Source organism: Ovis canadensis, chromosome 3 (genome assembly GCF_042477335.2).
Source record: "Ovis canadensis isolate MfBH-ARS-UI-01 breed Bighorn chromosome 3, ARS-UI_OviCan_v2, whole genome shotgun sequence".
Classification (NCBI taxonomy): Eukaryota; Metazoa; Chordata; class Mammalia; order Artiodactyla; family Bovidae; genus Ovis; species Ovis canadensis.
The window spans coordinates 143,914,432-143,986,345 of record NC_091247.1 but is presented as its reverse complement, the minus strand read 5'-3'; the positions used below and the strand labels follow the sequence as shown (position 1 = coordinate 143,986,345).

General features: G+C 41.7%; 3 protein-coding genes across 3 annotated transcripts; 1 reads left to right on the top strand and 2 right to left on the bottom strand.

Annotated features, from left to right (window-relative positions):
- The first annotated feature begins 15,359 nt into the window (after positions 1-15,359).
- H1-7 (H1.7 linker histone) lies at positions 15,360-16,208 on the top strand. Its single transcript, XM_069581964.1, has one exon. It carries the CDS (start codon positions 15,360-15,362, stop codon positions 16,119-16,121), a length of 762 nt encoding a protein of 253 aa, XP_069438065.1. The 3' UTR covers positions 16,122-16,208.
- A 9,868-nt stretch (positions 16,209-26,076) lies between these two features.
- ZNF641 (zinc finger protein 641) lies at positions 26,077-37,377 on the bottom strand. Its single transcript, XM_069580887.1, has 6 exons — positions 37,059-37,377; positions 33,821-34,029; positions 33,114-33,205; positions 31,277-31,406; positions 30,530-30,643; positions 26,077-29,669 (listed from the first exon to the last, which is right to left on the bottom strand). The coding sequence occupies exons 2-6, from the start codon at positions 34,002-34,004 to the stop codon at positions 28,915-28,917; spliced, it is 1,275 nt and encodes a 424-aa protein (XP_069436988.1). The 5' UTR covers positions 34,005-34,029; positions 37,059-37,377; the 3' UTR covers positions 26,077-28,914.
- Positions 37,378-52,267: 14,890 nt separating this feature from the next.
- On the bottom strand, positions 52,268-53,197 carry LOC138436340 (olfactory receptor 8S1-like). Its single transcript, XM_069581963.1, has one exon. The coding sequence runs from the start codon at positions 53,195-53,197 to the stop codon at positions 52,268-52,270; it is 930 nt and encodes a 309-aa protein (XP_069438064.1).
- Between the last annotated feature and the right edge of the window lie 18,717 nt (positions 53,198-71,914).

Here is a 71,914-nt window from a genome sequence, read left to right as displayed (position 1 = left end):
GTTTCTCTTTCTGCCTCAGTTACACCCAGATCCCAGGATGACTTTCTCACCTCTCAGAGATCTGCGTCATGTCAGTTTGGGCAGCTGGCTGGAATATTGAGGAATGTGTAAGTAGTGACATGTACGGGTCCTGAGTGGTGAGGCATGGCCCCAGGCCAGGGAGGCATAGGCTATGCTGACAGTGGAGGATGAAATAGAGGTGGGAACATTCTGCCTTGTTCTTTGAAGCTCAAAATGCTGGTCCACTTGAGTGGTGCTCGCAAGCCATTTAAAAACAGGCAGTAGGCTGGATTTGGCCCTTAGACTGCAGTTTTCCAATATCTGCTCTAGAAATCTGATGAAGAAGAGGCCAGAGAGAACCAGAACTAGAGGAAAACTGTTTCCTCCTGTGCTGTCTCTCCAGTGCCCTCTACTGACAAGACTTAACATCATGTCACCTGGAAAACAAAAAATATTTAAAAGACCCTGATCCATTTTCACATATTAGGGAACAAAGGGTAAATTTGGTGATGAAAGGCAATAAACTGGTAACTGGCATAGTTAGAATGGTAGAAATTATAGTAGGAAAAGGAGAATATGAATTGCTTGCTCAAAGCTTTGATTGGTGAAACGATAGAAGAAAAGAGAAAGTGTTGCAATTTCTCTTCTCTAGATGGAAGAGGAAAATTTGAGATCCTTGTTGGATTTATTTGTGAACTGTGGAGAATTCTCATTCTGAACTTTTCCTTTTGTATACCATTTACCTTCTCATCTATAAATGTGAAAAATGTTACCTACTTTTCATTGCTGTTGAAAGAATTAGAGACAATTTATAACCAATTATAATGCTTGGCCCATAGGCCTTCAGTAAATAGTAGCTCTTCTTCCCTAGATGGATCAAAGGTTGACAAAAATCCATGGGAGGATAGTTGGGTTAAAATTTTTAAATGAGTATTATTTTCCCAGGAAATGGAGCATTTTTTGAATTGAAAATTTTAAAACTTGAGCTTAGAAGAAAAAATTGGGGGAAGTTATATAGTAAAATACTAGAACATGCATTGTTAAATGGAATGCAAATAAAGCTTGCTTTTAGCTGTATTCTTTAGCATGGATATTTATTTACATGGTTACTTAATTTGGTGGAGAGCAGTTTTTAATAAGTGAATTCAATTTTGTGGAATTTTAGGTGTTTAGAGATTAGGATAGAAATAAGGTTCTTCATGGTGGGATTGATATATCAAATTGGGCTTTTAGGTCTGGGGTATTTTAATTCTCAGGCTATAGGAGTTAACATGTTGGGTTGACTAAAAAGTTCATTTGGGCTTTTCCATAGCATTGTGTGAAAAAACTTCAATGAACTTTTTGGCCAACCCAATATATTATGATAAATGATGGTTATTTGCCAGTTTTCTGTTTCTGCTTTGGCTTCATTTGTACATATTCTGGGAATACTCTGATAATTTGAAAAGAGGTAGATGGCTGGGAATTACAATAATGAATTGAAAAATTTGATGTTGATTGAATTGAATTGAAAAAAATTGATGCCTAGAATATAATGTTACTGGGGGCTGCAACGTTACTGTGTCTTGGGACTTCCCAAGCCTCGTGTTAAAAGTATAAATCCTCAGAGAAATGGGGTTTTAGCTTGAGACTTAACTGACTGTAGTAGAATGACTCTTAGTCACCCCATATTTTAGATTTATGGAAAGACTTAACTATTAATGTATTAACCCAATATATGATGACTTCCCTGGTGGCTCAGATGGTAAAGCATCTGCCTACAATGTGGGAGACCCAGGTTCAATCTCTGGGTTGGGAAGATCCTCTGGGGAAGGAAATGGCAACCCATTCCAGTACTCTTGCCTGGAAAATCCTGTGGACAGAGGCACGTGGTAGGCTACAGGCCATGGGGTCGCAAAAAGTCTGACATGACTGAGTGACTTCACTTTCACTTTAACTATTAATAAGCCCTGGATGAAAGATTTAATTTGTATAGCATATCTTTGTTTGGGTTAGGACTTTAGTAATACCAAAGCCCATTTTTCTCTCCTGCTGTCATAGGTAAGGGTTTTATGCATGTGGGGATGGGTATGTTTTACAGAGTGCTTAGAGCTTCTTTGAAGGGCTTAGGGAGACCAGATCTTCATATTTGCAGGCTAATTGCTGAGGGATTTATCTGGTCCTCCAGTAAGATCACATGGGTCTAGATTCTCTGCACTGCCTTCTGAACAGTTGTGCTGAGGGTTAAAAATAATGAAGGTCCAATTGCCAGACTGTCTCCATGCTTTTAAGGAATCTTGATATCTTTGCATTACTTTTTATGAAACCACTTTAGTGCTCCTGAAAGTCATGAGTGGATCAGTAGGCTTATGTGCTCAAATAACTCTTGTGGGGTTATTCACACTAAAATGAAAGGCTCAATAGTAGTTCAGGAGAGGAAAAGAATTATAGAATATAAAACAAAATGAGATAAGAAGTTATTTTTGCCAAAAAAAAAAAAAACTAGCAGTTTAAGGTCAGTTGTAATAGATTGCTGAACAGGTTTTTGTCATTAAGTTTGGTCAGAGAGAAATAGAATCAATGTAAGATAATTGAGTCAGAAGACCTAGCCCCTGGGAACTCCAGGCCTGAGGGGCAATGAGATCACTTATAGATTATTATAGATTGAGATTAGATCAGCGTGTGCTACTAAATTTTGCTGTACCTGACATGGAGTTTTCCTCGGTGAAGTTAGAGCTATATAACACTGTATGAAGGAATGAGATTAATAAAACTTCTGATGGTCTTAGAATTTAGTGTAGTAATAAAAGTTTGTTTATTGTCTAAATATTTCAATGAAGTTACTCTAGACTCCTCATAGAGGCATGACTAACCTAGAGGAAGGGTCTTGTTTCCAAGGACAAAATGATCTTGCTCTGGAACTTGAAGCAGAAGGGTTTAGACTACACATTTCCAAATGTCCTTTTCCCCTGCCCCCACTTTCCGCCCCCCGCCCGCCCCCACCAACACACAGTCCCCAGGACTTCCAGAAATTAACAGTTATTACTCTTTCTCACAACTGGGTGGTTCTGTCCTCTTTTGGTGATAACTTCTGGTTTATAATCATAGACTATTAAAATTGGAAGGGATAGTTCAGTCTTTCTGGAGCTGGGGTTGGTATTCCTTGATTAGGGGTATGATGTTGGTTTGTAGTGACTCTTCCTGAAGAAATAATTTTCTCTTGGAGTATCTTTTCCTTTGGGGATGTCAGAAGATGGGAGCTGGCAAGTAGATTTATCCTAAAGAAGAAGAGATTGGTGCTTTGGTCAGGGGAGTATGTAATTTCCTCGGTTCTGTCTTTCCGCAGCAAAAATTTGAATTGACAGATGGACCAGAGTTATAGCTCAGTTTTATTGGCAAGCAAAGGAAAATACATCCTCAAGGATGAGGGCGGGTCGACCCAAAAGACACGAAGAAAAGCCCCTGGCTCAATTTTGGCTTCTCTTTTTATATGTTTTTCTCTGTCCCCCCACCTCCTCTGAGCCTGCCCTCTGTAAATTGGGCTAGCCAAGGAGGGTTTTACCTGAGGTCCTTACTCCAGTCCCTGGACCTTCCTTTGTTCTATTTTCTTGGGCTTTTCCCTTCTTTGTCTTTTAGCCACCGCCATTTTGGACTCCTTTTTCCTATTCTAACTACCTAACATTCCCCACTCAAGAGATGGAGGCCCAATTCTTCAGGAATAGGGATGTCAAAGTCTCTCTGGCTACTTCCTGCTGAACTGGGATGACAAGGGGCATAGGGCCTCCCCCTCTTGCTAGTCTCAAGACTCAGAGATTTATAGAAGTGTCAAGCCTTATAGCAATGTCCATCTAAGGGTGAGTGATATTTTCTGTCATCAGATGTAATTTTATATATCCTTGTTAAACTGGCACTGCATATTGTAGCCTGTTGACCAGGGCAAAGACAAAATGGGTTAGACAATTGATAATACATGGAGCAATCATAAGCAGCATCAATATGGTGATAGCAAGGATTAGCAGGGGCGTTAGCCAACTCCAAATTCCCTATTTCCAGGAGAAGGATCCCCAGAGAGATTGTAGCCACCCCAAGAACTCTCCAGCTCATTCTTTGAGGTCCTGTAGGATCTAGAATATTTTTCTTGAAAACTGTAAGACTTTCTTTAACCTAGATGGAGGTATTTACCCAGAAACAACATGTCTCATTCAAGATGGCTCAAGTCCCTCCTTATTCAGGAATCAGGAGATCTGTCTCCTGTCTATTTTGGAGTACAACCCCTGCCAAGTTGTGTTGGCTCTTTAGAGCTCTCCTGAGAAATCTTATTCCCAGAAACTTAATTTTGGGGATGTGCATTATAATGGCAATTATTTGCAGTTCTGAATAGGTATCTGAGAGCTCCCAAGGACTCACAGGTGTACTGAGTTTCCTCTTACGTTTTCTTCCATGGCTTGACTTGGGAGTAGTGAATCCAGGAGTCATGTCCTGGTACCTTGACTGCTGTGGGGGCAGAAAGTGAAAGGTTGTTGTTGAATCATGCAAAGATGCCGGGATTCTTGGGCCCTGGAGGAGAATTCAATCTGGGGCCAGAGATGAGGCTTGATCGCTCAGAGGTTTTGTGTAATAAAGTTTTATTAAAGTATAAAGGAGATAGAGAAAGCTTCTGACATAGGCATCAGAAGGGGGCAGAAAGAGTACCCCCCTGCTAGTCTTCAGCTGGATGTTATGTAGTCACTAGCAGTCTGTTAATGAAAGAAAGGAATGTCTTAAAACTCAGAATGGCATCAGGCCCCTCACCCTTAAGATGCATTTTGGGATAATCTGGGCACCAAATGCTTCATCCTGGGCCATAAAATAATTAACTTGAATCTTGAAGAAGGGCAGATCACCATACAAATAGTTTCATTTACATAGATTAGGGGAACAATATCTGAGTATAACATGCTGGTTTGTCAAGTAGGTTCTGAGCAAGAGGCGAACCGACTTGAAGACAGAGTTTAGGGTAAATGCATAGTACATTAGCATAGCTTAAGATAAACATTTTCATAAGAGAAATACATTGGTTAGCTCTAGGTTTGAGAATAGTTTACTTTAGGTGAAACCAGGTGTCATTATGGCAACACAGTATTTTAAGAGAAACCTCCTTTTAAATTTGTCTCCAGTACTCTTGCCTGGAAAATCCCATGGACAGAGGAACCTGGTAGGCTTCAGTCCAGGAGCTCGCGAAGAGTCAGACACGACTGAGTGACTTCACTTGCACTTTTCACTTTCATGCATTGGAGAAGGCAATGGCAACCCGCTCCAGTGTTGCCTGGAGAATCCCAGGAACAGCAGAGCCTGGTGGGCTGCCATCTATGGGGTCGCACAGAGTTGGACACGACTGGAGTGACTTAGCAGCAGCAGCAGCAGAGAAGGAAAAAAAAATGTCGCTAGTTTGTTTCCTCCTGCCGCTTAAGAGAGATAAAAATGTCTGACACTTGCAGGCTATTTCCTCCTTTTGGAGACACCTGGCCTTCCTGCCTTTTACCCTCTCAAAAGTATTACAGGGTAGGGGTCCTGGAGTTGAGCTGGAAAGGTTGGAGTTGAGCCTTTGGGGACCCATCTTTCCAGACTTTAATTAGGACTTGAATCCCTGGAGCATATAGCGGTGACTTTTTAGAATCTTTTGGGTCTTGGTTAACACCCCATGAGCTTATATCCTGTTGGAATTGCCCAGTGGCCATGGTATACAAGACTGGAGGGACTGAGCCTCTGGATCTAGGAAGAGGTCATTGACATAAACAGAAGGTCTCCCATCTGTTCCTTAGGGGCAATATAGGTGTGGAGGAGAGCTATTGGTAAAGCCTCCTTCCATCCCAGGGAGGTCTCTTGGGTTACCTTTTTATCACTGATTTTAAGAATTGGTTGGCTCTTTCTACTTTTCCTGAAGGCTGAGACCTCCAGACATAATGGAGATAGATAGTAAGTAATGCCCAATACTGTAGATAGCCCTTGGGTGACCTTAGAAGTAAATGATGTCCCTTTATCACTTTGTAATGACCTGGGAAGACCAAATCTCGGAATGATTTCATGGAGCAGTTTTTTTTTTACCACCTCCTCAGCCTTCTCAGTGTGGGTGGGAAAGCTTTCAATCCATCCTGTGAGTGTATCTATCATGACTAATAGGTGTTTATACCCTTGAAAATTGCAGGTCAGGAAGCAACAGCTAGAACTGGACATGGAACAACAGACTGGTTCCAAATAGGAAAAGGAGTACGTCAAGACTGTATATTGTCACCCTGCTTATTTAACTTATATGCAGAGCACATCATGAGAAACGCTGGGCTGGAGGAAGCACAAGCTGGAATCAAGATTGCTGGGAGAAATATCAATAACCTCAGATATGCAGATGACACCACCCTTATGGCAGAAAGTGAAGAAGAACTAAAGAGCCTCTTGATGAAAGTGAAAGAGGAGAGTGAAAAAGTTTGCTTAAAGTTCAACATTCAGAAAACTAAGACCATGGCATCTGGTCCCATCACTTCATGGCAAATAGATGGAGAAACAGTGGGAACAGTGGCTGACTTTATTTTTTTGGGCTCCAAAATCACTGCAGATGGTGATTGCAGCCATGAAATTAAAAGACGCTTACTCCTTGGAAGGAAAGTTATGACCAACCTAGATAGCATATTAAAAAGCGGAGACATTACTTTGCCAACAAAGGTCCGTTTAGTAAAGGCTCTGGTTTTTCCAGTGGTCATGTATGGATGCGAGAGTTGGACCATGAAGAAAGCTGAGCGCTGAAGAATTGATGCTTTTGAACTGTGGTGTTGGAGAAGACTCTTGAGAGTCCCTTGGACTGCAAGGAGATCCAACCAATTCATCCTAAAGGACGTCATTCCTGGGTGTTCATTGGAAGGACTGATGTTGAAGCTGAAACTCCAATACTTTGGCCACCTGATGCGAAGAGCTGACTCATTGCAAAAGACCCTGATGCTGGGAAAGATTGAGGGCCGGAGGAGAAGGGGATGACAGAGGATGAGATGGTTGGATGGCATCACTGACGGAATGGACATGGGTTTTGGTGGACACCGGGAGTTGGTGATAGACAGAGAGGCCTGGTGTGCTGTGGTTCATGGGGTTGCAAAGAATCAGACACGACTGAGTGACTGAACTTAACTGACCCTTGAAAAACTGGCATCTGGGTGAAGTCCATCTGCCAGTCCTCTCCTGGGTAGGTCTCACGTCATTGGACAGGCTGTGCCAGCTGGGGTCGTCGAGCTCCTTGGGGGTTGTTTAATTGGCAAGTGGGACAAGAGGAGACCACTTGCCTTATAGTCGTTTGGAAGCCTGTTCCTCTGAAGGACGTTTCTAGTAATCTTTGGAGGGCCTTTTCCCCTAAATGAGTGGTGGCATGCAAGGAATTAATCAACTTCCATTGGAGGTTCCCAAGCAGAAAAAGGAGTCCCTCCTTTTGGAATCACTCCGTATGATCTTCTTGGAAGCCCCACTCTTAGCTTTAAGAATCTCACCTTCAGTATATGAAGGAGTTTCTGGCAAATTAGTCTGTGGAACTAAGGTGGCAGCCCCTATTAGGTCATTATTCTGTAATGCTTCTCTCTTAGCTGGCTGATTGGCTGCGTGGTTCCCTTATGCCACTTCTGTGCTCCCTTTTTGGTGTCCTTTACAATGGGAAACTAAAACCTCACTGGGCAGATGAACTGCCTCTAAGAGCCTAAAGATTTGATCACCATATTCGACTGGGGACCCTCGGGTGGTCAAGTGGCCTCTTTCTTTCCAAATAGCAGCATGTGCATGTAGCATCAGAAAAGCATACTTGGGCTCAGTGTAAATGGCTACTTTTTTTCCTTTTCTCAGCTCTAAAGCTCGAGTCAGGGCTATGAGCTCAAGTACCTGGTGGCAAAGATTTAGCCTCTGTGGTCTCAAAATTGGAGACTACTGCATATCCAGCTCTTCTTTTTCCATCCAAGACAAAGCTGCTTCCATCAGTGTACCAGATTTCCTCAGGATTGGTCAGAGGATCTTCTGACAATCCCTCTCAGAGTTTTTGTCCAGTGGGCCAAAGTTTCTAGGCAAGAGTGAAAGGGGAGAGAGCCTTTGGGGATAAACAGGAAGGTACCTGGGTTAAGAACCTCACAAGGGGATATAGTCAGGCCTGATTTTCCATCAGCACTACATGATATCTGAGGGTTCTTTGATCAGACATCCATAAATGGCCTCTCCCATTCAGGAGTTGTTTCACTTGGTGGATGGTAGAAATAGTGTTAGTTTGTCCCCAAAAGAGAGTTTTAAAGCATCTAGCAGGTCTGCAATAGCTGCAAGTTTTCGAAGACAGGGAAAGATCTCTTCTCAATAAGGGAATTGGACCCTCAGGGACCACCCGAAACTGATGGGAAGATATTTGTCCATCCAAGAAACTAGAGAAGTGCTTGGGTGAATGAATCTTTTTGTAATTGTTTTTCCTGTAGCACCCAAAATGGTACAGGTTTGGGAGGAGAAGGTTCTGGAGTAGGAGGTCAGGGCAGAGTAGGTAGCCCCTGTGTCAACCAAGAAATTCTCTGACCTACCTGCCACATCCAGTTGCACCTTTGGCTTCAGCCCCATGATGGTTATCTGTGACAGGTGGGCTGGCTGGAGTGGGCTGCTTCAGTCCTGTTGAACCATTGTGAGGGAAGGCTTGGCACTTGACCTAAAAGCTCTTGGGTCCTGAGGATAGAGTGCCACCCTATGTCCCAGCTAATGGCATTTGTAGTGAGCCATTTTAGGAGACTTGTCACAGTCTGGACACTATTTGGCCCAATGTCTTACCTATCTACAGATTAGGCATTTGCCTTGTGCCTTATCCTTTAAGGACTTGGGGTTTGCCATAGGGCTTCTCTGGAGGGTGGCCAGCATCTGGGCATGCCTTGTCTCTTTTCTTCTCTCCCTTTCCTGGGCCTTGGCCTCCCTCTCCTGTTCTCTGTTATAAAAGGAATTGGTGGCTGTCTGGACCATCTCATCTAAAGAGGCAGCAGGGTCCTGCTGCTATAGCTGTTGTAACTTTATCCTGATGTCTGATGCACACTGGTGCAGGAATTTGTCTTTTGAAATCACCTGTCCCTCATAAGAGTCTAAGTCCAGATTGGCAAACATTTAGAGGGCCTTTATCCTTTCCAGAAAGGCAATGGGGTTCTCATTGGGCTCCTGAGTTATTGCTGAGACTGGGCATAGTCCCACAGCTAATAGGCTTCCTTCTATTTTCATGGGTGGACTTCCTTAGGGGTGAGTCTTCTTGAAGCTTATCCTACCCAGTACTGTTGCAACCTGAGAGCCAGGTGTCCCCAGGTCAGGGCACAGATCCCCAGGCAGGCTGAGGTGTGACAGCCTCCTGGAGATTGACTCCCTGGCAGGTCTAGGCAGGTCCACCTCCTGCGACCCTTGGACTGGTGGATCCCCAAGCAAGTTGAGGTGTGACAACCTTCTGAGGACCAGATCCTTAGGCAGGTCGACCTCCTGGGACCACAGGCTGGTGGATCCCCGAGCAGGCTGAGGCATGACAACCTCCTGGGGACCAAATCCCTAGGGAGATCGAGGCATGTCGACCTCCTTGGGACTCCAGGCTGGAGTTGGACATCCCTAAGGTCTCCAGCATGAGTAGTGTTGGGTAGGATTAAGGGGTTGTAATCTTAACTCTTTGCTGGTTTGTCCACTGCAGATGGGGATAGATGCCATGATATAAAGTAATCTGAGCCTGTGCTCTGAGACTGGGAACCTGGTGAAACAGCCATAAGCCTTATCCTCTTATTGCTCTGAGAGAATGTAAGTCATTGATTTCCTCCCCTAGTCTTTCATAAGAGCAGCTTAGGGTGTCTTCAACGGTAAACATCTCATTGTCATAGACCCACTTTAGGTAATAACAGAAGTAATGGCAAAGGAATGGGTTATCTAGTCCTGTTAGGGGCGTTAGGAGTATTTTAATAATAGGAGATCCAACCAGTCCATTCTGAAGGAGATCAACCCTGGGATTTCTTTGGAAGAAATGACGCTAAAGCTGAAGCTCCAGTACTTTGGCCACCTCATGCGAAGAGTTGACTCATTGGAAAAGACTGTGATGCTGGGAGGGATTAGGGGCAGGAGGAGAAGGGGACGATAGAAGAGGAGAAGGGGACGACAGAGGATGAGATGGCTGGATGGCATCACAGATTCGATGGACGTGAGTCTGAGTGAACTCCGGGAGTTGGTGATGGACAGGGAGGCCTGGCGTGCTGCGATTCATGGGGTTGCAAAGAGTCGGACATGACTGAGCGACTGAACTGAACTGAAATGAACTGAACTGAAGCATGGTGGAGAGTTGTTGCCTACAAGGGGGCAGGGTCCTGGTTGTAGGAGTTAGTAAGTGGTTTAAGAACAAAGTGATGAAGCAACAGACCAGATGTTCCATAAAAGTGGAGTGGAGATTTGATCCAGGGGTATGTTTGTAACTTTAGGAGAAGGGTGGTAAGGGTTTGGGCCCAAACGGCCTGTAGGGCTAACTCCCAGAGTTGCAAACATTATCCCTGGAAGCCCAATTGCCTTTGAAGGGATGCCACCAACAGATGGACTTCTAGCAGGCATTGTGGGCCTGTCACCTGCCCTAGAGGGTTCCCTGAGAGATGCTATTGTTGCACATGTTGTAGGAAACATGGAAGATGAGGGCCTGAATATCTAGAGAGATTGGATATTATACAGTATGTCTCTCCCAAGTCCCTCCAGAAGATTGTAGAGGCAACATTTTGGGCCTGGATGGGGCTCAGGAAAAGAGCATGAAACAGGCAGGAGAGGGGCAGGGCACAACTTTAGAAAAAAATGACATAGCCCAAGGGCATAACATAGACCAATTAAAATCAAATGGGTCCAAGATGACAAGCCAAATTCAACTAAACCTTGATCCTCAATATTCAAGCTAAATGACACAGCCAGAGGTTATCTGGCCAGGACAGTTACAAGGGACTGTCAAAAGACTGAGGAGGGGGTGGTTCCCCAATTGTCAGAATGATCCTCCCACTCATTAGCATATGAAATCACCCAGCTCAGGGAAAACTAACCACACCACTCTCTGCAATGGCCCACACCCTGTGGAGTGTACTTCTCTCTAAATCCGAACAAATCCACCTCTTACTTATCACTGTGTCTCTCACTGAATTTTTTGCAATGAGGTATCAAGAGCCTGAGCTTCATTAGGTCCTAAAACCAGGCACCATGGGTTTTGGGCGGTTTCAAGTCCCAGTCAGATATGAATGAGTGACTAAGCATAGTACAAAGTCCCAGCCATGTGGGTTTGAGTCCCAATCTTAGGTAAATGGTTTCAAGCGCAACTTTCACGAATTGAAAGACAATGACCTGCCCAATACTTTGTAAGCAGTGGCATAGATGGAGAGAGGAGCTGAGGATGGGAGGAAAAAGCAGTGGGAAAAATGTGCCAAGGAATCCCCTTCATAACCTGCTGGAAAATCTGCTGAATACCTGACCTGTGCTCACAGTTTTCAGTGGCCTAAGGACAGAAGAATCCCCACCCACTTAGGCAACAGCTACTAGGGCACCACAGATAGTGGAGCCTTCGAGACACCCTGGGCACCCACTGCTGCTCGCCTGTTCACAGGAGGTTCAAGAAAACAAGAAACAAGACACTGTAAAGGAATTAAGATTTTGTTAGCCATATGTCCTTCCAGCCACAGCAGCGAGGACTTACTACTCAAATCAGTGGTCTCTGGAATCTGAGACTGAGCCGTGTGAGCTTTCTGCTCAGTTTGTTTTTGCTGTCCCGGTTTCCAGCACAGTGGGCTTCTTGTCACTTCCCCTGCACTGGGTTTTCTTCGTGTTCAGCTTCCACTGTGGAGGCTGAGCCGAGATTGTTTCAGCCAGGTTAAACCCGAGTCATGGCACCATATATGTTGGAGGAGTGTGTAATTTCCTCAGTTCTGTCTTACTGCAGTAAAAATTTGAACTGCCGGATGGACCAGTGTTATAGCTGTTTTATTGGCAAGCAAAGGAAAATACACCCTCAAGGCATGAGGGTGGGCTGACCCAAAAGACGTGAAGAGAAGCCCCTGGTTCAATTTCGGCTCATCTTGTTATGTTTTCTCTCCTCTTCCTGAGCCTGCTCTATGTAAATTGGGCTAGCCAGGAGGGCTGTTTGTTTTACCTGAGGTCCTCACTCTGGTCCTCAGACCTTCCTTTGTTCTATTTTTGCAAGCTTTTCCCTTCTGTGTCTTTTAGCCACTGCCATTTGGACTCCTTTTTCCTAACTACCTAACACTATGAAAGATGTCAACGGGCTTTCTTAGCCTCTGAGTCATCTGAGTGGTGGTGGGGGCATTTGTTTTCTACCTCCCACTTTTAGTTATTCCTTTCTTATTTACAGCATATTTATACAGAAATCTATGTGAAATGAATGGTTATATATAAACAAAAAATGTTTTCTCTTTTTTTGTCATAGGTGTTGGTATTTTGGACAGTTTTTCATAGGTTTCTTTTCCTTTGATTTCAGCCTCAAAGTTTTCCAATTTGCCTCCTTTGTGATCACAGGGGTATCAGTAAACATGGTTTTTTATTTGGTTCTTTCCTTCATGACGATACCATTGTATGCAGTATCATACATAAAAAAGAAACCCTGTTTTTACCTGGAATCAGCTGATACGAAGGTGATATTTCATTTACTTTCCTCCTATTCTCAAAGCAAACACTTTTGTCTGTTTTTCTTTTTCTCTGGTGGTTGCCCCTTCCTGTGACCACTGGCCTATGCAACCAGGAAGACTAGCCAGGCCAAGAGACTCTACAAATGGGAGAAATCTAGCACCATGTAGTTCTGCCTCTGCATCTGGCAGCTCTTCCTTGGTGCGTTGTCCCTGTGCTCCTGTGTTAGCCCTTGCCCCTAGAGATCCTCAGGGTCACAGAACTCTGCCCTGATCGAAAGCCTTGGAGAAAGTACAGTGATTGCTTATAAATACTCTTGACTCTGAGCTGTGATTCTAAACTTCCCTCTACTCTATATGTTTTCAGCTGCTCAGTCACGTCCAACTCTTTGCAGCCCCATGGACTAAAGCCCACCAGGCTCCTCTGTCCATGGAATTTTTCAGGCAGGAATATTGGAGCAGACTGCCATTTCCTACTACAGGGGATCTTCCCAGTACAGGGATTGAACCTGCGTCTCTTGCTTCTTCTGCAGAAGCAGGCAGATTCTTTACCACCAGGACCACCTGGGAGGCCCCTCTATTCTATAATGGAGATATATAAGGCGGTGGGGAGGAAAGGAAACCTAGCATAGTAATTTTAAGAACTCAGGCCTTACATTAAGTAGAAAGTGAAAGTGAAGTCTCAGTTGTGTCCAACGCTTTGCGATTCCGTGGACTGTAGCCTACCAGGCTCCTCCGTCCATGGGATTCTCCAAGCAAGAACACTAGAGTGGGTTGTCATTTCCCTCTCCAGGGGATCTTCCTGACCCAGGGATCAAACCTGGGTCTCCTACATTGCAGGCAGATACTTTACCCTCTGAGCCACCAAGGAAGCCCAGAATTAAGTAGACTCAGGTTTAAATCCAAACTCTACCACTTAACTGCTGTGTGACCTGTAACATCTGTGTCATTATAATGGTCTCTGTCCATCACAACTTGACCCTCATCTACGTTTCCAGTCTTATCTCCTGCCACTTTCCTTCTCATTGTCTACTCTCCTCTACCCCCAGCACTTGTATTTTATCCAGGAACTACGTGGGAGCTTGTTGGTAAAATCTCTGGGTCCATCTCAGATCTAATGTATTAGAAGCTGTACATTATGAAGTCAGTGCATGTTAAAACTTAACAAGCTCTGGTCTAAGCAACTTCCTGGAACTTTGATTCCTGGAAGAAACAATGCCACACTCCAGCCTATGACTGCTGATGATATGTGAATGTCCTCTGGAAAAGTATGATATTCTTTGCAACTTGACGTATTCTTTGAATTATTCTCAACTAAACCGTGTCTTAAATTAGAGGTCCTTGAACAACTAGCTTCCTTGGTTGCCTTCATTTCCAGCTCTTTGAAATTCATCCTGCTCTTTTCTCATGTTTTTCTGGGACTTTCCTTCTGAATCCAGAAAAAGCCTCCTCACCAACAAGGAGCTTAAGCAGACTCAAATCAAATGCTTGCTATATATAATAATGCTGTATTAGGTACAGCACGGGGTATAGAAATTCAAAGACCGTCTGACTCTGAGCGACCTTTTTATTTCATTGGAAAGATATAAAGATCCAGAGTGAAATAACTTTTATGCTCGTTTGTCTATTATCACATCTTCTGAATTTTTGCAGTATGGTATGTTTCTGTGATGTTGGTAGGAAGGGATTATTAAACCTCTTTCTTAGATAAGGAAGTCAGATTTAAAAATATTAAGGATTATTAATGTCATATGGCTATTAAAGAGCTAGGATATGTATTCATATCTTCCAGCTCCAGTTTTTTCTTTTTTAAAATATTGTGCCACACTGTACCTTCTAATATCAAATTAATTTACAGTAAAGAAAAAACCATATAGGGTTACAGAAGCAATTGTGGTAATTAAGAGAAAAGACATTCTTTTACTGAAGGAGTCTGAGGAGGCTTCAGTGAAGGAGCATTTAGCAGGATTTTGAAAGACAAGCAGGATTTATTTGGACAGAGATGGGATACGCGATCTAAGAGGACAAGACGCAGAAAATCAGAGTCTGTTTAAAGAATAATGATTAGACCAGTGTTCTTAGGCTGTCCTTATTTGGAATCTGGATTGTTCCAATCCAATTGAACGAGGCGTCTGAACTTTACAGGTGTGGGAACTATGTTTAGGGTAGAGGGAACACAGTGATTTCTTACTTTGTTTCATACTCTTGCACAAAATCCACTGTGCTGACAGCCAGGGAGATATGACTGCATACATTTTCCTGGTGGGACCTAAAAATGGGAATTTCTCAGCCAGGCTGTGTTTTATAGACTACCATCGCTACTTTTTAAAGGCATTATATTACTTGTGGGTGGTTGGGAACAACTTCTCTTCCTTTTTAGGAGAATGTGGGTAGATGGTGTGCAGGACCACAGAAAAAGCGACCTTCAGAAAGCGGCTGAGATCAGTATCAATGAGAAGTATAAACTTAAGACCAGGAAACAGAACCCTAGATATTACAAAGGGGATTTTTCAGGTGTGCAAAGGCTCTGAAAATCCGAATTGGTTTAGACCTAGAAGGAAACGGCGTCTGATTGGTTTTTCAAAGTGAGAAAGACCCCCTACCCATTGGGTCGGCCGCCCTCGTAATAGGACCTGCCTTTGTGACGTGGCCTGGCAGCCGCTCTTACTAGCTCATACCTGGGTGAGTGAGGTTCAGAGCCAGTGGCCCCGCGGGAGCGGGAGCGGGAGCGGGGCCATGGCTGAAGGGGTTGAGCCCATGGACGAAACCCAAGATACTGAAGTTAAAACCCAGCAGCCCACGGGACCGCTGAGGCGGGGCTCGCACTCCGTGCTCAAGGTGTCCCAGCTGTTGCTCCGCGCCATCGCCTCACACAAAAGGCTGACCCTGGCAGCTCTCAAGAAGGAGTTCGGAAATGCGGGCTACGAGGTGCGCAGGAATTGCGGCCGCCTCTCGGGCGAAAAGTGCAGGTCCGAAGGGAAGAGCCTTCTCCTCCGGGTGAGCGGCAGCGAAGCCGCCGGCTACTTCAGGATCTGGAAGGTTCTGAAGCCGAAGAGAAAGCCAGGACGCCCAAGGCTGGAGGAGGGCGCGCGCTCGCCGAGGACCCCTCTCGCGGCGCGGAACTCGCGGAACTCGCCCAGGCGCTCTGCCCGCCGCACGGTGGCCAGGAAGGTGAGGAGGGGGCGCTCGAGGGCAGACTCGAGGAAGGTGAGGTCAAGGGCCAAGGACCTGGTGAGTTCCAGGACCAAGGAGGAAGGGAGGGCCAAGAAGGAAGACGTCAGGCCCAGGTCCCGAAATGCGAAGAGGCCAAGCTCCAAGGCCCGGGAGGAAAAGAAGCAGGACCCGGAGAAGCCCGTGAAACGGACCGCCCAGAGGCCAACTTCCTCTAAAACCGACCGGACTCCTCATGGGCAGGCGAAGACGTGCGACCCGAGGGCTACTCGCACCAAGACTTCGGCTAAAGCTGAAGGTGCTCGGAGTGCCACCCGGAGTCCATAGTGTGGGAGCCACGCCCCTTCCTCCAGGCACAGATGCCTTTCCCCAAAAGCTCCAGTGAGAGCAGCTCCCCACACTCGTTGAAATGAACAAAACTATATACAAGACCTTTCCACCACATTGTGTCTGTTTCCTCTTTGCCGCACCTGAAGGGCAAAAGGGTGGGTGTTGAGCTGAGACCTGTAGCAGAAGCCTGTCGAGCGAAGATAGAACAAGGAGTATGACATTCTGTTTCTGCTTCAGGAGCCAGGAAAATGCCTTTCAAAAGGAAAGAAAACAGGTAGAAGAAAGCCAGCAACTTCACGGGGTTAGAGGATGTGTTGGATTAATGTTAGACAGCCTAGCAAATCTAAATTGAGTTTCGGAGAGAAGGGCAAGTAAGGAGAGAAATGGGGGCATCACTGGGGCGAGAGAATAGACAGCCTTTAGGTTAAGTGGTCCCACTAATCCAAAGTGTTCTTACTGGAAATTCCTTTTAGAAGACTGCCTGTCTCCCGCAATTGATTGTAATGCGTTTGTAATTTTTGCCCTGATTTGATAATTGTTTTAACTTAGAAAAATATGTCTTAATATGTTACTCCTCAGTTGAGTGACAGTGTGTGTGAAAGCTTCTAGCACAAGGCTTAAGTCACGGTAGGTGCTTATCACAAGAATTATATATGAGTATAAATGATTTGTGATAGAATGATAATGTGCTACCACAGAAAACTATACTGGATCAGTACTTAATGAGACCAGGATCCTAGTCAAAGTGCTGCCATTCTGACCTTAACTAAGTTCTTTAATCACTCATGGTCTTGGTTTCCTTCTCTGTTTAAAAAAATGCTGGAATTAGAGTAGGATTATTTTAGGTGATCTTAAGTGTCCATAAAATGATAAGAGGGACTTAGACATCATGGTGTATGGTTTGATTGACAAAGTTCATTAAGGGAATTATCAGCTGGGAAAGTACTAGCTCCTAGTGAGGAAACTACTAAGATATACAGAATGCATATCAGAAATAAAAGAAGATGGGGAAGGCTAAATAATGAATAGCTAGATCTTTGCTTTTCTCAAAACACATGTAGTAAGCACTATATACCAAATTGGAGCAAATATGTGATTTCTTTGGGTTCTCAAAGCAGGCATAAAGCACACTATGAGAACAGTTCTCATGCCATCGGCCATGACAGGACACAGAAATGGTTCCTTGGGAGGTAAATGTAAGAGTTTTTTAGAGTATACCTGACCAAACTTTCCCCAGAAAATTCTGATATCTTTTATAAGGGGGCATGGGATTTATATTTAAAACAAACTTCAGTGATGCTAATATTCACTGACACCTTTAAATGAGGATCACTCTTTTAAGCCTATACGATGTAACAGCAAAATGCATGCCCTGTATTTCATCTATAGATGATCTGAACTTTGAAATCTCCCCCTGCTATAATTAGTTTTACTATGCACTTGAATTGTCTGTAAGAGGCAGAATGAAGCAAACAATCAGAAAATAGCCACCTGAAAAAAAGGCAAAGAGAAACATTGTCTACTGAACACAATTAGAACAAATTAAATGCCTATATGATCACCAGATGTTACTGCCCCTTTATAGTTCCAGGATGTTTTTACTTAAAGAACAAGATCATCTCAAATTAGAAATCCCTTTCCCCTAAATTAGGATGGGAAGGACACTGGCAACAACTTGTTTTCTAAATTTCCTAGGACTCTTCATGCTTCTGTTTGTATTATGATGTTTTTCTTCATTTAAGCAAATGTTATTAATCACTCAGTAAATTTACCAAATTAAGAAAATTATTTATATAATTTACATAGCTAACAATGGTCATTTCAGATTATTTTCATTGATAAGCTTTAGGGTGACTGTACTCTGATTAAATATAAAGCATGATCTTAACTCATAGGTAGGCCATCCAGATTGTTTAGGTCATGATTCTAACTTCCATGGAGATACTTCCATGGAGAAACTAACTTCCATGGAGAAACTGCCAAGAATAGCTCACTTCATCCTTAGTGTTCATTGATGACTAAGTGTCTGCAAGATTCTGAATGTTTTGCTGAGAATAAAGATGGATAAAACATAATTCCCGTTTGTTAGTGCTCACATTCTAGTGGCATATTTAGGTATTTAACTTTGGTCAGAGCAAATAGAACATCCCTGCCCTCAATTCTTTGCTTTCCTTTTATCTCAGCTGCCTAGTGCAATTGTGGTCAGAAAATTTTTGGACTTTACAGTTGTAATGCCATCTAACATCAAGTATTCAGAGGTGGTTGAAAAAACATAAAATGGCCTTGAAAAATATGGAAAAAAGTATAATTTTACTCATAAAGGAAATGTACATTAAAACAATAAGATAACATTTTTAATCAAAATATTTGAGAACATACTCTGTTGGTGAGGGTGTGGGGAAACAGGCACTCATATACAATGCTCAGTTCAGTTCAGTTCATTTCAGTCACTCAGTCGTGTCTGACTCTTTGCGACCCCATGAATCACAGCACACCAGGCCTCCCTGTCCATCACCAACTCCCAGAGTTTACTCAGACTCATGTCCATCGAGTCGGTGATGCCATCCAGCCATCTCATCCTCTGTTGTCCCCTCTCCTCCTGCTCCCAATCCTTCCCAGCATCAGAGTCTTTTCCAGTGAGTCAACTCTTTGCATGAGGTGGCCAAAGTATTGGAGTTTCAGCTTTAGCATCAGTCCTTCCAGTGAACACCCAGGACTGATTTCCTTTAGAATGGACTGGTTGGACCTCCTTACAGTCCAAGGGACTCTCAAGAATCTTCTCCAACACCACAGTTCAAAAGCATCAATTCTTCGGCGCTCAGCTTTCTTCACAGTCCAACTCTCACATCCATACATGACCACTGGAAAAACCACAGCCTTGACAGACCTTTGTTGGCAAAGTAATGTCTCTGCTTTTTAATATGCTATCTAGGTTGGTCATAACTTTCCTTCCAAGGAGTAAGCGTCTTTTAATTTCATGGCTGCAATTGAAAGGTTGTTGCTGAAAGAAAAGACGCAGGGATTCTTGGCCTCCAGAGAAGAAGAATTCAATCTGGGGCCAGAGACGAGGCTTGATTGCTCAGAGCTTTTGTGTAATAAAGTTTTATTAAAGTATAAAGGAGATAGAGAAAGCTTCTGACATAGGCATCAGAAGGGGGCAGAAGGAGTACTCCCCTGCTAATCTTCAGCTGGATGTTATATAGTCACTAAGTGAAGAAGAAGTGAAGAGAAATCACTCAGTCATGTCGGATTCTTTGTGACCCCATGGACTGTAGCCCACCAGGCTCCTCCACCTGTAGGATTTTCCAGGCATGAATACTGGAGTGGGTTGCCATTTCCTTCTCCAGGGGATCTTCCTGACCAAGGGATTGAACCCGGGTGTCCCGCATTGTAGGCAGACGCTTTATCTTCCAAGCTACCAAGGAAGCCCTATATAGTCACTAGCAGTTTGTTAATGAAAGAAAGGAACATCTTAAAACTCAGAATGGCACCAGGCCCCTCACCCTTAAGATGCATTTTGGGATAATCTTGGCACCAAATGCTTCATCCTGGGCCATAAAATGATTAACTTGAATCTTGTAGAAGGACAGATTACCATACAAATAGTTTCGTTTACATAGATTAGGGGAACAATATCTGAGTATTACATGCTGGTTTGTCAAGTAGATTCTGAGCCAAGAGGCGGAACCGACTTGAAGACAGAGTTTGGGGTAAATGCATAGTACATTAGCATAGCTTAAGATAAACATTTTCATAAGAAAAAGGCATTGCTTATCTCAAGGTTTGAGAATAGTTAACTTCAGATGAAACCAGGTGTCATTATGGCAACAGTATTTTAAGAGAAACCTCCTTTTAAATTTGTATAGAGAAGGAAAAAATATCCCTAGTTTGTTTCCTCCTGCTGCTTAAAAGAGATAAAAATGTCTGACACTTGCAGGCTATTTCCTCTGTTTGGAGACCCCTGGCCTTCCTACCTGTTCAGTTCAGTTCAGTCGCTCAGTCGTGTCTGACTCTTTGCGACCCCATGAATCGCAGCACGCCAGGCCTCCCTGTCCATCACCAACTCCCGGAGTTCACTCAGACTCGCGTCCATTGAGTCAGTGATGCCATCCAGCCATCTCATCCTCTGTCGTCCCCTTCTCCTCTTCTATCGTCCCCTTCTCCTCCTGCCCCCAATCCCTCCCAGCATCAGTCTTTTCCAATGAGTCAACTCTTCACATGAGGTGGCCAAAGTACTAGAGTTTCAGCTTTAGCATCATTCCTTCCAAAGAAATCCCAGGGTTGATCTCCTTCAGAATGGACTGGTTGGATCTTCTTGCAGTCCAAGAGACTCTCAAGAGTCTTCTCCAACACCACAGTTAAAAAGCATCAATTCTTTGGCACTCAGCCTTCTTCACAGTCCAACTCTCACATCCATACATGACCACAGGAAAAACCATAGCCTTGACTAGACGGACCTTAGTCGGCAAAGTAATGTCTCTGCCTGTTACCCTCTCACAATCACCATCTGCAGTGATTTTGGAGCCCAAAACATAAAGTCTGACACTGCTTCCACTGTTTCCCCATCTAATTCCCATGAGGTGATGGGACCAGATGCCATGATCTTTGTTTTCTGAATGTTGAGCTTTAAGCCAACTTTTCCACTCTCCTCTTTCACTTTCATTAAGAGGCTTTTTAGTTCCTCTTCACTTTCTGCCATAAGGGTGGTGTCATCTGCATATCTGAGGTTATTGATATTTCTCCCAGTAATCTTGATTCCAGCTTGTGCTTCTTCCAGCCCAGCGTTTCTCATGATGTACTCTGCATATAAGTTAAATAAGCAGGGTGACAATACACAATGCTAGTGAGAGTGTAAATTTCCATGACCCCAGTGGAAGAAATTTGGCTTTGATAATTATAAATGCAAATGTCTTTTGATTCAGTGGAAACCACTTTTAGGTATTTACTTTTTAGATATTAATGCATTTGTGTAATGACATGTGCAATGTATTTAATTGCAGCATTGCAATAACAACAAAAAAAGAAAGTAAGGTAATGGCATTGGGGGTTGATTAAACTGTGAAACTTCAATACAGTGAAATAGTACACAGCTATAAAGATTCTCTATATATTATGACAAATTCCCCAATATAGATGAAGTAAAAAAAATTCAGGACACTGAGTATACCAAACCACCTTTTGTGTAAAGTGAAGGAAAATGTGTCTCTTTGCAACTGTATAAAGAAACTCTGGAAGGATACACAAAATCCTGTTTCTGTTGTGAGGGGAAGGTAATGGGAACTGTAGAAAACACATAGAAATAAAACTCTCTACCATATCTTTTCTTGTATTTGTTTTCAGAATCATATAAATTGTAACTTGTTCAAAGATAAGGTAGAAATTTCCACATAATTGTCAATTATAGCCTTTTCACTTATACAGTGGTTTATACTTTTGGAGGCATTGTTTCATTTTACTTCATGACAGTCTTAGATTTTAAGTGAAAAATCTAATGTTAGAAAATGTACAATTAGAAATCGACTTTTAACTGCAAATTCAGGGCTCTCTTCACTATAGTTATAGTTGAGTAGGGCCTCTACAAGAGTTAATGTAGGGAAAGGTCAGAAGTTTAGAATTCATTTATACACTTGAGTATTTTAATAATTTAGCAATTTCTTGTAGGGAAAGGTGTTTCCCTTGGTGGGGAAACACATGGTGGGTGGGTTGTTTTCTGATCATGAAAATATTTCCATTTGTTAGTGGTCTCAAAACAATAGATTTCTCCTGTTCTTCCTTCTCTGGGGATCTCAAACATGGCAAGGCTGTCTGGTTGGATTGCAGATTCAACCTAAACCTAAGTGCCTAGTAAGGACAGGAAGATAGGCTATTTGGGGAATTGATAGAGGGACACCATGCTGAAAGGGGCTCAAAGAAAGCCAAAGGATTTGGAAGAGAGGAACTGAAGACTGGCTGAGGGGGTGTTAGCATGAGTGCTGTCAATGCTAGGAAAGACATTGATATGATAAGAAGGAAGTCAGGATGTCAGTAGTCCACTGGAGTTGGCTGAGAGAACAGGCCCATCGATGAACAATCACAGTGTGTTTCTCCTCCTCCTCTTGTCAGTTCCTTCCCTCTTCCCCGTTTTGGTTAGGGTAGAGGCTAGACATGTCAAAAGCTTTATTCCAAGTGACTGGGGGGAATTAAGAGTGAATGCAGGAAAATAAGGAAACACATGGAGCACAAGGCAGGTGGCAAACAGCCTGGCTGGTGTTAAGAAAGCTGCAGAGACACATCACCCCTAAGCAGTAGGACTGAAGCTCTTAAAGGCAACTCCCATGGAGACGAGCAAAGCCTTTGGGGTGTACCCAGTGCCTGCAGAGTGGTTTCCTGCCCCCATCCCAGTGAAGCTCCGTGGGTAAGAGGCCATGTCAGTGGGTTACAGGCTGGTTGGTTTCCCCTAGGCCAGCTTTCAATGATTTTTCCCTATGTTGTTTCTCACTCTGTCCTCTTGATACCCTCTACCAGATGCCCATCCTCTTCACCCTCAATGGTGAATGTATCTGGTGGACTCAACTATGCAGGTTTCTTCTGGGTCCCCCCAAACTTCCAGTACTTGTGAATTTGTCTGGGAGGTCAATTCAATCACCACCTCAGGTTCCAGACTTAGGCTCAGCACTCTAAGGGTCTCCTGAGAGTGGGTCAGCACTTAATCAACCCTGAGATGGAATGCCTCCTTATATTTGTGTGCAAGGCCCTTGTTCCCTCACCCGTGGCCTGGCCTCCTCAGCACTCTGCTCCCTCAGTCTCCAGAATGCATTGCATCCCTGGATGATGGAAGTGACATCTGCCAAGATACTAGGAGGAAGGTGGGAAGACCTAACATGGGTACCTTAAGGTGTTCGTTTCAGGAAGGGAAGCAAGGGGGCTCCTGCATGGCTGTGTGACTCCCCCTAGAGCTGTCTGGTGTTCCCCACTTTGTTGTATCAGGAAAGAAGAGCTGAGAATGGAGGGTAGAGGAGAGGATGGAGAGAGGATGTCAGTGACATGGCCAATACATCCTTTATTCAACTGACAGGGACCATGAAGAGTAGATTACAGATCTCTATAGATAGAGATGAAGGTCCCTGGTTGGATGATCAGTGGGAAGTTCACTGTCCATCAGAGGGAAATAAGTCAGACAATAGCTAGAAAGCTGGAAGGCACTAGGTAATTAGGCTGGATGGCCAGTGGGTATACAGCCCTGAGGCTGCCGATGCACGGTGTTCTGAGGTGTGGCAGCAAAGTGCTGGCAAGGGAGGGGTCAGCTGAGGAAGATGCTGAGAATAGGGATCATGGCCGTACTCAGTCCTCCAGGCCTGGGACAACCCACACCTGGCACATAGTAAGCACACAAAAAGTGGCTTGTAGAATTGAAGCTTATTCTCAGGAGCCAAAAGAGACAGGAGGGGACTGAGTTTTGGAAACTGCATCAAGGGAAGAAGAGTCTGTAGGGAGGGTGTAAAGGGCCTGGGTTTGGCAGCACAGGCAACCTCGGCCTAGTCCAGATGTGGGAAGGTATGTACAGAAAAGACGGGTAGAATAGGGTGATGGTGGTTGAGCTGCTACAGCCAAGCCAAGAATCTGAGGGAAGAGAGTGGGAAGTGTGATGAAAGGACCCTTCTTAGTAGGCTTGAAGATGACAGAAAAGAAACTGGACAACAGGCAGAGGTACAGGTAGCAAGTAGGCTCACAATAGAATGGAACTGGCTGGAAACTGGAAGAGAGAAACTACAATGGAAGAAGGGTAGGAATTGGGAAAAACAAATGCCCTTGGGAAGGTGTGGCATTCCCCAGGAGAAACAAGAGAGAACCAAACCAAACTGAAAAAGAGAAGTGGGAGTGAAGAGTAGAAGAGCTGTTTATTGGACAGACGGAGGCAGCGACAGGAGAGAGGCGGAGCTTGAGGCCTAGAGTTTCTCTGCTTTAGGAGAGAGGAGCTGATCATTTCCAAAGAGACCAGGGTTCATGCTAACCTTTTGACCTTGCAGAGCCCCAGAGGTAGCAGGTTTGCAAGGATCCTCATGGGTATGTCTAGGACAGAGGGTGAAAGAGGTATCAGGGCCAAGACAAAATCTTCAAAGCAGGAGAATGCATTTTTTATATAGGCACTGTGGCTTAATTAGTTACCTCTACCTAGTAAACAGTCTCGATTCAGATTTCATGTCTTATCTTACTGAAAGAGCCTGGTCTCCTCTTATGTCCTGGGGGTCTCTCTGATCCTCCTGCTGCCCTTGCCCACAGGGTTGGCCAAATCATCGTGAGAAATCCTTTGCATGGCACCTTTTTGGTCTTCAGTGCAATTGTGAGGTAAGAATACTTGGGTCCTTAAGGGCTTGAGACAGATGGCCTTACTCTGCCTCTGTGCTGAGTAAATGCCCACCCCTCTGCCTCCAGGGCAACTCATATTAGGCTTGAAAAAGACCAGATGAGGAGGACCACTTCTTTGGATGTCCATTTTTCAGTTTTATGTTGGATTTACCATCTTTGAGATGTCTGCTTCTTTTTGTCTTTTTAGATTTCTAGACCGGTGAAACCTCAGCTCCCATTTTAGAAGCTCCAGCCTCAATCAATTACAGAAACTTCGTAGCTACCCCACCACAATTTCTGAAATTGGTGACTAATCCAGTTCTTTTTCTGACTTAAGGTTGGTGGGATACCTTGGGACTCAAGCGGAATTGAACTGAGGAGCAACTATCTTAGGAGTTTGCAGAAAATAAATCTGAGAACACGGGTGTTAAGATTTCATCTCTCCCTATTTGAAGATGGAGAAGGCAATGGCAACCCACTCCAGGACTCTTGCCTGGAAAATCCCATGGATGGAGGAGCCTGGTAGGCTGCAGTCCATGGAGTCGCTAGGAGTCAGACACAACTGAGCGACTTCACTCTCACTTTTCACTTTCCTGCATTAGAGAAGGAAATGGCAACCCACTCCAGTGTTCTTGCCTGAAGAATCCCAGGGACAGGGGAGCCTGGTGGGCTGCTGTCTATGGGGTCACACAGAGTTGGACACTACTGAAGTGACTTAGCACCAGCAGTAGCTATTTGAAGAGGGTGAGGAACCACTGGTTAAAATGGAATCTGGATCTCCTAGCCATTGGTTCCATTTGTTCCATCCTGACTTGGGTCCACATCAAATACCCTGGAAGGCAGGTTAAAAGACCAATTGCTGGATTCCATCCCCAGTTTCTGAATCAGTTTGTCCAGGGTGAAAATTTACATTTCTAAGATAACTTCTAGGTGATGTTGATGTTGCTGGTCCAAAGATTTGAGACCCATAAATTTTGCCATCTCAGAATCTCTAAGGGATCCAAGGGAATAGATTTCACTCTCTGTTGTTGCCCAGCCCTGCTCACCCTCATCCATAGCACTCAACTAAACAGAGCTGGAAAGAACTTGTTCTCTGGAAGCTCTGGTTCTGAGTTAGGGCTCACTTTGTCTTTGATGGAAACAAGACATAATGATTTGATTGTAGGAGTGCTGGAAAGGGGAGGATTTTATCCCAAATTATCACCTCTTTGCTCCCTGAATGCATAACATCATTTTAAGAAGGAAACTTTTCCTTCTTCCACTATCAGCTGCTGCTGCTGCTGCTGCTAAGTCACTGTCAGAGCTACAGCTTAAAATGTAGATAGCTCTGGGAAAGTCAACCCTTTGGCTATAATCTCCATTGTAAGGGATTCTTTGCAGAAATACCCTAATGGGGTGGAAAGGCAGGGAAACTTGGACTCTGAATGAGGTAGAGGCACCACATAGAGGAAAAAAGGTGACAGGTTCCTAAAGATAGACTTCCCTATTTTACATTTTGTCCAGAGAGAACACGGAGACATTTTTTTATTTAAAGGGGATAGGGTAGGGTAGACATGTGGCAGAGGAAGTTGGGAAGAAGATGGGAGTTTTCCCTGAGGGAAAAATCACTCAGATCTCTTTACCCAGCTGGTGGCTGTTGCTTATTTTATTTTTTGTCCAAGGGAAGTGGTGTTGGACGGAGGTAGAGAAGACAGTGGTACAGTAGAAACGACCTAAAGGGATGCCCCTTCTGCCAAATGCCCTTAGATTCCACGATGCCTTTCAGTTGGGTGCTGAGTGCACCTACACTTTGGGCTTCATTTTCCCTCCTTAAAATTACAAGAGATCAAAGGCTGGAGGTTAACACCTGGTTTTTAAGAGGTGTGATCCAATGGTTTGGAGGGTCACCTCATACAAGTCTTTAGAACAAGGTTTGTGAAAAACTGGATTTGTCAGCAAGTCTTACAAATTTTTAAGAAAGCACAGAGTGTAAGCAATACCCTTCAAATCATTAAAGACTGAACACTCTCCTGAAATCCTGCCGCCTCTGGTATCTTAGTCCTTAAAATGTTTAGAGATCCTTCCTGTGTAATTCTTGACACAAAGATACAATGACCATATTGGATCAGGGTAACTTTAGTGATTCCACGGATGGGCTCTGACCCTGCTGAATGCGTATGCAAAACTGAGTGAACTACTACTGTCTTTTCTGCTCAAAAGTGAGTTTCTGTTTTTTTAATCAGATTCTCAAAAGGGTCTGTGATCCAAAACAGGTTCTGGACGATGCTCACATAGAGCTGAGTGTGTTTATGTATGAGGCATAGTGGGAGGTAAAAGAAATGGCATCATTCAGTTTTGCCAATGGAATCTAGTATTTCCCTATACCCTGGGGTGTCTCCTAATACTGATCCTAAAATGCTCCTGTCTCAGAGGACCTGGGACAAGGATGCCTTACAAATGGCTGACCATTTTGCTCTATTCATAGGAACATAAGCAAGAGAAGTGCATTCTAGGCAAAATGGGAAGGCTGCCCTGAGCAGAAGGGAGGTAGGGGCTGGATTGCTCAAATTATAGCCACTGTAGGAAGCTCAGTCAGTAAAATCACCCTATTTTCGACTCCATTTGGGCCCAGGACCCTGAGGAGCTATGATTTACTCAGTTTTTCCTAAGCAAGTGTAAAAGGCATTAAACTAGATTGTTGCAGCTCACTTCCTCTTGTCTCTCTGGTTAATTCCACCAACTGTGGTTGAGAAACAAGTGTGTTAAGGAAAAACCAGAATCTAAGCATTGAAGAGAAAATATCCCACTTCCATCCTCTTTGCTTTTCTCCCTCCCTACCCACAAGCTGCTCTTACATACAAGGTAATTTTTAAATTATAAGACTGGTATTAACACATTATCAATAAAGAGAAACAATGACCAATGCATTAACCAATGCTAGAATACTTATGCAAGTTAAGAGTCAGTGCAGACATTTTCCCAGAACTGGGAGGAGAACCAACCAGAAAGCTCATTACCCTGCATCAGCCAAACAGCTAAGCCACAGCCATTTTCCCTAAAGTTCTATTTAGGGGAATGAGATCCGCAACAATAACTCTGCCCCTTGATGAGGCAATCAAGGTCAAACAAGAGTGACGACAACAACCTGCAAGCACTGTGACTCCTGCTGTAACTTCTCAGCACTTAAAACAAGACCCCAAAACCCACTCAGCACAAAGCTGTTATGTGCACCTGACTTGAAATTAATAAGACATAGCTCACCTCACAGAGGATGTCTCTCTCTCCACTTAGGCAAAAAGAATCTGTGGCCCAGAGATTCAGACCTAGACTTACATATCCAAGTTGTCTTGATCTCAGTGATACTGGGGAAGGCTGTATATACCTCAACCCCCCAAACTTAAGCCTTTCTACTAGGGTTTCCTTAATCTCTGGGCTTGCTTATTATCTTGAAACAAAACAAACCAAAAACCCCATATAATCCCCACTACCCTCATCCCCAGAACACAGCCCCTAGAAAATCTAGCTTATACAGTTTGCACTTTGCATGCTCTCTTCAAAGACCCTGCACACAGATACACAGACACAAAAGACACTGTCAAGAGGAGAGGGGTCTGTTCAAGGGAATAAAGTATTTTTCTTCTGTGTAGGCCTGGGTTACCCGGGGGTATAAGGTCCATCTCTTAACACTGTAGCGCGATCTCTCAGCTAGATATATGTATATGCAGGGTGAAGGGAGCAGGAACAGGGGGTGAGAAGGTTACTGTTTGTTTTTCAGCAGGTGGGGTGAGAGGTGTGGATGTATATTCAGATGATTGGAGTAGGGGTGATAGGCCCACACAGGAATGAGGTCTGCCCCTAGACTTTCATTTGGATAAAAAAGGGGGCTCTGGGTGCCTGATCACTCTGTTTCCTTATTACTCTGTAACCCAGTGTTCACCAGTGTGGTTCAAGGAGTCACCAGTTCTGTGAGATGCGAGACAAAAAGGATACTGAGGTCAAATAAATTTAGGAAGCACTGCAGTAAGAAAGGCTTAACCATTTGCTCTAATGCATAAATTTTCGAGCCTTTAATAAGCTAGTATGTGTTTTCTCTCTCTCTATATATAGACAGAATATTTACGTTATAGAAGCATGATACTCAAAATATTTAACAACTGGTATGGCACAGGCTTCAACCAATCAGAATGGGCCTTAGCCACAAACTGCTGGTACCACTCACTGTACCCTGGAGAACGGGATCAGGCTGAATATCAGCCCACCCAGTAAGCAGCATTTCCCAAGAGTTTTGCCCAAAGAACTCTACTTTATGTGGCATCTCACAGAACTGGGGAGAAAGGCTCTGGCTAATGCTGGAACTGCATCTCTCTAGGGATGGGGCCAGGACTCATGATTCTGACCACGGGGGTGCAGGAGAGGGGCAGCTCTGGCAAAGACTCCAGATAGCACCGGCTGACAGACGTGACCACAGCTGCAGCAGAAACAGATTTCAAAAGACAGATGTCCCTCTGTCCCAGCTGCTCCGGGGACTCTGTCCCTGGTGGGTCAGCAGGTGCCTGTCCAGGTGATGTTTACGGCCGAAGCTCTTCTCACAGCGCGGGCACTGGAAGGGCTTCTCTCCGGTGTGTGTCAGCCAGTGTCTCACCAGGTGGTGCCGTCGGCCAAAGCTCTTCCCACACTCAGTGCACACGTGGCACTTTGGCATAGGTGGTGCGCGCTGCCGCTTCCTAGCCCCAGGGCTCTCCCCAACCTCTTGGCCCTTGCAGGATTTGCCATCTGCGTGCACTCTCTGGTGGCTGGCTAGATGGGAGTTGCATCGGAAATTCTTGCCACACTCAGGGCACCTGCTGGGCTTGTCATGTAGGTGGGTTTTCTGGTGTCGGATCAGGTGATGTCTTCTCCCAAAGCTCTTCTCACACTTGAGGCAGCTGTAGGGCCTCTCCCCGGTGTGTGTCTGCTGGTGCCTGGCCAGGTGGGAGCCCCACACAAACTGTTTACCACACTGGGGGCACGTGTGTGGTCTTAACAGGGAATCCATTTCTGTGCTACACAGAAGGTTTGAGAAGCTATCTTCCTGAAGAAAAGGTGGGCCTAGGAGCATGCCTCTGGAGCTTCTGGGCATGGAATCCCAGTTCGCATCCTGCTCTGGGTTCCAGAGAACAGTATCTTCAGACACACTAGATAACATTCTGGGAGGCTCTGCTTCTAGTTCAGGGGTATCCCCCTCATGCTCACTTCCATCTCCTGTGGAAAAAGGAAAATACAGACCCCAGGAGGTGAGTCACAAGGGAGTAGCCCAGGACTTAGTCACAAATGAGGCTGTACGATGCCTATTAGGGTCTAAACCTTACCCCATAAGGGCTGAAAGAACAGATTTTAACGTTGTACAAGACAGTATAACAGGTACAGTGGTTAGAGCTTAGACTTAGGAGGCAGATACCCACAAAATCTGTTTTCCCACTACACTTCTGTAGGCCTTCATTTCTTCTTCTGCAAAATGGGAATAATTATAAGGTAGATGTTATAAGACAGATAGGATAGTACCTGTATATGTTAGTCACTATTAAATAGTCTATGCTATTTGTTATCTACTCATTACTATTATTTATTTAGCACTTAAAAAAAAACTATTAATCAACCATATTAATCACCATCACCATGAAGAGAGGTGAGGAATGGTCTGAAAATCACTGGCCAGGTGACACCTTGTCAGCAACACTGGAGACATTGTGGAAGGCATTTCCACAATGGGTAGGAGGCTGAACAACAACAACTAACATTTATTGAGTGCTTACTATGTGCTTGGTACTGTTTGACTATGGTAACATATTTAAATCTCATAATAATTTATAGATGAGGAACCCAAAGAGAAGTTAATTACTTTTCTAAGGTTCCACAGGTATGGTCCCAGATTCAGATCCACAAAGTTTGGCTCTAGAGCCTGCCCTCTAAATTATTATGTTACAGTCTTGCTTTTGAAGAAAAAGATCTCTAAACCATTCAATGCTATAACTGTCTGAGGCAGAGGAGGGGTTGGAGGGACATGTAATGATAAACCTCCAAAAGGGGTGAAGGTTGTGGCTGAGTCTATTATACATCATTACCTGTGTATGTGACCTTCAGAATATCCCTCTCTTCTAAGTCTGGGGGGTCAGGGACCCATTGTTCTTCCCCTCCTTCTAGTTGAGAAAGCATATCCAGTTTGGGAATTGGAAATCCTGACCATGGGAAAAGAAAACAGAGATGTCAGTTTGTTCAACTGTAATTTTCATTTCTGAAAAAAGCTTTCTCCTAGATTATTTCTTTGAACTCTATAGATAAATAAGGCCAGATACAACAAGCCTTTCCCTCTCCCAACTCCCATTTCTGCTAAGTCCCCTCTCCTTTCAGAAAATCACATTCTCTTTCCAACAAGTGTTCTCTTTTGTGCAAATTTCAAATACTTTCAGTTCAACTGTTCTTTCTGGTCATAACTTCACTTAATTAGCCCGAGTACAGCTGTCTCACCCACACCCCCACTCTCATCTTTCCCTAGATGGTTTCTGAGTTTCCAAGGCCTCAGTTCCACTTCTTAGGTGTCCTTCTCTCTGAAAGAACCTCCCAATTCCCAACCAAGAATTGCCTAAAGTTCTCTAATAATTCACAGCATTTTGTTGTTGTTGTTTTTTCTTCCAAAAAGTGACACTTCTATTCTCTTTGGATTAACCCTAGTGCTCTTTCCCTAGTGGAAACCTAGACAGAGTCCCTGCCAAGAAAAGAACCCCAAATGGACACTATGCAACAGTCCCAGAGCAGATGGCTCCACTCTCCCAGAGTACAGTCACTGAGTGGCTGGGGAAGGTCGTGCTTACTCAGAGAGACCACTATCCCACAGTTTTCCTGCATGACATATTCTCCATAGAAGTCTGTTTGAGAAGGGTCCAGGCTCCTCCACTCTTCCTGAGAGAAGCACAGGGACACATCCTTGATGGTTACCAGGCCCTGAAACAAAACGCAGCCATCATCAATCAGCAGCTGTTCTTTAAGGAAAATGGGGTCTCAGTATAGAAGGCTAAGGCGGTAGTAGAGGAGAGGTGGCAAGAGAAGGTCTAGAAAAAGAACTGCCCAGAGGTTCTTAGGCCGGGAACATGGTTTTGGTGAAGAGGAAAGGGGCAAAAGTAATGGTCAGGGTGTGAGCAATAATGTCTGTAGAGGAGATTCCCAAGTTGGGACCATGAGAAGTTGGAGGCACCACAAACTCACTGGTCCCTCTGTGTAGTTACAAGTGTCTACCCAGTCTCTTCTCATCTGCCTTTCTTCACTGCAGAAACTGGGTACAAGTTCCTCCTTTCTCTACTTGACCTTTCCTTTCCTATCTGCACAAAACAATATGGATAAAATATTCTTTCTGGCCTCCTCCCCCTATTATGCCATATCCTTATCTTTTAAGGCAGAATAGTCTGGCAGTTAGGAGCCCAGATTCTGGAGCCAAATGACTCCTAGCTCTGTCACTTATATTAGCAGTATGACCTTACACAAGTGCCTTAGTCTCTTCCTGTCCAATTTTCTTGTCTGGGGATAACTGCGTTTCTTTCAGGGTTAAAAGAGTTAAGGTACAGAAAGCACTCAAAGAACAGCAAGCATGGTAAGCACTCTGGGAGTATGGATACTACAACTACTATTATTACTAACTTCCCATGGCTCTCCCCTTGCCTTCTGAATCTAAACTTGTTTTCTTTCTCTGGTGCTGCCTCTCTTCACATCTTTCTATTTTCTATTCATATGCATAAATGCTCCATCATCCACCTAATCCAGTCTACTTTATGTTCTTCCAAGCTTCCTTCAGGTCCTCTTTTCCTAACCTTTCCAGATTTCTGGTTTTACATTTAATATAATTTATTTATTTTGGGCTGTGCTGCATCTTTGTTGCTGTGCACAGCCTGTGCTGCATCTTTGTTGCTGTGCACGGGCTTTCTCTAGCTGTGGTGAGCAGGGGGCTACTGTCCAGTTGTGGTGAATGGGCTTCTCCTTGCGGTGGCTTCTCCTGTTGTTGCGCTCAGGCTCTAGGGTGCAGGGGCTTCAGCAGTTGTGGTGCTTGGGCTTTGTTGCCCCGTGGCATGTGGAATCTTCCCAGACCAGGGATCAAACCTGTGTCCCCTTCATTGGCAGGTCGATTCCTAAGCACTGGACAACCAGGAAAGCCCACGATTTATTTCTTAATGAACATTCATGAATTTTTCTTAAATTCTCCTTGTGGAGAATCTATTAAAACAAAACAAACTCAATCTATAGGAATTTTCTTCTTCTCATCATGCCTCCATTCATTTTTCAAAAGGGTATGAGTTCCTTAGAAAGGGATAGAATCTGTGCAGATAAAAGACTAAATACCAATAGTGATCAAGTGAAATGACAAATCAATTAAATGAAGTGAAGTAAAAGTCACTCAGTTGTGTCTGACTCTTACAACCCCATGGAGTGTAGCCTGCCAGGCTCCTCTGTCCATGGAATTTTCCAGGCCAGAATACTGGAGTGGGTAGCCGTTCCCTTCTCCAAGGGATCTTCCCAACCCAGGGATCAAATTCAGGTCTCCTGCATTGCAGGAAGATTCTTTACCGTCTGAGCCACCAGGGAAGCCCAATGGAATGACACAAAGGCTACAGAAAGGCAGAAGTGACAAGACCTTGAGGCCAAGAGAAGAACATAGCCCACCTGTGATCCTGCCGCAAGAAGTGCAGCTGCCATCTCCCAATCTCCAGTGCTCCCTTCCTGGGGAATGGCAGGAACCCAGGGAGTGGACTGAGCTGGTGAGGGGAGAGAGGAACCATTAGAGATGGAGCATCCATCTTTTTCCAGTTAGAGCCTGGGCCCTATTTTAGTGGGGCTTAAGCGTCATATTTTTCCCCTATATCTATGTCCACCTGTAAGACTCGAATGCATAAATATATTGTAGTAGAAGAGACCTTCCCTCAAATGTTCTGAAAGGGTACTAAGTGGTTTTTAGTAGAGCATTTATGTCATTCATTTCTACTAAACTAGCTGTGGTTTGAATTTATATTATTCAAATGTAATTTTAATCTTATAAAGTGCATTTTATGGGTGTGTTTTCCAGCAGCAGTCAGTGTTTCTGTCACTTCCTTTGTCTCTCATATTTGTTACCACTAACCATGTAACAGGTGGAGGGAGTGATTATGTAAGAAACGGGAGAAGCCCAGTTACATGGTTTGCAGAATCCAGATGCTTCTTATATTTTCCTGACTAGGGCCTGTAAATTCTATTTCTGTGCCCTAGTCCTGGTACTAACTGTGCTGTTCAGTCAGTCCATGGCACTTTGGAGATTTTTAATTCTACTTTTTCAATAGAGATTAGAAGATTATTCTCTGCATTGTGCTTCCCACACACACCCTATGGGCTCTCACCCTTCTCCTGAAGGGACTGTGGCTCCTCTTCAAGGTCACAGCATAGGTGCTCCAATGGCCCTGGAGCTGTTCTCCATGGCACCTCTTCCTGGCTTCCCCTTTCCACCTGGGGCTCTGCTCTATCCAGCTGGACATTCATCGACTCCCATCCTGTCCCCAGGGCTGCTGTCTGTTCTGAAAGCATTTTTGCTGCAAACTCAAATTGTTACCTGGAACAAATTCGTATCAGTTATGCCCATGACAATGGAAAGGGGTGATAGTTCTAAGGGAGTTATGGAGAACAGTCCAGGGATAAAAGATGAAACTGGATAGGAAGAGCTTGATTGAAGATGAACTTTAAAAGTCTGAAGTGAAGTGAAGTTGCTCAGTCGTGTCCGACTCTTTGCGACCCCATGGACTGTAGCCTACAGGCTCCTCTGTCCATGGGATTTTCCAGGCAACAGTACTGGAGTGGATTTCCATTTCCTTCTCCAGAGGATCTTCCCAACCCAGGGGTCGAACCCAGGTCTTCCACATTGTAGACAGACACTTTACCATCTGAGCCACCAGGGAAGTTTGATGTGTTCCAATCAACTGAACCTGAGCCATAAATGAGCAAGTGTTATATAATAAAGTCACTAATGGTTATTTTGGGGACCTCATGGTTGGCAGAACTTCATTAAAAAAAATCCTGGAAATTCAAAAGCTATCAATTAATTTCAACCATGGAAAATACTTAATCTAGGAATCTTAACCACTGAAAATAAGCAATCTGGAAATATGCAGGAGGGAATGCAAACAGATTTGCATTCAACAAAAATGGAGATAATCCCACATAAGATTTTCTGCCACAAACTCCATTCTCATCAGTTTAGAATGAAATGATTACTATAGGTAGAAGTCCTAGTCAAAGGGTGTATTTCTTAGAAGGCTGAACCAAATGGTGCCTTACTTAGAACAAGCCTCAACTAAGAGACTTACAGCCTATCATTCTGTTGTAGAAAATCAGAACTGGTAGTAAATATGGTGGACAGATCAATAACTTGGAAAGCAGATGTAAGATTCTAAAGCAACCCTAACAGATAAGAGAAACTGTTGGCAATGGGGAGCTATGTCGAAAGAAAAAAGAACGGAAAGAATTTCGTATAGGTAGAAAAAGGGGAAACAGGTGTTGCTAACATGACCCTGGGGTGAATAACAGCCCTGTGATTTAAGACACGGCAAAGAACCTGTGACACATGATAGAACCAGTCAGATCTAATTATAAAAACATACTCAATTTTAAAGAAGGGTATGGTGAAGCCAGAGTGTATTCCATCACAAGAAACAAAAGTTAAGAAAGGGATGGGAAATATGTCCATTAGGGAAAAGTTCAAAACAATGGACCTAGTCTTCTCTTGCCTTGGGAAGAAGGCTCATGAATGACACTGCCAATGAATAAAAAGAGATGTTTTCTTTCTCTATGTAGATCTCTTCTCTTGATTGCAGGAGATTAGAATTAGGTAAGATTTAAAAATTCTTAATAATCCTGCAGTGCAGAGTTGAAGGCTCTTTGCTCTGGACCTCTTCGGAACACAACAGGTTGTGTTGTGATAGCAGTCTCCCTGCCTTACAGCAAAGAAAGTTTATAAGACTGTGCAGAGTCACTTTTTGCTTGGCAACATCGTATTTTTGTGATTCTTATTCAATGCCCAAGCAATCAGAGCCAGTGAAAGTGTTCCAAAAACAGGTTAGAACCTCCGTAACTGTTCTGGCTCACTCACATTCATCTAATGACATTTGCAAGAACCCAGAAGCCCAGAACAGATAATGACAAATGTCAAGTTGTTTATTTTCTTGCCTGTCTTTGACAAGAGAGGTAAATGAGAACCCTAAACTCAATGAACAGCAAGGGAACAAATTCCCCTTCCATCTCAGATGTCCAAAGATGTCTCAGGGCCCCTTGGGAGCATTCTGGACTGATTCCCAGCTTAGGTTTCCTTTTCAGAGACTTCTCATGAGAGAGGAAAATTCCCAATAAAGCAATAAAGGGGGAGTTCCATTTCAGATTTCTCCTCTGAATTCCAGCCCCTGTGTTCTCTTCACTTCTGATATGTAAAGCATGGATTCCCCCTCTTCACCAAAGGTCTTCCTCATCCACTAACTTCGTTGGAAAGTCCTCCCTCAGGGCGTTCAGTTCAGTTCAGTCGCTCAGTCGTGTCCGACTCTTTGCGACCCCATGAATTGCAGCACGCCAGGCCTCCCTGTCCATCACCAACTCCCGGAGTTCACTCAGACTCACGTCCATTGAGTCAGTGATGCCAACCAGCCATCTCATCCTCCGTCATCCCCTTCTCCTCCTGCCCCCAATCCCTCCCTCTAGGTAAATATCTGGACATCTGTCTGAGATCCATTTCTCCATCTCCCTAGCAGCAGAGTCCCTTGATAGGAAGCCTCTTTCGCAGGCCAGATGTGAGAATCTCCAGACCATTGACAGAAAACCTGTGGAAGAAATCTCAGCAAAGGAGGGGGCGAGTACTTGTCCTCAGACTGCTTTTGCTAAGATGTGTATGCTCTCCGAGCCAGCACCTGGGCAGTTAAGGTATCAGCCCTAACCTGGATTTTCCTGGTTCCAGGATGTATCTCAGGCCTACTGGAGTCAGGGTTCTAGAAGTTTCGTTCGCCCTTTTGCTTCATGTATCTTAGTGGGGCATGGCACCTGCAGAAGTTGGTTTCTGCAGCTAGTGCTGTTGGACAGAGAAAGGGCCACGCTACCGAAATGAGTAGTAGCCCAAGGGCACAGGGACAGTCGCTGTCAGAGAAGCCTGGCTCCGGTCCCGGGGCGGGGTGTGGGCGGGACGGGTGCCCACTCCAGAGTTGGGTTGCTTCGTCCCTCCTCGTCTCCGTGCCCCGGGAGAGGGTCAGGTTTCAGAGAACTCGAGAGAGAGGCAGAGCTGGAGCAGGGGAAGTGAGGTCAGAAAACAGGTTGCCCGTGAACTGGGACAGGAGCAAGTGAAGAAAAAGGAGCCACGGGGAAACCTGCGCGCGGTGACAGCGGCGGGAACCCGCGGGGCCTGACAGCGACGACGCTGGGGACGAAGAGACAGGAGAGGGGCGGGCACAGAATGTCAGTGCAGCCGAACCTGGGAATGGCAAGCGACCCAGAGGCCGCGTCGACCCTCCTCCCCGCCCCCACGGGGGACCGGCCCCACTCGCCGCCCGGGGAAGCCAGGTGTCCTTCCCTCCAGCCGTGACTCCCGCCGGCCCGGCCCCAACTCACCCGGGTCGGTTTGGCCTGCAGCCCGGTGTCTCCGTCCCGGGCGCCGCCTGCCCCTCCCCTCCGTCCTCGCCTCGTCGGAGCCGGCGTCCGCGGAGCCAGCGACAGGCGGAGACGGCGGCCCGGCGAGCGCGGGTGGGGCGGGCACAGGAAATCCCCGCCCGCTTCCGGGGCTCGGCGGCCGCGGCGGCGCTAAGAGGGGAGGGCCCGGTGCGGGGGGCGCGCTGCGGCTCCGGCGACCCCCGGCCGGCCCAGCCCCGCACTTCAGCGCCCGCCACCCCGGGGCGCCGCCGGCCCGAGCGCGCAGATCCCGGCTGACGGTGGTCGCTCAGCCCCGCCCTCTCCCTGACTGGTCGTCTTCCCTCCCGGCCACTCGGCCCCCCGCCGGCTCCTTTGCACTTGGGTTCGTTAATTACCTTGACATTATAACAACCGCTGGTTATACGCCGGCAGTCGCTATGAGGCTGATTTCTAGAGACAACAGTCTGAATTCTTCAAGGAGCTCACCTTCTAGGTTTCAAGAAAATGACGGTGATGATAAGGGGCTGAGAGAGCGTTGAGGAGGAGTCACTCATTCTGAACGAGGTTGACTTCACCCGAGACGTGTGTCTGAAGTAGGCCTTGCGGCTGCATTGTCCAGTTTGCGAAACCACCAGCCACAGTCCAGACAGAGGTGTGGTGTAACATACGTACCAGATAATTCGGAAGACAAAATTAGCGAAATGAACTATAGCTAATAAACAATATTTTGAATATGTTGAGCTAAAATGTTTAAATTCACTTCACCTACTTCTTTTAGCTTTTTAAATATGGCTACTAAGGTGTTTGTATATGCGGCTTACGTATTTCTATTGGACAAAGCTACTTCGATAGATTTGACTGGAAAAGATGAGAAAGGGCCTACAAAACAGAATAAACACACTACTCTTAGAATCTGTTTATAATCTACAAATCGCATTCTTTGTCATCAGAACAATTCTGTACAATTGTATTTTATGGGCTTAACAAGTGACTCACTTAAGATCATAGGGGACAGACACTTTTTGCTATGTGCCAGGCACTGTAACTAAATCCTGAAAGTCAAAGATCCCAAAGGAATTGTCTGCCTGTGGATTCAAAAACTCAAGTCTGTGGAAACACATGGTAACAAATATTTGCAAAAAAATGTAACAGATGCTAAAGTGGAAGAGTATACTTTCCACTAGGAGCCAAGAAGTAAATGTGCGTGGCTGGGAGGTCAGAGAAGGCCTGGCAAGTCTTAAGGGAGAGAAGGGTGGGGAAGGCTCCATTAATGAAAGAGAATGTGCTAGACATTCAGTTGCAAAAGGATATAGACCATATTTAAGAGCAGATCATAGGGTATTTTGCAGAAGTAGTAGAGCCACGATTTATATCTCAGTTCCTGGAACTAAATCCAGAGGTTCTTTTCATTTATATTTCCACAGGTGAGAAATACAAGGTATGTTAATCTGGGTATTTAACAATAGCAATATCTCAGTGATTTAACATAATAAGAGCTTATGTTTCATACAAGTCCATGTGTTGCAGGCTTGCTGGGGCCAGTGAATGGGTTATGAGCTCTTTCCAATTATGGAAAGACTAGGTTTCTACCATCTTGTGGCTCCACCATCCCTTGTTGCCTTGGAATCATCCAATCTGTGGGCTGACTTGGTGGAGGTATCAGGGCCCAGCCCTGGAAGTGCTGTACATCATTTGTACTCCATTTCCTTAGCCAGGGTTCAAGTACATGATTACATGATTACTTCACAGGAAGTGTGGAGGAAATGGGGTTTGATGAATGGTTAGCATTGCTTCTGTCACACGTATAATTAATCAAGCACCTAAACCTGACTTTACCTGAAGGAGATATTTGGGGAGTGGTGGCAGATTATATTTAAAAAAAAACAGAAAAAGGAGGCAAAATAGTCATCTTTGGCCTGATGACACAATAATGGGACATTAATATTTAATAAACATCTACTTTATGCCAGAAATTTGTTTTTTAACATCACGGGGAAAAATATAAAATGTCTTTATTATTAGCTTTAATGTGCCATCTCTTTAGATATCAGTCAGCAAGCTGTGAGGTATAGATATCATCTCAGCAAGGGTTTAAGAGCATTCAGTGAGCCAAAAGGCAAAATTAGGAATTGAACTCTGGCCTTTGACTTATAATTTGGTGCACCTGTCACCAGAGTGTTACTTTACCTTTCACAGTAATACGTGGATGAATCCGAATTCCTATGTAAGGTGGAATAATTAAACATGCAGGGAGTAGCAGGCAGATGATTCCATCTTTTTAAGACTTTCCAGTCTTAGATCAAGACAGCATCTTAGGCAGAATCAGAAGGCAGAAATGTACATGCTGTCGGGTGAAGAACATATGCAGATGTGCCTATTTAGAGAAGAAATGAAATGAGGAAAATGATAGATTAGAATAGTGGGTCAAGGATTTCTAACTTGCCATGTCAAGTTATAGAGAGTCACTATATTTAGTGTTATAAGCAAGAGATATACCTGATGGGTCTAATTATGTCATTCTAAGGGGACTCTTCTATTCAGGACTGCCCTATTGATAGAGTTCAGAACAATAGAATGGGATGAGTTGGACCCAAAGCTGGATTCTAGTGTGTATAGTATGGAGTTCCTCAGGACATAGCAGTATTCTTCCTGGGGCTCAGGGAAGTCACAGTCATTTAAGGTTCCAAGTTCTCTGTGAGGACTTCAAAAGACCTTAAGAGGCTCAGTCTCTTGTCTATCAGCCTTGGCTCCTTCATTTCTGAACTCTTGTTCTGCCATGGTTTGAATAAAAAAAATATAATGATGTGTTCACCAGTTTATGATCATGTTATGAATTTATTAGTTGATTGTAATAAATTATCAGCTTGGCTTATAAAAACCTGTTCCACTGTAATAAACATACCTCCAATTGCTAATTAGAGCTCAATCACCATTTATAACACTGATTTTCTTCCACTCAAAGTTTTTGAAGCTTGATGTTGGAGATGACTTTTCACTAATAGGGCAGTGCAGTTACTGCTTCCTCTATGTCTGGGTCTATAAAAGAAAGAGGAAGGTCGAGGAAACTGTAGTAGGACTCCTGTGGAAAGAAAGGGAAGGGCCCCTTAGTCAGTAGTTAATAATTAAAACTGGTACTTGTAGAGCACTTTAAAATTTACGAAGTGCTTCTGTATACATGTGATCTTCATAACTCAGGGAGATAGACTAATCATCTTTATCCCTAGTCTTCACAAAGAGAGATACACCTGAGCAACAACAACAATAATCCCTAGTTTACATTTAAGGAAATAGCAGTTCAGATATTTAAAATTGCAGAACCTCACTTTTTATTTCTATAATTTTGGGCAGATTTATATAGATATATCTGTTTTCTAATCAATAAAATGAATGTCATTATATCTACTCTGTAGGGTTGTTCTGAAGAATAAATGAGAATGTAAATTGCCACCTAAAAATTGTCATTCACCATTTGTCTCTACAAGGATTAGGTCACTAGCTGCTGTTGTCACTGACCTTCAACACATCTTAAAAAGACTTCAGGGTGGAGATCAAGGCTGCGGCACTCTGTGCTCTGGGAAAAACTGGCAGAACAGGCTTTCTGATAGATATTTTCAGAAGAAGGTTTATGAGCCTAATTTCTTGCATTGTCTCATATCTAGGTAAGCACTAATATCATTAATGAGGACATTCTTTCCTTGTGACTATCAGCAACCTTCTGTGACTAGCAGTAATCTGCCAAAGTATATGCTGGATACATGTATCCCTCTTCAGCAAAATCATGTATATATTGACATCCCCCCTACCTCTTTAAAGCAGTTCCTCAGAGCTCTCTGAGAGGGTGTCTCCCAGGCTATAGTTCTCATTTTGCTCCAGATAAAACTTAACACACAACTCTCACATTGTGGTTTGTTTGTTTGTTTGTTTTTCTGTCAACAAAATAGATAATTTAACACATAGGAATAATTCAGTAAATGATAAGACCTAGGTATGGAGCTGTATAATTGGTGAAAAGAGGACTTTAGTAGGGTGGGACAGAGCAAAGATGGGATAAAAGATAAATTTATTCCTGAGTCTCAGTGAGGTAGACAAGTTGATTGAAGCTGAAGGTGTAGGTGGCAGAGTGGGAGCTTTAACTGGAGCTTGGGATAGGGGCTACAGTTATTGGTAATAACTAGATATAGGGTATGACTGTAAAAATGAATGACTGAGGTTGTGGACAAGATTATTTAAGGTAAGAGAAAGTCAAGGAGTGGAGACGCTGGGTATTAGTGGGGATAGTAATCAAAATATTTAACTACCAGTACTAGTGTGGGCATGGGTCCATTGAAATGAAGGAGCTTATAGTTCTGTGCAGGGTCCTGGAGGCACTAGTGGCAATGAAAATATTTCAGTATTTTAATGATCATACTTGCACAGTTGAACCCAGGGCATAAGATGGGCCATCCACGTGGATACTACCATGAATCATGATGAGGTTACATAGAGTGAGATAGCAAGCTAGTTGAGGGAGTCTTTAATGAAAGAAGGAGAATGACCAGGACTTTGGTAGGTGATAATAACAAAGGAAGGGTAATGTGCAGAATGGCCTGATGTCTCAAAGGAGCAGGACATTACTTAGGGAGAAAGGAGGAAAGTGGTGCTTGAGGCAGTAGTGAAGAGCAAAGAGCATATTTATTCTACTTCTAACCCTAGAAGGTGTAAAGCCGTGGCTTTCAAATTTCATACATTGTATTTGAAAAAATAATATTTGAAAGTCATCATTTATATACTTGAAAAAATAGCTTACTTTCATGGAACAATACCTTAACTACATGCAGTATATGCTGATATTTTTCTATTTATTTTTGAAGTTTTTAATTTCATACCCATTAAATTAATTTCATAAACCATGAATAGGTTGCAATTTACCATTTGAGAAGCATTGGTATGTATATTATCAGAGAAAAGTCCCCTTGAGAGGACTGCAAAAGAAGCATGCTTTTTCCTAAAGAGGTAGCCAGGTTTCAGTTAGATAAAAGAGGTGAAAGAAACATCTGTCAAAGAGGTTGAAGGATATAGGAGTGTCTTAGTTTGTTCAGGCTGTGGTAACAAAAACCATAGACATGGCGGCTTATAAACAGTGAACATTTATTTTTCACAGTTCTGGAGGGTGAGAAGCCCAAGACTGAGACACTGACAGATTCTGGTGAAAAACTGCTTCTGGTGTCTTCTTGCTCTGTCTTCACATGACAGAAGGGGCAGGGGAGCTCTCTGAGGCCTCTTTTATAAAGGCATTAATCTCATTTATGAGGGGTCTGCCCAAAAGACCTAATCGCTTCCTTGAAGGCCCCACATCCAGACACCATCACACTGGGGATTAGGTTCCTATATATGAATTTCGGGAGGGCACAAGCGTTCAATCTATAGCAATGGGATTTTATTGATGATGGATCCTGAATTCCAGAGATCACGGTGGAAGAAGTTAGAAGTTGTTTTGAGGGTTAGAGTCTGATTCAAATTAGGCAATGTAGAAGACAGTAATAGGGTAAGAATCTCTATGGTGAGGGGTGATCAGGAGGCCAAGTATTCTTGTGGCCAGTGTTATAAGTAGAGATATGGGACATGATGGAATTAATACTCTCAGGGGGAGGTGTATAGTCAGTTGTTATAACAGTCATCTTGTCTGTGGTGAGGTGAGGTTTAAGGGTTGGCTTGGGATGAGTAGATGAAGTGTCTGTGATAGAATGAAAGTCTCACTAGAAGTTTGCTGCACTTGTATACCATCTTTCAATCGTGTTGTGAACAGAGTTAAGGCCAGAGGGGCTGTCTTTCCAGAAGTGCCAGAGCTCCGAGGTCTCTTAAATCATGCTTGGCAATAGTGGTGGTGGTGTGAAGGATTAAGGAGTTCTGTGGCTTAACCTTAAATCTTACTTTCCTTGATATTGAGGGGAGGGAAGGAGTAGCCTTATAAGGAGGTAACAGTTTCTTGTGTACTCTTTGTTGTTGTTGTTGATTTTATTTTTAAGTTTCTGATGTGGACCATTTTTAAAGTCTGGTGTGCTGCAGTCCTTGGGGTCGCAGAGTCAGACATGACTTAGCAACAGAACAGCATCATTTCTTAAAGTCTTTATTGAATTTGTTGCAATAGTGCTTTTGTTTTATGTTTTATTTTTTTTGGCCATGAGGCTTGTGGGATCTTAGCTTCCCTACCAGGGATGGAATCCACACCCCCTGCTTTGGAAGACGTGGTCTTAACCACTGGACAGCCAGTTAAGTCGCTCTTGTGTACTCTTTAAATGGGAAAATTTTAATATGAAAGACAGTGCTAAATTGAATAGTGGGCATAGAGTCGTGCTGGAAATAGCGCTAAACTAAGAAGTAAAAGATTTGTTTTTAGTTTTGGCTTTGCCTCTAGGTGACAGATCAATCAACTTGATATAATGTCATTCATTCTTCTTTTCCTTGAAAGCTGTTGTGAGGACTAAATTAAGTAATAATATAGGCACATGGTGTAAAACTTTTAAAACGCTTGTAAGCAAGATGTTGGCAATTGATGTTACCTGGCAGAAGTAATTTGTAGTCAGTGCAAATAGTGAACCAAGTGCCAGCAGCTGTCAGTTAGTGACAGCTGGTGTTGCATTCAGGGTAACACTAGATGTTTTTATAAGATTTGAAGTTTTTTTGGTGGTAGGACACAACTCAGAGACAGACAAGTGAAAGGCAGAACTCCTTGTTACTTATAGCTATAGACCAGAGAAGGCTGTCACACAGGGTCACACAGGAATTTTACCCAGGGACAGGTAACAGTAAGCTGGAACTGTAGGAAATGCTTGTGGAGTCCTAACTAACTGCTAGACTGCCAGGGAATTCCAGCACTGTGAAATATCATGTTATACTCAGACAACTTCAAAGTGGTGTAATCTCAAATTGTCATTATTTTATAGTACAAAAACTTAATTCTAAACAGATTACTCATTGACATAGGATGGTATCTTAATTTAGTTCTCTGTTGCTTTTTTCATTGAAGACTAGTTGATTTAAAATATTATATTAGTTTCAGGTATACAACAATGACTGAATATTTTTATAGATGAAACCCCATTTTAAGTAATTATAATATATTGGTTATATTCCCGGTACTGTACTGTGTCCATATTGCCTATTTATTTGATGCCTCCTAGTTCATGCCTCTTAATCCCATTCCCCATCATGGCTCTCCTCTCACTGCTGTCACCACTGGTAAACATAGTTTGTTCTCTGTATCTGAGTATGTTTCTGTTTTGTTATATGCATTAATTTGTCTTGTTTTTAAGATTCCACATATAAGTGAAAACATACAGTATTTGTCTTTCTCTGACTTATGTCACCTTTCATAATACTCTTCAAGTTCATCTGTGTTGTTGCAAATGGTAAATTCTTTTTTATGGCTGAATAATATGCCATTTGTGTGTGTGTTTGTGTGTGTGACAGTTTATTTGTCTGTTCATGATAAACATTTATTTGAATGAACAGTTTGGACATATGAATGGACAGTTTATTTGTCCATTTATCTTTTGATGAACACTTAGATTGCTTCTGTGAATGGCAGATTCTTCTTAGATGGCTAAGATTGCTTCTTAGATGACTATTGTAAATAATGCTGCTATCAACATTGGGAGTGCAAATATCTTTTCAGATTAGTTTTTTTTTTTTTTTTTCATTTTCTCTGGATATATAACCAGGATTGGAACTGCTGGATCATATGATCATTCTATTTTTAATTTTTGAGAAAACTTAATATTGTTTCCACAGTGACTGTACCAATGTACATTTAGACCAGCAGTGTACTAGGACTTTCTTTTCTCCACATTTTCACCAACGTTTATTATTTGTTATCTTTTTCAGGGTAGTCATTCTGACAGATGTGAGGTAGTAACTCATCATACTTTTAATTTGCACTTCGCTGATTATTAGTGATGTTGAACATCTTTTCATGTGCCCATTGGCCATTCTGTATATCTTCTTCAGAAAAATATTTATTTAGGCAATCTGCCCATTTTTAATTAAGTTGTTTTTTGATATTGAGTTGTATGAACTTTGATATTACCCCCTATCAGTCATACCAGTGTAAATATTTCCTCCCAGTCAGTGCTCAGCTGCTTCAGTTGTATCTGACTCTTTCTGACCCATGGACAGTAGCCTGCCAGGCTCCTCTGTCCATGGGACTTTCCTGGCAAGAGTACTGGAGAGGATTGCCAAGCCGCCCTTCAGGGGCTCCTTGCTGGGGTCAAACCCGTGTCTCCTGCATCTCCTGTATTGCAGGCAGATTCTTTACCTCTGAGTCACTGGGGAAGCCCTCCCATTTAGTAGGTTGTTCTTTTGTCAGTGGTTTCCTTTGCTGTGCAAAATCTTCTAAGTTTAATCAGACTTCATTTGTTTATTTTTGCTTTTGCTTTTCTTGCCTAAGGCAACAGATCCAAAAAAATATTCCTAAGACTATGTCAAAGAGTGCATTGCCTATGTTTTCCTCTAAGACATTTACGGTTTCTGGTCTTACATTTAGGTCTTTAATCCATTTTGCATTTGTTTATGTATGTAGTATGATAAAATGTCCTAATTTTATTCTCTTACATGTAGCTGTATAATTTTCCCAGCACCAGTTATTGAAGAGACTGTCTTTTCCCCATTTTTTTCCACCTTTGTTATAGATTGATTGATCATAAATGCATAGGTTTATTTATTTTTGGGCTTTCTGTTCTGTTCCATTGGTCTATGTGTCTGTGCCTGTACCATACTGTTTTGATTACTGTAGCTTTGTAGTATAGTCTAAAGTCAGGGACTGTGATACCTCAGTTTTGTTATTCTTGTTCAAGATTGCTTTGACTGAAGTCTTCTGCAGTTTCCTATAAATTTTAGGATTGTTCTAGTTCTGTGGAATATGGCATGAGTATTTTGGTAGGGATTATATTAAATCTGTAGATTGTTTTGGGTAATATAGCCATGTTAACAATATCACTTTTTTCTAATTGTAATTCATGAACATGGGATAGCTTTCCATTTATTTGTATCATCTTCACTTTCCTTCATTAACATCTTATATTTTTCAGAGTACAGATCTTTTATCTCCTTGGTTAAGTTTATCCCTAGATATTTTTTTTTCTTTTTGATGTGATTTTGAATGGGATTGTTTTGTTGCTTTCTCTTTTTGATAGTTCTTTATTAGTGTATAGAGAAGCAATGGATTTCTGTATATTAATTTTATATCCTACAAATTTACTAAATTCACTTATTATAAATTTGGTAGAGACTTTAAGGTTTTCTATATTTAGCATCATGTCATCTGTACATAGTTATAGTTTTATTTCTTCCTGTCTAATTTGGGTGCCATTTATTTCTTTTTCTTGTCTGATTACTCTGGCTAGGGTTTCCAATTCTATATTAAATAGAAATTGTGAGAATGGCATCCTTGTCTTTTTCCTGATTTTAGAGGAAAAATGTTCAGCTTTTCAGCGTTGAGTATGATGTTAGCCTTGGTTTTGTCATAGATGGACTTATCATGTTGAGGTATATTTCCTCTATACCAACTTTGTTGAGGGTATAGACTTTTTTTTTTTAAATCATGAGTGATGTTGAGTTTTGCCAAATGCTTTTACTGTGTCAGTTGTGATGATCACGTGATTTTTATCCTTTGTTTGTTAATGGGGTATATCACACTGTTAGTCTGTGAATATTACACATCCTTGCATCTTTGGAATAAAAGATTTTTAAGTTTAAGTGTTTCTATGCATCAGTTCAGTTCAGTCACTCAGACGTGTCCAACTCTTTGCAACCCCATGGACTGCAGCACGCCAGGCTTCCCTGTCTATCACCAACTCCTGAAGCTTGATGAAACTCATGTCCATCGAGTCGGTGATGCCATCCAACCATCTCATCCTCTGTTATCCCCTTCTCCTTCTGCCTTCAGTCTTTCCCAGCATCAAGGTCTTTTCTAATGAACAAGTTATAAGGATCATGAATAAGAGAGTGTATCACTACAGATCCTTCATAGACTTAAAAGCCAATATAAGGATGTTATGAATGATTTTATGCCAATGCATCTGACAGTTTAAATGGAGAAATTCTTTGAAAGACACAGAATAACAAATTACAAGAATATATAGAAAACCACAGTAGCACTATCAACGATTGAATTTGTAACCATAGTCAGAAGGAAACTCAAGGTCCAGATGGTTTTACTGGTGAATCTGATCAAACTTAAACAAAAGGATAGTAATTCTACAAACATTTTTAAAAAGAAATTTTAATTCACATCTTGTTTTATGACTAAATATAGTTTTAGTCATATAAATTCTATATTTTTTGGTTAAATTTATTACTAGTTATTTTATTATTTTGTTGATAATGTGAATGGATGTTTTTCCATTTTCAGTTCAAATTGGTTTTTGATAGGATAGTAATAAACTTTTTGTGCATTTATTTTTTGTGTTGTCAACTTAATCTCTCTTATTCTCATTCTTTCCTTCGCCTCAGCCTATTGAGTCTAAGAATTAATCATATCATCTGCATACAAAATAAGTAATTTGATATTTTATAATTATTTTAAGTATTTCCTCTTCATGTCTTATTATCATAGTTATAAGTTTCAAAACAATGTAAGGAAACAGTGGAGAAAACAGGCATGTCAGCTCAGTTTCTGGTTTTAATAGAAATCACTTTAGTATTTCACTATTTATAGTTTATCCAAGAAATTTAAATTACCATGTTTACTAAAAATTCCATGTAACATTTGTGTATAACTTAACAATTACTTACTAAAGCAAAGATCTATGTGATCACTATATAAGAAAATTTAAAGGTTAAGAAATAGTACGTTACCAGCACTGGGAATGTATATCACTCTGCTACAGGAACCCTGTCCCTTCTTCTCTTAGTACTAACACAGGCTGCCTAACATGTTACTGATTTCCTTACTTTCTTTATAGTTTTACCATTTATACATGCATCCCTAAATATTATAGTCCTGTTTGCCTTTATTTGAACTTTATATGAATGAAATAGTTTCATGCAACATTTTGTACAATATTATATCTAAGGTTTATCCATGCTACTTGGTGTGGAAATGGTTATTCATTTTCTTCGGTTGTATTCACTTCACATATACATACATATGCATGTCTGCTCAGTCGTGTCTGACTTTTGCAGCTTCATGGAGTGAAACCCGCCAGGCTTCTCTGTCCATGGAATTATCCAGGAAAGAATACTGGAGTGCGTTGCCATTTCCCATTTCCATTGGGAAGATTAGGGGATCTTCCCAACCCAGGGATCAAACCTGCATCTCTGGCATCTCTTGCATCGGCAGGCAGATTCTTTACCACTGCACCACCTGGGAAGCCGATTCACTTCACAGTATGGATATATCAAAAATTATATTTTAATTTCTATTGTAGATGGCTATGAAGGCTTCCCTGGTGGCTCAGCCAGTAAAGAATCCACCTCCAATGCGGGAGACCTATGGGGTCGCATAGAGTCAGACACAACTGAGCGAGTTTGGTTATGGTATTATGGTATGAGTTATTACCTGTTTTTGGTTATTACAAACACTGCTACCATGAACATTTTTGTACATTTACTTTGGTGCAATGAGTAAGAGTTTCTCTAGATAAATCCATAATAGGGGAACTTTGGGCTGAATTTTAACTTTACCACATAATGGTTAACAAAAAACTTTTTCCCAAATGAGAATTTTCATTGTTTTACATTATTGCCAATACCTCGTTTTATTGGGCTTCTTAATTTTTGCATTTTGTCATCTGCTTAATGGTACTTTTCACTGTGGTTTTCATTTGCATGATTCCTATTAAGGATGAGGATCTAAGAGGTTTGGATTTCCTCTTGTCAAAGTCCTGTTCCAGACTTTTGCTGATTTTCCTATCTGAATGATTTCTTTTTTTACAATGGATACTAGGATTTTGCTGCTCATGTGTGTGGCATATATTTTTTGCTGATCTTTTCATTCTTAATGAGGTTCTTTTTGAAAAGTCAAAGTTCCTAATCTTAATATAATTCCATTTATCAAAATTTTTTGTAGTTCAGTTCAGTTTAGTCGCTCAGTTGTGTCCAACTCTTTGTGACCCCATGGACTGCAGCACGCCAGGCCTCCTTGTCCATCGCCAACTCCGGAAGTTTACTCAAACTCATGTCCATTGAGTTGGTGATGCCATCCAGCCATCTCATCCTCTGTCGTCCCCTTCTCCTCCTGCCTTCAGTCTTCCCTAGCATCAGGGTCTTCTCAAATGAGTCAGTTCTTTGCATCAGGTGACCGAAGTATTGGCGTTTCAGCTTCAGCATCAGTCCTTCCAATGACGATTCAGGATTGATTTCCTTTAGGATGGACTGGTTGGATCTCCTTGCTGTCCAAGGGACTCTCAAGAGTCTTCTCCAATATCACAGTTCAAAAGCATCGATTCTTCAGGGCTCAACTTTCTTTATAGTCCAACTCTCACATCCATACATGACCACTGGAAAAACCATAGCTTTGACTAGATGGACCTTTGTTGGCAAAGTAATGTTTCTGCTTTTTAATATGCTGTCTAGATTGGTCATCACTTTTCTTCCAAGGAGCAAGCGTCTTTTAATTTCATGGCTGCAGTCACCATCTGCTGTGATTTTGGAGCCCTGAAAAATAGTCTGTCACTGTTTCCATTGTTTCTCCATCTATTTGCCATGAAGTGATGGGACCAGATTCCATGATCTTAGTTTTCTGAATGTTGAGCTTTAAGCCAACTTTTTCACTCTCCACTTTCACTTTCATCAAGAGGCTCTTTAGTTCTTCGCTTTCTGCCATAAGGGTGGTGTCATGTGCATATCTGAGGTTATAGTACTTTTCATATCTGTTTTTAAAAAATCCTCCTCTGCCATGAATGTATTATCCTATATTATGTTATAAAAGATTTTTAGTTTTGCCTTTCACATTTAATACTTCGACTGGAACTGTTTTTTTGCTTATGCTGGGTGAGGATAAAATATTATTAATTTTCTACATGAAGAGCTAATCATCCCAGCAGTATTGATTGAAAAGGACACCCTCAATGAATTGATCTACCTTGCCATCTTAGTGTTTACTTCTGAGTTTGGGGTCCATTTCTGAGTTCTCTTTTCCATTAGTGTATTTGTCTGTCTATTTGTCAGTAATATAAAGTCTTAATTACATAGTTTTATAATAAATCTTGATGTCTTATTCTTCTTAACTTGGCCTTTATTGATTTGTTTACCTTTACATAAAATTTGAAATCAACTTTTCAAATTAATAAAAAATTGTTCTGAAATTTTAATTGAAATTATACTAAAAATATGGGCTTCTCTGGTGGCTCAGTGGTAAAAATCCGCCTGCCAATGCAGGAGATGTGGGTTTGATTCCTGGGTCAGGAAGATCCCCTGGAGAAGGAAATGGCAACCCCACTCTAGTATTCTTGCCTGAAAAATCCTATGGACAGAGGAGCATGGCAGGCTACAGTCCATGGGGTTACAAGAGAGTTGAACATGATGTAGCAACTAAAACAACAACAACATACTAAATATATAAATGATTTGGGAACAACTGACATTTTAAAAATCATTTACCATTTATAAACGGATATATGACTTTCTATTTAGGTCTTCATTAATGTTTCTCAATAGGCTGTTATTATGTATTTGTTTATTAATTACATAGATGCCAAGGGGTACCTTACTGACCTTTTAATTTTACTTCTATAATTATTCATGCCTACCCCCTACTCCATATACTGTTATACAGTATGTACCTGGATCAAATGCACATGCTATATTTTTTAAACATAAGATCTCAGCAAGAGAGCTTAGGAAAAATAAGATAGGCATGATACACAGATTTCTAATATAAGAATAATGTAATTTTTTTCACCTTTTCCTGCCATATTGGTCACAATTCTAAAAAACAGAACTGATAGACTGTGTATATAAACACATAGGTATGTAGAAGAGATTTATTGTGAGATATTGGCTCATACAATTATGGAAGCTGAGATATGCCATCTGCAAGACAGAGGCCTAGGAAAGACAGTGTCATAATCCTAGTCAAAACTGAAGGTTTAAGAACCAGGGGAGCTAGTGAGAGAAGTCCTACCTTTAGTCTGAAGGTCCAAGGACCAGAAGCATCAATATCTAAGGGCAGAGAAATCAAACTCACCCTGTTTTGTTCCATTTTAGCCCTTAGCAGTTGGATGATACCAAGGCACATTGTGATACCCAGGCAGTCTTCTTTGCTAGGTTTATTGATTCAATCCTAATCTCTTCTGGAAACACTGTCATAGACACACCCAGAAATAATATTTTACCAGCTATCTGTGCATCCCTTAATCCAGTCAAGTTGACATGTAAAATTAACCAACACATCAGCCTACTCAGGTTCACTAGCCTTTTGATGCCAGAGAATACCACCAGGTCTTATGAATGGATGGCTCTGACTGTTTTCATTCTGGAGTATAATTTATACCTGATTTCTTCTTTGTTGTAGGCTCCTTTCTTTATTGTGTGCCTTTGTGAAAGTGCCAATAAAAAGTTGACATTTTGGCCAGATCCTGTTCTGCTTCAATATACTTTATGTATGTCAGCAAGTCCTGCTATTTCCTCACACGGAGCCAAGGTCTCTCTGTGAACATGTGTGTGAAGTGAAGGTTGCTCAGTTGTGTCCGACTCTTTATGACCCCATGGGCTATACAGTTCATGGAATTCTCCAGGCCAGAATACTTGATTGGGTAGCCTTTTCCTTCTCCAGGGGATCTTCCCAGCCCAGGGATCAAACCCAGGTCTCCCTCATTGCAGGCAGATTCTTTACCAGCTGAGCCACAAGGGAAGCCCAAGAATACTGGAGTTGGTAACCTATCCCTTCTCTAGCAGACTGACCCAGGAACTGAACTGGGGTCTCATGCATTGCAGATGGATTCTTTACCAATTGAGCTATGAGGGAAGCTCCTCATATGAGGGAAGCTATGAGAGAGCTATGAAGGTCTCTCTCTGATTATCTTGCAAACATCAAGCTCTTTTCCCCACAGCCCCCTCCTCTCTGTTTTGGGGGCAGCTTATTTACTTCAAAATCTAAACAAATAGTTAAATATAATTGAAATTCAATTTCCCCAAATGCTTTGTGCCTATAAGCATCTTTCTCCTTTAGAGATACATTTTCTCTTTCCTGAGCAGAAGTACACAGCTTTCTCTTACCTGCTGGCACACTTCTGTTGCCTCAGCAGTCGCTGTAGAGCTGGTTTTACCTCCTGGTTCTTGAAGCTGTAGATAAGGGGGTTCAGCAAGGAAGTGATCACACTGTACTGAATGGAGACCACTCGCTCCAACACTGAGCCCGAGGCGGGGCTGATGTACCTGAACAGAGCTGTCCCATAGAACAGGAGCACCACAGTGAGGTGGGAGGAACAGGTGGAGAAGGCCTTGCCTTGGCCCTCAGAGGAGCGGATACTCAGTATGGCAGAAATGATTCTTGAGTAAGAAAAGAGGATTGGGGGAAGTGTCAGCACCCCTAAAGATGTACATGACATAGCTAGAAGAATCTCGTTGACAGTGGGGTCAGTACAAGACAGAGGGAAGAGTGGCGGTAGCTCACAACTGAAGTGGCGGATGATGTTGGAACCACAGAAATGTAACTTGTGAACAAAGAGACTATTCATCAAGGAAATAGAAAATCCCACTGCCCAAGCTATGCTCACAGTCCCAGTGCAGAGAGGTCTGTTTATGACCACAGTGTGGAGCAGAGGGTGGCAGATAGCAGCATCGTGGTCGTAGGCCATGGCGGAGAGAAGACAGGCTGCTGTCCCCCCTGAGAGAGTGAAAAAGAAACTCTGAGTGATGCAGCCCCACACTGAGATGCTTTTCTTCTGAGACAAGAAGTTTCGTAGCATTTTGGGCACAGTGACTGAGGAGAAACTGAGATCCAGGAAAGACAGGTGTCTGAGGAAGAAATACATGGGTGTGTGGAGCCGAGCATCAGCCTTGATGATCAGGATCATCACTGTGTTCCCCACTAATGTCAGCAGGTAAATCCCCAGGAACAGCACAAAGAGCACTGTCTGGATCTGGGGGTCACTAGACAATCCCAGAAGGACAAACTCAGTAATAATACTGATATTTTTCATGGTTGCTTAGAGATTCTGTCCCTCACAAGAAACGAGTGGTTCTACATTTGTGAGACATTAATCTGAGTCATTTTCCATGAACAAGAGACTTCTGCTCAAAGAGGGGATATCTCCTTCTGTGCTGTGTGCTAAGGATCTTTAATCCTTCACCCTACTTTGTCACTCTTAGTAATAATAACTCATGTGCATTTAATAATAACAATGTACCATGCATAGGAAACTCAGGTTCTGGATTCAAAACAAGGGGCAGAGCCCAGAAAACCCTCCCTGGTTAAGGGCTGAGAGGCCCACGGGAAAGTGATTCCTTCTAGAATAGTGAGATCGTAGACTCACAGTATGCTAGGATGTTGTCATAATGGCTTTTAACCCCTTCATTTTATAGATGAGGTGAATGCAATGTCTAAGGCCTCATAGCGAAGTGAAGTCAAGGTTGGGATTAGCCCAGATATTTCAATTAGTCTTGCATGCATCCTCATGTACCACACTTACTGGTTTTAAACTGATTGTTAATATGAGGTTTGTGTGGTTTTGGGGTCATGAACCACTTAATTAGTAGGGAGTTCACCTAAATTATGTCCAGGTATTCCTTGGCTCTGATATAGTGCTCCCTACACTTCTGTGACAGCAGCTATTAAGTGGAAAGAGTACTAGTTTTAGAGTACTAACCTTAGTTTGAGTCTTGGCTTAAATATTCTAATGGTATCATCTGAAAAAAGTTACTCAGTTTCTTGAAACCTTCCCTTTTTCATTTATGAAATTGGGCAAATGAAACATATGTTTTGCAAACTGTCTAGCCCATGACACACTGCACAAAAACATCAAATGTGTGTATGAACAAAGATTGACACAGAATATTGAAAAATAGAAGTGATTTCTTTATTGATTAGTAGGCTTATGGGCATTCATTTCTTTTGAACAGTTTCTCTAATGTAAAATTATTTTTCCATTGAACATTTCTTTTTTTATATATCTATAAAGAAAAGATTTGGAGACTTTCAGGAAACTCTCAGCTTAGCTCTGTTTTCTTCAGAGAGAAATACTGAATTGCAGTGAGAGAAAGTTCCTGGGCAAAGGAAGCTGAACCTCTAAAGTGCAAATTGTTTTGTGGTTTCTTCCCCATTACCCCTGGGCATCTCAGTAGTTTGATACTACTCAGTACATGTCCCAGGTCCTACTTGGGTACGTGGGACTGAACCCAGTGCCATTTAAAAATATTCCAGGCCCAGGATCTCAGAATACTTCAGGGCACTGTTTTCAAAGTGTGAAAACAGTTTGTCATAGTGCTTTAGGGAGACACCCTAAGTATCCAGAGACTGAGGAGTTACAGGGTGTTTGGGGTTCTCACATCCACCTCAATTGCCCCATCTTTCCATTCATCTATTTAATCATACTTGATGGTAGGATTTTGGTGGTAGGATTTCGTCAAAGCAAAGCATCCCATTAGTACAAACTTTTGAAAACTCTGCAACCTAGGGATTCCTTGGCCAGAATAATGTTGTCTTTCTTACTATATTCTCCACCCTTCTCATTTTCAGTCCTCCAGGAAATCTCCTCGTTACTCTTCATCTGGCTTTTCAGCCAGTAAAAACATTCCCATTTAAAATAAAGGCCTAAATTCCAGGGGAGGGAGGGGTCCCAGAACTTGATACATAAAGGAACAAACAGGAAGACTCCAAATGGACAAAGGGCAGAAGGCTCAATCTTCCAGCTCAGCCATTACCTGAATGAAGGTAGCAGTGTCTGACTTTGAGAAAGATACTTCCCTAATCTGGATCTAATTTCCTTCTGTGGAAACAGGAGGGGCTTGGACCAGATACCTGTACAGCTCTCACCAGTTACAAATAACTATGCACCTTTAAGTCTCTCACCTGCCTTACTAAGCACAACTGCTCAGGGTTTGCTGCGTCTTTCAAATTTCCAGCCAGGCTTCTTGCCACAAGACACTGTTGCTGGAAGGAGACTTGAGTCCAGCAGTTTGAGATGAGAGGCTTCAGTCAGGTCCCAAGAAAGGTGGACTTTGTTTCCCAGCCAATAATATGGCCAGAGACAGATAGAGACAGGCAGTGGTTAAGAGCCAAAGTGTTCAGGTGTGGGTCTCTTTGGAGAGGGCTCTCTTAAGACCTAGGTTTTTCTCTTGTTTTCTCCTTGTACTCTCTCAGTCCCAGGGAGAACTCCTGGATAGTTTGTGTGACTTGCATTTCCTCTTTCATCAGAGTCCTGGGATCTTGTGTCAGGTGAGCCCTGGGGAGGAATGGTGAGAAGATGCTCCAGAGTCAGAAATTGTCCACTGCCCATGGGAGAGGTAGCATTAGCTAGAGACAGAAGGGCCACTGGTCCTGGGACTGAGTGGTTACTGACATGGCTGCTTCCAAGAGTATCTGGTTGAGGGCACAGAAGTTTAGAAAGCTCCTGGCCACAAATTGCTCTACTAATTAAGAAGCAGAGGATCCAGAAGTTCTATAAAGGATTCATCTTGTCTCCGACAGCTCTTTTGGATTTTGAGCATGAGTGTGTGCATGCACACAAACACATATGCCCAGGTCTATACAATTTGAAAGGCTATTACTCTTATGAAGCCATTTGCTCCATTCTAAACCCTTGTTTCTCTAGCAATCAGCTTAAGCTCTTGTCTCTTACTTCACGGAGGAAATGTTTCTATGCTTATTTTAATTTTTCTGTATCTCTTCCTCTGTTAGGCTTTAGTACTGGTTATTGCTCATGTTTTGCATTTTTAAAAACATAGTGATAACAAAAACAGAAATATAGACCAATGGAACAAGATAGAAAGCCCAGAGATAAATCTACGCATCTATGGGCACCTTCTCTCTGACAAATGAGGCAAAAATATACAGTGGAGAGAAGACAGTTTCTTCAGTAAGTGGTGCTGGGAAAGTTGTTCAGCTACATGTAAGATATGGAAATTAGAACACTTCCTACCACCATACACAAAAATAAACTCAAAATGGATTAAAGACCAGAAACTGTAAAACTCTCAGAGGAAAACATAGGTAGGACACTCTTTGATGTAAATCACAGCAAGATTCTCTATGACTGACCTAGGGTAGTGGGAATAAAAACAGAAATAAACAAATGGGACCTAATTAACTTAAAAACTTTTGCACAATGAAGGAAACTATAAACAAGGTGAAAAATACAATCCTCAGAATGGGAGAAAATAATAGCAAATGAAATTATAGACAAAGGATTAGTTTCCAAAATATACTAGCAGCTCATGTGGCTCAGTACAAGAAAAGCAAACAACCCAATCAAAAAGTGGGGAAAAAACCTAAACAGACATTTCTCCAAAGAAGACATACAGATGGCTAACAAACACATGAAAAGATGCTCAACGTCACTCATTATTAGAGAAATGCAAATCAAAACTATAATGAAGTATCATCTCACACCAGTCAGAATGACTCTAATTAAAAAGTCTACAAACAATAAATGTTGGAGAGGGTGTAGAGAAAATGAAGCCGTCTTCACTCTCCGTGGGAATGCAAGTTGATATAGCTACTATGAAGGAAGTATGGAGATTCCTTGAAAAACTAGGAATAAAACTATCATACAACCCAGCAATCCCACTACTGGGCATATACCAGTTATAGGCATATACCAATTATGAGGAAACCATCATTGAATTGAAAAGAATGCATGCACCCCAATGTTCTTTGCAGCACTTTGCAGCTTTGTTCAATAGCTAGGACATGGAAGCAACTTAGATGTCCATTGACAAATGAATGGATAAAGAAGATGTGGTACATATACACAATAGAATGTTACTCAAGTATAAAGAAGAACACATTTGGAGAGAACAAGATGGCGGAGGAGTAGGTGGACGTGGAGTACGTTTCTCTCCACGATACATCAGGAATACACCTTCAGACACAGAAGTGCATGCAGAACACCAGCTGATAGCAGACAGGAGTACCTGACCAGGGGAAAAGAATATATAGAACCATGCAAAACTAGGTAGGATGAAGGGACTAGGGGGGAAAAACAGGAGTGTTAGTAGGACTGGACCTGCCCTCCACCAGTCGGGGAACTAAAGCAGGGATCTGATTCCCTCACTGGGGCAATTGTCTGAGTCAGAGGAGGAACATTTAAGGCTTTGAGTGAAACAGCTGATCTGTGGCAGCCTAAATGGGATGAGAATCAGATAGTCCATGCTGCAGCCATACATACCCTGGACAGGGACGCAGGTCTCCTGAAAGGCGCAGTGGCTGGGAGCTGGAGTTTAGGGATTGTGGAGCAAACCCAGGGAGAGGGCTGCTGTTGACTACGGAGAGATGGATCAAAGGGATGTGAGGGAGGAGACTGTGGTGGGAAATGCCCATGGAGGAAAGCCAGGCAGGCGTGGAAGCAAGGCGATACTGCTGATTTACACATAGAAGGTGGAGCCGTCACCATAGCCTCTCTCTCCCCACATGCCAGCATTGACAGCTGAACAATAGAGAGGCTGGCCATCAAATGCCAGCCTGAACTACAGAGCAGGACCTCACCCAGTGTGCTCCTTTAAGTGACTGATGCCCCGAACTACAGAGTAAGACCCCAGCCAGGGGGAGCCCCTCTATGTGCCTGACCTGATGAACAACAGAGAAGGACCCCAGACAAGGGAGCCCTCTAAGTGCCTGAATGGGCAGAGCTACAGAGAAACTGGCCAATGAGGCCTTCTGATTGCCAGCTACAAGAAGCTCAAAGAAAGACTCTGTTGGGGCCATAACTCCTGTGGCAGAGGCAGTCCATGTCCCCACAAACGAAGCAGCTGGACCACCTTCACACTCAACTCTCACTGGGGCAGAGCTGCCACAGGCACAAAAGTCTTGTGTCTATGCATGCAGGGTAGCTTTGGTAGTGTCCGACTCTTTCTGACCCTGTAGACTGTGGCCTGCCAGGTTTCTCTGTCAGGGAGAGGGGCTCTCCAGGCAAAAATACTGGAGTGTATTGGCCATTACTTGTTGCCATATCCTTCTAGAGCACTGTATTTCCTGCTGCCCTAGCTGCCAACTCCTCTGAGTACCTGGAGCTGCCAGAACCTCTGTGACCCAAGCAGCTGCACCACCTCCACACCTGGCCCTCGCAGGGGCAGACCCAAGTCCTCCAGGAGAGCTTCAGAAGCAAAGCCCAGGGGATGACCCACATGCAGAGGTGGAAATTAAACCACAGTTGAAGCCCAGGAGCAGTGTGGCTAAGGAAGAAGACCCAAAACCTTCCCACCAGCTGTACAAGCTGCAGATTAAATCCACACAATCACCTAGGGAGGTTCTGTGTCTATGAAATATATATAATTTGGACATTGAGACCTCCCACAAAAGAAAATGTACTAGTTCTGATAGCTGTGGACATTAAAAGCAAGAACACACAGGAGAAGGACCAGATTAGAATCTGAGCTGCCCCCACAGCAGGTCCAGAGATCAGCACAGTGCTGGAAGGCATCCTAGGGAGGTGAGGTGGTGTGTGATTCCCAGAGAGGGAAAGGACTGTGACAGCAGTGACTCAAGAAAAACATTTATTATTCTTATGTTTTGACTTGTTCTGTAGTTGAATTTTTTTCTTTTTCTTATCCCTTTTTCTCCTCCTCTGTTATAGTTGTCAATTTTATTGGCATTATGAAATCCAATTAAGCTTTTGAGCTTTTTTTTCCCTCTTGGTCACATTTTTTATTGTTGTTATAAACCTCTGCCTCTATGTTAGGCTTTTGCAATTCTGTGGATTTTTCCTTTTTATTTCTTTTCTCTTTTTAACATTTTAATGTTTAAACCTATTATTAGTTTTTCTACATTTATTCCTTTGCTTTTCCTACTGTTCTTTCCCCCTTGCAGTTAATCTTTAATGTATATAAATCTTCTTTATCTACCTCTATTTAACTTTGCATATCTATATACTTTTTTTCTTTCTTTCCTTTCCTTTTAACATATTTGTTAGTTTTATTTCCGTTGTTTTCTTCCCTAGTTGGCGCCTTGCTTTAGTTTTGTTTTCCAGTTTGTGTTTTAGTTAGTTTTGTTCTGGTAGATATAATTTTTGGTTTCCTTTGTTTGCCAGGTCAATCTATTGCACTTTATTTTTGTTGGACTATTTTGATTTAGCTTATGAGTGTATATGTGTATGTGTATATTGTCACATTTTTATTGTTGTTATAAACCTCTGCCTCTACGTTGGGCTTTTGCAGTTCTGTGGAGTTTTCCTTTTTAATTTCTTTTTTTTTTTAAACAATTTTAACTTTTTAAAACCTATTATATTTTTTCTATATTTATTCCTTTGTTTGCCTTTCCTACTGTTATTTTCCCCTTGCAGTTAATCTTTAACGTATGTAAATCTTCTTCATCTACTTCTGTTTAACTTTGCATATCTATTCTTTCTTTATATTCTTTCCTCTCAACAAAACTGTTAGTTTTATTTTCATTGATTTATTCCCCACTTGGCATCTTACTTTAGTTTTGTTTTCCAGTTTATGCTTCAGTTACTTTTGTTCTTAACTGGTAAATATAATTTTTCATCTCCTTTGTTCATTAGGTCAATCTACTTAATTTTTTGGACTCTTTTGACTTTGCTCATACATACACATATGTATATGTGTATATTCCATTATTTTAATTATTATTTGCTGTTTTGTAGCTGCAATTTATCTGGGATTCATCTTTGGTTTCTTGTTTTTGGATATTTGTTTTAATCTCACTTAGTGCCTTAATTGAGGAGTTCCCTGGTGGCTCAGATAGTAAAGCGTCTGTCTATAGTGCAGGAGACCCGGGTTCAGTCCCTGGGTCAGGAAGATCTCCTGGAGAAGGAAATGGCAACTCACTCCAGTATTCTTGCCTAGAAAATCCCATGGACAGAGGAGCCTGTAAGTTACAGTCCATGGGGTCACAAAGAGTTGGACACGACTGAGCAACTTTACTTTCAATGCCTTAACAATGCCTTTTGGATATTTGTTTTAATCCCACTTAATGCCACTTGTGGAATCTTTGTTCCTGATCGGAGATCAAGCCTTGAGCCTTTGGAGTGGGAGCACTGACTCCAAGGCCCCAGACTACGAGAGAACCAACCCTAGGGAGTATCAATTAGTGAGAATTCACACAAAGAAAACCATTTGAATATAAGACCTGGCATCACCCAACCACCAGTAGCACCCTGTGCAGGATGCCTCATCTAAACAACAAACAAACAAAAAATACAAACCCAATCATCAGCAGACAGGATTACCACCTCACTCAGCCTTGCCCATCAGAGGAAAAATAAACAAACAAAAATTCAGCATAAATCTCACCCTATAGGAAGCTTACACAACCCCCTGGAGCAAACTTAGGAGGGCAGAAACCAAAAGGAAGAAAGAATTCAACCCTGAAGCCTGGGAAAAGAAGACCTAAAACACAAAAATTTAAAAAAAAAAAAAAAGAAAAGGCAGAGATATACTACACAAATGAAGGAACAAGCTAGAAACACAGAAGTCCAAATAAATGAAGAGGAAATAGGCAAACTATCTGAAAAAGAATTCAGAATAATGATAGTAAAGATCAAAAAGCTTGAAAACAAAATGGAGAAAATGCAAGAATCAGTTAACAAAGACTTAGAAGAATTAAAGAATAAACATACAGAGACAAACAGCACAATTATTGATCTGGGGAGTTCATCTTTCAGTGTCCTATATTTTTGCTTTTTCATACTGTTCATGGGGTTCTCAAGGCAAGAATACTGAAGTGGTTTGCCATTCCCTTCTCCAGTGGACCACATTCTGTCAGGTGGGCCTTAGGAATCATCACTACGAACAAAGCTAGTGGAGGTAATGGAATTCCAGTTGAGCTATTTCAAATCCTAAAAGAGGATGGTGTAAAAGTGCTGAACTCAATATGTCAGCAAATTTGGAAAACTCGGCAGTGGCCACAGGACTGGAAAAGGTCAGTTTTCATTCCAATCCCAAAGAAAGGCAATGCCAAAGAATGCTCAAACTACTGCACAATTGCACTCATCTCACACGTTAGTAAAGTAATGCTCAAAATTCTCCAAGCCAGGCTTCAGCAATATGTGAATTGTGAACTTCCAGATGTTCAAGCTGGTTATAGAAAAGGCAGAGGGACCAGAGATCAAATGGCCAACATCTGCTGGATCATGGAAAAAGCAAGAGAGTTCCAGAAAAACATCTATTTCTGCTTTATTGACTATGCCAAAGCCTTTGACTGTGTGGATCACAAGAAACTGGAAAATTCTGAAAGAGATGGGAATACCAGACCACCTAACCTACCTCTTGAGAAATCTGTATGCAGGTCAGGAAGCAACAGTTAGAACTGGACATGGAACAATAGACTGGTTCCAAATAGGAAAAGGAGTCCATCACTGCTGCATATTGTCACCCTGCTTATTTAACTTGTATACAGAGTACATCATGAGAAATGCTGGGCTAGAAGAAGCACAAGCTGGAATCAAGATTGCCTGGAGAAATATCAATAACCTCAGATATGCAGATGATACCACCCTTATGGCAGAAAGTGAAGAAGAACTAAAAAGCCTCTTGATGAAAGTGAAAGAGGAGAGTGAAAAAGTTGGCTTAAAGCTCAACATTCAGAAAGATCATGGCATCTGGTCCCATCACTTCATGGCAAATAGATGGGGAAACAGTGGGAGCAGTGGCTGACTTTATTTTTCTGGACTCCAAAATCACTGCAGATGGTGATTGTAGCCATGAAATTAAAAGATGTTTACTCCTTGAAGGAAAGTTATGACCAACCTAGATAGCATATTAAAAAGCAGAGACATACTTTGCCAACAAAGGTCTGTCTAGTCAAGGCTATGATTTTTTCAGAAGTCATTATGGATGTGATAGTTGGACTATGAAGAAAGCTGAGCGCTGAAGAATTGATGCTTTTGAACTGTGGTGTTGGAGAAGACTCTTGAGAGTCCCTTGGACTGCAAGGAAATCCAACCAATCCATCCTGAAGTCCTGTGTGTTCATTGGAAGGACTAATGTTGAAGCTGAAACTCCAATACTTTGGCCACCTCATGTGAAGAGCTGACTCATTGGAAAAGACCCTGTTGCTGGGAAAGATTGAGGGCAGGAGGAAAGGGGGACGACGGAGGATGAGATGGTTGGATGGCATCACTGACTCAATGGACATGAATTTGGGTAAACTCTGGGAGTTGGTGATGGACAGGGAGGCCTGGCGTGCTGCGGTTCATGGGGTTGCAAAGAGTCGGACACTACTGAGCGACTAAACTGAACTGAACTCAAGTTGAATGTATCAGTCAGCTTAGGCTAAGTTATCCTGTGAAAAGCACCCAAAATTTCACCAGCGTAACAATAGAAAAGATTCACTTCTCATCCTATGTGTCTGTTAGGATAGCTGTGACTTTTTTACTACACAGAATTTTCTTCAGGACCTAGACTTTTGGAGCAGCCTTTAAACTGGGGTATGGCTATTGTCGGGCTGTTAGAAAAGAGTACAATGATGAACTGTGAGCTGGTTCTTGAAGCTTCTGCTCAGAAACCATAGGGGACTTTGGACCACACTTCACTAACCAAAGCAAGTCATATAGCCACAATTGACTTCAGTAGGGCAGAGGTGTATCATCCTCCCACCAGGAGGCACGGATAAAACCTGAGGTGCATGGGCTGTGGAGAAATTATGACTCTTCCTCAGGAGGGGTTAGCAAGTAATTTGAACAGTGATACAAAACCATGTTGGGAAACGAATTAATGGTCAGCAAGGAGGTCAAAACCTGCTTTCACCACTTTCACTTCTCAGTCTATATAAACGCAAATAGTTGAGTTTGTTTGTATTTTTAAATTTAGGTATAGTTGATTTATAGTATTTTATCAGTTTCAGATATACAACACAATGATTCAATTAAAAAATAAATTTATGTATTTTAATTGGAGGTTAATTACTTTACAATATTGTATTGGTTTTGCCATACATCAACATGAATCCACCACAGGTATACACGTGTTCCCCATCCTGAATTTTTGTAGATTATACTCCACCTAGTTATTGTAAAATATTGGCTATATTCCTTTGCTGTAACAGTCTATCCTTGTACCTTATTAATTTTATACTTAGTAGTTTGTAGTCCTTAATCTCCTATCCCTATCTTGCCCATCTCCCTTTCCTTCTCCCCCAAGTAACTACTAGTTTCTTCTCTGTATCTGTGAACCTGTTTTGTTGTACTGATTCATTTATTTTTTTAGATTCCACAAAGAGCTAACACATGTATTTGCCTTTTTAAAAAAATTTAAATTTATTTATTTCAATTGGAGGCTAATTACTTTACAATAGTGTATTGGTTCTGCCACGCATCAATTTATTTCACTAAACATAATACTCTCCAGGTCCATCCAAATTGTTCCAAATGGCAAAATTTCATTTTTATGGCTGAACAGTACTCCATTGTATATATATATGTATGTGTGTGTATATGTGTATACACATGCACACACACTCACACACACATACATGCCACATCTTTATCCATTCATCTGTTGGTTGCTTCTATATCTTGCTATTGTAAATAATGCTGCTGTGAACATTGGGGTGCATGTATCTTTTGAAATTAGTGTTTTATTTTCTTTCAATATATAATCAGGAGTGGAATTGCTGGATCATATGGTAATTCTATTTTTAGTTTTTTGAGAAAACTCCATTCTGTTTTTCACCGTGGTTATACAAATTTACACTCCCGCCAACAGTATAAAGGGTTCCCTTACTCCACTTCCTCACCAAAATTTGTTATTTTTTTAAAAAAATAATTTATTTGTTTTTATTTTTGGCCTTGCTGGGTCTTTGTTGCTGCACACAGGCTTTCTCTAGCTGCTGTGAGTGGAAGCTCCTCTCTAGTTGTGGTGCATGGGCTTTTCATTGTGGTGGCTTCTCTTGTTGCCAAGCACAGGCTCTAGGCATATGGGGTCAGTAGCTGTGGCTCACAGGCTTAGTTGCTCTGCAGTATGTGGGATCCTCCGCAACCAGTGGTCAAACCAGTGTCCCCTGCATTGCAAGGTGGATTCTTAAGCAGTGGACCACTGGGGAAGCACTAGTTGTGGCCTTTTTGATGATAGTTTTTCTGATAGATATAAGGGGATATCTTATTGTAGTTTTGATTTGCATTTCTTTGATGATTAGCAATGTTGAGCAGTTTTTCAAGTGCTTGTTGCCCATCCGTACATCATCTTTAGAATATATCTATTCAGGTCTTCTGCTGATATTTTAAACTTTTGTTTTTGATATAGAGTTGTCTGAACTATTTATGTATTTTGGATATTAACCCTTTATTGGCCATATCATTTTTGAATATATTCTCCCATTCAGTAGGTTTTTTGTTTTGTTGATGGTTTCCTTTGCTTTGCAAAAGCTTTTAATTAGGTCCCTTTTGTTTACTTTTGTTTTGTTTCTTTTGCCTTAGGAGACAGATCCAAAAAAATAACTGCTGTGTTTTATGTCAAAGAGTATTCTGCCCAAGGTTTTGTTCTTATGGTTTCCAATCTTACATTTAGGCCTTTGATACAGTCTCAGTTTCCTTTTGCTTCTGGCATGAGAATATATTCTAATTTCATTCTTTTACATGTATCTGACTTTTTCTCCAACCACCTATTGAAGAGACTGTCTTTTCCCCATTGCTTATTCTTGCCTCCATTGTTCTTGACTGAGGAATAGAACAAGAGTGACAGTAGACAGATTATCCGTCACAGGCCATGGCAGAAAGTACTCAGGCCTCAGGGTACCCTGAGAAGGATGACATACTCTGGGTGATACAATCCTCAGCAAGAAATATAGAATCCTGCTTGTTTTATTCTCTTCTTATTAGCATACTTTACCAAAAACTGTTTTCAAAGAAGGTGGATATTGCGTAAATTTTCCAAGGCTTTCTATCTAAAAAGAGAAAGCATCACTGGGCAGATATTCTTAATCTTAAAATTTCTTTCCTTCAATGCTTTAAAGTCTTTCTTCACTCTCTCTCTGTATCTTTTGTTAATTTAAGTGTCAATCTGATCTTTTTGCTTAGTAGGGAATTCTTTATCTCTAGAAATATTTTAGAAACTTTTAAGAAAGTCTTATTCAATTTTGAAGTTCTCGAGTTTCACTGTATACTAAGTGATTACATTGTGTTTTAAAAAAATTATATCTCCAGCTTGGAACTCTGAATTCTCATGAAGTATATCAGACATGAAAAAGGCTATATATTTTGTCTATGTGTGGTAAAAATTACAATAAATGGACCTCTGTGTACATTCAACTGAAGGGTAAAAACATGATAACATTTTGAAAGATCCCTGTACACTCCTCCCTCTCATAACCATTATCTTAAAATTTGAGTTTATTGTTTTTTCCTTCTGTTTTTATGATTTTATCTCAAATGTATGTATTCCTAAGCTGTACGTTTAGTTTTGTATATATTTTAACCCTACATAAAGGAAATAATAATATGTATGGTGCAGTGACATGTTTTATTCTCTCAAAATTATGCTTATGAGATGAAAACAATATTTGACAGGATGGAGATGTCAAATCAGTAGGAAAGGAAGGAGCTTTTCAGTAAATGGAACAGTTGGTATCCATTTGGAAAAAAATAAAATTGAATCTTTTCTTATATCACACATTCATAAAATAATTTCTATGTGGATTACAGGCTTAAATGTAAAAAATACTTTAAAAGTTTCCTGGAAAATTTAGGGAAATTTATGTTTGGTTTACAGTGCAAGCTGTACCATCAGTTTCCCAAGGGTATACACCTTTATTTTTGACTTCTTTATTCTGTTCAATTGGCTTATTTGTATATCTTGCCACTAATGCCACATTAGCTTTATTATAAATTTTGATATCCAGTAAAGAGAATTTTCTCATATTGTTATTCTTCAGAGGTGTATAGATGCTTCCTGAAATTTGACAAGCTTATTATTTGACAAGCTTGTCAAATTTCAAGGTGTTATGCGATCAATGATTTGCTTTTAAAAACCTAAGCATATTATATTGTGTTAGTTATTTTACTCTATACTTTAAAGTTGGTCAACTATTCCGATCTGGAATACATGTTACTGGCATGGTTTGTTAGCACTTAGGTCAGATTTGGGGGCTTCCTCAGTGTTGCTAGTGGTAAAGAATCTACCTGCCAATGTGAAGATGTAAGAGACACCGGTTTGATTCCTGGTCAAGAAGATCCCTTGGAGGAGGGCATGGTAACCCACTCCAGTATTCATGCCCAGGGAATCCCATGGACAAAGGAGCCTGATGGGCTACAGTCCATGGGGTCACAAAAGGTTGGACACAACTGAAGCGACTTAGTACAGCACATACTACAGGCATTTTTAACTATATTTCCTATTGGACCTTGCAGCTTTATTAGCATGGGTTAGCTTATCTATATTTTCAAAAACTGAAGTACAGTTGACAATATTTTTTAGTTTCAGGCATACAACATGGTCATCCAATATCCTTATGGATTCCTTCAATATCTATACAAATTTACTGTAAAATATCAACTATTATTCCCTGTTCTGTACATTACATCCCTGTAACTTATTTATTCATAACTGGTAGTTTGTATTTCTTACTTCCTTTTGCTTATTTTTCTCCTCCTTGCCTCTAGTAACCACTCAGTTCAGTTCAGTTCAGTCGCTCAGTCGTGTCCAACTCTTTGTGACCCCATGAACTGCAGCACGCCAGGCCTCCCTGTCCATCACCGACTCCTGGCGTTCACTCAAACTCATGTCCATCGGGTTGGCGATGCCATCCAGCCATCTCATCCTCCGTTGTCCCCTTCTCCTCCTGCCCTCAATCCCTCCCAGCGTCAGGGTCTTTTCCAATGAGTCAACTCTTCGCATGAAGTGGCCAAAGTATTGGAGTTTCAGTTTCAGCATCAGTCCCTCCAATGAACACCCAGGACTAATTTCCTTTAGGATGGATTGGTTGGATCTCCTTGCAGTCCAAAGGACTATCAAGAGTCTTCTCCAACACCACAGTTCAAAAGCATCAATTCTTCGGCGCTCAGCCTTCTTCACAGTCCAACTCTCACATCCATATATGACCACTGGAAAAACCATAGCCTTGACTAGATGGACCTTAGTCGGCAAAGTAATATCTCTGCTTTTCAATATGCTATCTAGGTTGGTCATAACTTTCCTTCCAAGGAATAAGCATCTTTAAATTTCATGGTTTCAATCACCATCTGCAGTTATTTTAGAGCCCAAAGAAATGCCCCCCAAAATAAAGTCTGACACTGTTTCCACTGTTTCCCCATCTATTTCCCATGAAGATTTGGGACCAGATGCCATAATCTTCGTTTTCTGAATGTTGAGCTTTAAGCCAGCTTTTTCACTCTCATCAACAGGCTTTTTATTAACCATTAGTTTATTCTAAAAAAGTTGGATATAACTTAGCAACTAAACACCACCACCACCATCTAGTTTTGATGACAAGAACAAGGTAGTAAGACTTCATCCTCTCCATCATTTCCAAATAGATGTGTGGTAGAGGATTCCATTCTATAACTCCAGAACTGAAAACTATTATAGCCAGAGCTTTAATTGGTACTAATTGTAATAGAAAAAAGGCAGATAATATTATAGATATGCTAGTAATAGGCTAGCAATATCTTCATTATGAGGATTCCAAACACTTATTGCACAAATATATGGTTTAAAGAAAGTATTGATAGCAGCAATATAAGAGGAGTACTCTTGGAAGTCAAACGGTGTATGCAAACTCTTCTGTGTAGCAGTGCCAGATATTAGAGGTTGACTTTTAGAAAAAAAGAAAAACCACTAACATTTCAGATAACACCATTTAATAATCCTTGAGTCTGTTTACACATACTGCCAGGTCTTATCTAAATGGATTCAGAACACAAATCAGCAGAGAAATTTCTACCATAGTTAAAAAATATCTCCTATACCTACAGTTGTAACCCCTCTTTATCCCCAATATTTTTTTTCTTCAATCTGCCAGAAGTTGTTTTTCAAAGAACTGGCTTTTTAAAAATTTGTTTAAAATATCTATCTATCTTTTCTCAGTTTTATTGAGCTATAATTGATATGTAGTACTATATAAGTTTAAGATATACAACATAACAATTTAACTTACATGTACCATGAAATAATCATCTCATATAGACACAGCATTAAAAAAATAGAAAACTATTTCCCTTGTGATGAGAACTCTTAGAATTTACTTTCTTAATAACTTTCATTTATAATGTACTGCATTATTAATTATTTTTATCATGTTACACATTACATCCCTAGTACTCACTTATAACTGGAAGTTTCTACCTTTTGACACACTTTGTCTAATTCCCCCTTTTGTCTAATTCCTCCTCTCTCACCCTCCACCTCAGGTAGTACAAATCTCATGTCTCTTTATTAAAATTTGTTTTTAATTGAAGGATAATTGATTTACAATATTGTGCTGGGTTTTGCCATACATCAACATGAATCAGCCATAGGTATACATATGTCCCCTCCCTCTCAAACCTCCCTCCCACCTCCCACCCCTTCCCACCTATTCCCTCCCCTCTAAGTTGTTATAGAACCTCGGTTTGAGTTCCCCGAGTCATACAGCAAATTCCCATTAGCTATATATTTTACATACGGTGGCATATATATTTCCATGCTACTGTCTCCATTCATTCCACCCTGTCCTTCCTCCCAGCCCCTTGCCTGTGTCCATAAGTCTATTCTCTATGTCTGCATCTCCATTGGTGGTGGTTTAGTTGCTAAGTCGTGTCCAACTCTTGTGACCCCATGGACTGTAGCTTGCCAGGCTTCTCTGTCCATGGGATTCTCCAGGCAAGAATACTGGAGTGGGTTGCCATTTTCTCCTTTAGGGAATCTTCCTGACCCAGGAATCAAATCCAGGTCTTCTGCATTGCAGGCAGCTTTTTTACCGACTGAGCTACAAGGGAAGCATCTGCATTGCTGCTGCTGCTGCTAAGTCGCTTCAGTCATGTCCGACTCTGTGCGACCCTGTAGACAGCAGCACACCAGGCTCCCCCATCCCTAGGATTCTCCAGGCGAGAACAGTGGAGTGGGTTGCCATTTCCTTCTCCAATGCATGAAAGTGAAAAGTGAAAGTGAAGTCGCTTAGTCGCGTCAGACTCTTCGCCACCCCATGGACTATAGCCTGCCAGGTTCCTCTGTCCATGGGATTTTCCAGGCAAGAGTACTGGAGTGGGGTGCCATTGCCTTCTCCAATTCCTGCCCTGCAAATTGGTTCATCAGTACCATCTTTCTAAATTCCATATATATGCGCATTAATATATGATATTTAATTTTTCTCTAACTTACTTCACTCTGTAAAATAGGCTCTAGGTTCATCCACCTCATTGGAACTGATTCAAATGCATTCCTTTTTATGGCTGAGTAGTATTGCATTGTATATAATTGCCACAGCTTCTTTACCCATTCATCTCTTGTTTGGACATCTAGGTTGTGTCCACGTCCTAGCTATTATAAATAGTACTGCAATGAACATTGGGGTACATGTGTCATTTTCAATTTTGGTTTCCCTAGGGTATATATGGGATTGCTGGGTCATATGGTAGTTTTATTCCTAGTTTTTAAAGGAATCACCATACTGTCTTCCACAGTGGCCACATCAATTTGTATTCCCACCAACAGTGCAGGAGGATTTCCTTTTCTCCACACCCTCTCCAGCATTTCTTGTTTGTGGATTTTTTGGTGATGGCCATTCTGACCAGTGTGAAGTGATGCTTCACCGTAGTTTTCATTTGGATTTCTCTAATAAAGAGTGATGTTGAGAATCTTTTCATGTGTTTATTAGCCAACTGTATGTCTTCTTTGGGTAAATGTCTATTGAGTCTTTATGTTCACTTTTTGATTGAGTTGTTTGTTTTTCTGGTATTGAGTAGTATGAGCTGTGTATATATTTTGGAGATTAATCCTTTATCAGTTTCATTTGCTATTATTTTCTCTCATTCTGAGGGTTGTCTTTTCACCTTGTTTATAGTTTCCTTTGCTGTGTAAGTTTAATTAATTAAATGTGTAAGTTTAATTAAGTATACCACTTGTTTATTTTTGCTTTTATTTCCATTAATCTAGGAGGTCAGTCATAGAGGATATAGCTGTGATTTATGTCACTGAGTGTTCTGCTTATGTTTTCCTCTAAAAGTTTTATAGTTTCTGGTCTTATGTTTAGGTCTTTAATCCATCATCTCTTTTTTGATGAGTTTGTTTTTGAAGTATAATTGACCTACAACACTATGTCAGTTCCTGTTACACAACATAGTGATTCAATATTTCAATACATTTTAAATGGTGAGCACAAGTCTAGTTGTTGTCTGTCACCATAAAAAGATATTACATAATTATTGACTATATTCCCCACACTGTATATTTTATTTCTTTTATTTTATTTTTTTAAAATTTTTTATTTTTTAAATTTTTAAATTTTAATATCTTTAATTCTTACATGCGTTCCCAAACATGAACCCCCCTCCCACCTCCCTCCCCATAACATCTCTCTGGGTCATCCCCATGCACCTAATTACCCATGATTCATTTATTTGAAAGTTTGTGCCTCTTAATCTCCCTCACCTATTTCTATTCCCTTTTATCCTGCTATCATCTGGAAACCACCTAGTTTTTCTCTAGGAACTCTGTTTCTGTTTGGTTACGTTTGTGTCTTTAGACATGACATATAAATGAAATCATGTAATATTTATCATTCTCTGTCTGACTTTTTAATTTAACATGTACCTTGTAAGTCCATCTCTGTTGCTACATATGACAAGATTTCATTCTATTTTACTGATGAGTAATATTCCATTGTGTGTGACATATATCTTCTTTATTCATCTATTGATGGGCACTTAGTTTGCTTCCATATTTTGACTATTGTAAATAATGCTGTAATCAACATATAGGTGCATATATTTTTGATTTAATATTCACATTTTCTCACAACAAATACCTAGAAGTGGAATTGCTAGATTGTATGGCATTTCTATTTTTCATTTTTTGAGGAATCTCCATACAGTTTTCCAGAGTAGCTATACCAATTTACATCCCCACCAACAATACACAAGAGTTTCCTTTTCTCCACAACCTTGCCAACACTTATTTCTTGTCTTTTTGAAAATAGACATTCTGACAGGTGTGATATCTCATTTTGAATTTGATTTGCCTTTCCCTGCTGATTAGTGATGTTGGGAATTTTTATGTGCCTTTTAGTCATCTGTATTTTTTTTTTGAAAATGTATATTCAGGTCCTTTCTCCTTTTAAAAAATCAGAGTTTTTTTTTAATGTTCAGTGCATGAGTTCTTTTCATATTTTGGTTATTAACCCCTCATCAGATATCATTTGCAAATATCTTCTCCTGTTCAAAAGCAGCCTTTTCATTTGTTGGTAGTTTCCTTGGTGTGAGAAAGCTTTTTAATTTGATGTAGTGTCCCATTTATTTATTTTAGCTTTTGTTTCCCTTGCCTGAGGAGACTAACTAAAAAATTGCATTGCTAAGAACTATATCTTAAAACATACAGCCTATGTTTTATTCTAGGAGTTTTATGGTGTCAAGTCTTACACTGAAGTCTTTAATCCATTTTGAATTTATTTTTGTATATATTATAATAAAATAGTCCAATTTGATTCTTTTACATGTGGCTGCCCAGGTTTCCTAATAGGATTTATTGACGAGACTGCCTTCTCCATTGTATATTCTTGTCTTCTTTGTCATAAATTAATTACCTGTATAAGTAAAGGTTCACTGCAGATGGTGATTGCA

Excerpts from the sequence above, each read along its gene's own strand:
- H1-7 (XM_069581964.1), top strand. The coding sequence starts at position 15,360 with ATGGCTGAAGGGGTTGAGCCCATGGACGAAACCCAAGATACTGAAGTT.
- ZNF641 (XM_069580887.1), bottom strand. The coding sequence starts at position 34,004 with ATGCTTTCAGAACAGACAGCAGCCCTGGGGACAGGATGGGAGTCGATG. Across the intron at positions 33,206-33,820 it reads ACAGTCCCTTCAGGAGAAGG|CTCAGTCCACTCCCTGGGTT; the intron begins GTGAGAGCCCAT and ends TCCCCTCACCAG. Across the intron at positions 30,644-31,276 it reads TGGGATAGTGGTCTCTCTGA|GATTTCCAATTCCCAAACTG; the intron begins GTAAGCACGACC and ends TCCCATGGTCAG.
- LOC138436340 (XM_069581963.1), bottom strand. The coding sequence starts at position 53,197 with ATGAAAAATATCAGTATTATTACTGAGTTTGTCCTTCTGGGATTGTCT.